This window comes from Schistocerca serialis, chromosome 12 (assembly GCF_023864345.2).
Source record: "Schistocerca serialis cubense isolate TAMUIC-IGC-003099 chromosome 12, iqSchSeri2.2, whole genome shotgun sequence".
In the NCBI taxonomy this organism is placed as follows: domain Eukaryota; kingdom Metazoa; phylum Arthropoda; class Insecta; order Orthoptera; family Acrididae; genus Schistocerca; species Schistocerca serialis.
Window position 1 is genome coordinate 14,807,969 of NC_064649.1, and position 72,089 is coordinate 14,880,057.

Here is a 72,089-nt window from a genome sequence, read left to right on the forward strand (position 1 = left end):
ACAGTTTTAATCTGACAGGAAGTTTCATAACAGCACACACTCCGCTGCAGACCGAAAATCATATTCTGGTAAAGCAAAACTTTTTTTAAAAATAATTACTTTGAGGCAACTGGGTGAAATTGACATGTGTTTCACAGACCTGTTAATAATAGTCCTTGTAGATATACGACGCATTTTTCGAAATGGGAGTGTTAAACTGCTGTCTAAAAACAATGTGTACTGTATCTGCAAATTAATAAAGTAAACAGTGTAATAGAGAATTCTTGGTTAACCATCCTACAGTGCTGTAATACACAATGATTACCCTTGCATAGATCTATTAAAATTCTTATATAAGATTCCTTAAATATTGAATTTGAGGTATGACATATACGACAGCAAAGTGCAAAATAAACACTGCACACGACACCGCGTGGCTGGTTCCTGAAGCTCTCTAACATCTAAATGGAGAATATTGTCAACTGTCAATATTTGACCCTGCATTCCTGGACTTTCGGGAAGTGTTTAGGGAGGATGAATATCCGAATCCCACTCTGGCTGTAGAAGATATAGGTTTCTTTCCAGTTTCCCCAAATCAGTTAAAGTGGAAATTGAGATACTTTATTTGCAAAGGATATGACTGGTTTCCTTCTCAAGATTGAACTTGTGCTCAGTATCCAGTGGCCTCACTTGCAGTCACTGACATTCCTTCTGATTTTGACAAGAAAACTGGGGGGGGGATATTAAAAGTCTTGAACACTGCATTTCAGCAACTTTTCAATTGAGTCACTGCAAGTCTTGCAGAGAAACCAATCAATAAGTTGACATACAGTACTTCCATTATTTCAGGTTATTTGGGGGAGGAGACCAAACTGCGAGGTCATCGGTTTCATCAGATTAGTGAAGGATGAGGAAGGAAGTCGGCCTTGCCCTTTCGAAGGAACCATCCCGGCATTTGCCTGTAGCGATTTAGGGAAATCACGGAAAACCTGAATCAGGATGGCCGGACGCGGGATTGAACCGTCGTCCTCCCAAATGTGAGTCCAGTGTGCTAGCCACTGCGCCACCTCACTTGGTACTTCCATTATTTTCATTCAGTAATATAATAGATTATGTTCTTGGATAACTCATGTTTCACAGTTTACATTGCACAAGAGTGTGCCATATGAATATGCGGTGCTCACTGCTCACCTAGACACACTGATCACGCAGAAAAGTATGGATATTGATGCTAACAAAGATTTTTTTAATGACTTACCCATTCTTTGTTGTTCAGTGTGACAGATGTGAAAGCTAAATTTAAAACTAAGCTGAAAAAATATGTTTGTGGCAGCTTCATTTAGAAATGTATGATGTACAAAGTGTAAACATCTTACCTCTGTTATTAAAGTGAATATTCATTTAATGCAATCATATGTACAGAGAAATAAATATAATAATCTGCAGTTTGTCACCTTCCATGTCATTGCGATAGCCTATATCGGACAACTGGGTCATTGAATACCTCATCATGTAACTAACTAGCCTAGGACTTATAAAAAAAAAACTCTTGTTATATTGACCTGTTGAGAGGGTGGCTAGTCTGGTAACAGTGTCCTATGACATAATCTATTTGTGGCAAATGCAGGTAAAATCATAAAGTGTATTTATTCTACAAAATATGCATTAATAACTTTATGTAAAGCTGACAACATAACCACTTGCAGAGGGTCTCCAGGGGCTATCAGATCCTTGCACTCAAATGCCAAATACATTTATGGCCAAACAGTATGTTTGCGGGAGAATTAAAAATAAATCCATATACACCACACATCACTGTCTAGGACTGAAAAATCATAGTTATGTTCCTATGCACATACTCAACAGGTCCAAGTAAAATAGTACCTCATTGGCCACTCGTGAAATTTACTGCAATATTTGGTGTGAAGGGTGTAAATTCCAATAAATACTAATATTATAATTAAAAACCTATTTAACTCTACCAGAATGCAGACAGTTGGGAGTGGCTTTAAATATAAAAAAAACTACACAAATGCTTACTCAGTATGCTGTAATGGACAAAAACTGTAGCTGAAAAGTGCAAGAGAAAGAGCAGTGGATTTTTCTAAGTATCTGAATTTCTACTCATATTCATACAGCAATATAGAAGCAAATCCAGTTATCGTCAATATGAAAAGGTTGTAATTTTTTGTTATTATACTTCACAGAAGTGCCTGCAGTGGCTAGTTTTACTACTTAAATGTGTAATTTGACTCCTTCAACGTGTCTGAAGCCTCTGGTTCATGATTTGTTGTTTCGAACACAGAATGTGTGCGTGGCTGAATGAACTACTGTTGTCATAGGAGAAAATATTTGCAGTTGTCATCCTTCTGTTAAGCAGTACAGTCTTACCAGAAGAGCAAGAGAACAGCAGAACACAACCGAAAGCTTTCATTAGTGATGATTGGTAACCAGATTTCAACTGGAAAATTAAATTCTGTTTGTGTATAGTGGTACAGGATTACTGTACCTGTTCTTAGCACCAGACAGCTATCTCAGATGTTAGTTGGCTACATATGAAGTAATTAGGATAGAAACCAATAAATCAGTGAGATTAGTTAACTCTCAGCTTGTATCAGGCACCTGACCTAAGGCAGTGCATATGAAATGAGTCATCAGATAGAAATTGCGTCCAAAATGGAAGTTTGTTGTAAACTAAAGAAACCTTCCCTGCACCAGCACCACTGCATTTGCATGGGGGGGGGGGATATGTGTGTCTCACCAGTCTGTAATAATCACAGCACCAGAGCTGAGATTTGCATGGGCCATTCTCTCTCTCTATCTTTGTAAAAATTCTTCAATAAATTACTCTGAGTGAGACCTTATCTCAATTTTTTTCCTCTATTTTCTCCAGGAAAGACATGTTGCTGAGGGTGGAACAGCTGGAGGCAGTGCTGTGAGACCTGAGAAGCTGTGCTGTGTCACTGTTGGATTGGCCAGCCACCACACTTGACTACAAGTACTACTGCATCAATGAGCTGCACTGTTTCTCCATCTGCCACATTTTTGTTTATTTACTTTTTCTAGTGGGCAGTTTAAAGCATAGTGCAGCTAATATTGCTTTGATTTCTGTAGACACTATGTGAACACACAGTTTGTTCATAAAAAAATTAAACTTATATGGACCCACATCCAGGAGGATGGCAATTTCAGTTACCACTTGACATTCTGGGTATAGGTTTTCCAGTCTCAAATTATTTACGGCAAAAGCTGAAATGGCTGCTTTGAAAAGCACACATTCTATGTAATTTATCAACCTTTCCTAGTCAGTTATGTCTGAAAGAACAGACACCACATTCAATTTGTTTTGGTGGACAGTGAATACATCAATACAGATGCAGTATGACATTCGACCTGCCAGAATTGCAAAGTAGCGAGCATGGAAGACTTGCTCAGGGACTGCATTTAGATGGTGCTAGGTGGGAATGTGGGTCAGCCAGAAGGTGTGCTGAGACAACCGTGCAATTGCAATGAACTGTGTTTGGATGGTGCAGTGGGTAACACCACTGCATAGTAACAGAGTTCCCACATTTGAATCTCAGTCCAGCACACGTTTTCAATCATTGCTGCTGACTCCGCATAAAGTCCTGACACATCTGCCATCAATAGTTCCTTCCCTTTCCTTTCTCCCCCTGCAGCTTCAGTATACATAATATCCCCAAATCAAGTTCCAGTTCTGCCTCTAATGGCCATTTCCTTGACAGTAGATTCTTTTGATGTACACTATTTCTATAATGCTTGAACAGTCCACAGATGTACTGCTGGTCCATAGTGTCCAACGGGCACAATATTTCGGCGATCAGCCATGTCGCCATCAAGTGCAAAATATTGTGCCCGTTGGACACTATGGAATGGCAGTACACCCATGGACTGTTCAAGCAATAAATACAGCAGAGAAATTGAAGAATTACTTCAACTATGTTTTCAAAAGTAATTCCAGTTGCCAAAAATTACCATCTTGGCTGCTTGTTCTCTCTCATTGTCTTCAATTAGCACTTACCAGCAGATAAGGGAACCAACATAACTTGCTCTAATTGTGTGTAGGTGAGGAGCTTCTGAAAGTGGACAAGGAAACACAGCAAACCACATGACCATTTCACACATCCTTCTATCAGCTTAGTCAGGGAAGAAGTTTTACTATGGTGGCACCATGTGATGGTAAGGTAGGACTTGTGGATTGCAAGTCTACCATATAAACACACTGATGTGCAATGCTGTTGTGTGTACGTCGTATCAGTACATGAACCATTGCTAATTTGAGGGAACCCCATGATATAGTTGAGAAGATTGTCTCCATTTTGACAGACTGCAGTAAAAGTGTTTAACATGCTAAACATAAATTTATTTATTGTGCCCTCACAGCTTTACTCTGGCCAGTACTTCTCTCGTGCCTTACAAACTTCAGAGAAATTCTGCTACTTACTCTGTTGAAGCAGCACTCCTGAAAGAAATGATATTGCAGAGAAATGATTTAGCCACAGCCAAGGCAATTGCATCAAGACTTAATCCTCTGCTCTGCGTTGTTCGGTACACCATTTTGAAAACTTGTGGTGTATGAAACTGTGTGCAGCCTAAATTCTATGGATGAATAAATCTGTCAATCAGTCGGTCAGACAACCGAATATTCTCAGACTTTGCCTCCATGTTCATTCTAATTAGCCAATTATTAACAGTGTCATAATTTTGATCTTGTAATCCCCTGTGTTGTGCACTTTTTGTGTATGATTCTTAATAATTATTGCCCAATTTTGATTTGTGATAGTTCACTGTTAACCAGTGATATTCATTTATTTGTGATTGGATACTAGTGACTTTATTTGTGACTGGATCCAAATGCCAAACCAAATGTCACATTTTATAGTGTTATTTGTGACCTAAGCTTTTGCAGCCTCTGTACATGCTAACAGGAGTACTATCACAATTCTGTGTTTCTTTTGACCGAAAACAATTTTTGCCACAGAGCAACATGTCAAGCCAGAACAGCACTGAAAGGTGGTAAGACAGCGTCACACAGCGCATTCAGGAGATGTGGGGCTACATGCCAGAAGAGCTGTGTCACCTGCAGAAGTAGCTGGTCAAGATGGGAAACACACTAAGCAGTCAATGGCAACAGCAGCAGCCTTAGTCATCAGACCACGTGGGGTACATCGACAAGGCCCACAAGTACCACAGGTGGCAGGATGTGGCGGTGTATTGTACAAGCAAAGTGGAGGCACGTCAGATATGCTTAATTTGCTTCACAGATTTCTCTGTTTTTAATAGGAACATTATTCTGTCTGCCTTTGGCACAGTTGTGTAGGAGGTAACAGGAAACTGGCTTAATGCAGTTTGTGAATGTTTACATATATGTAAGGTGACTTCAGATATTTCCTGCGTGTACATGTTGAGACCACATGTGTCAGATATATTTACTTCATAAATGTAAATCCCAACATTTCACACATAACTTAAATGTCCTCTTTCTGTCCTAACTCCTATTTTGGACTGATTTTATCCAAACCTATGCATGTAGGTTTGGATGATGAATGCAGAAAAAAAAGAACCTTTGCTGTATCCTCTGCTGTAAACTACATGTTTCATAAATAGATATTGAATGTATTTGTCTGAATTATGCTTGACATCTTGCTGTCATCCTGGTGAAACAACAGAGGGACAAGATTAAAGCTACTTGCTTACCTGCTTTTGGTTAATATATTGGTACTGATAACATCTGATGACCAGCATCACTGGTTGTGTGATGGTGCTGTAGTAGAGTCAATGAAAGAAGATCCCATACAGCTGCATTGGACTCGGTGTGGCCGATTTGTGCATCTCCTACACCCAGTGACATAATGCAGTTCTGTATATGTCTCTGTGGAAACACCTCAGTTGTGTCGATGGCTACTGTTTTCACCTGTAGCCATTTGCACTTCACAGCTGAAAGCTGGCAACACCACTGCCGGCAATCCGGAACATTCCCCTGCCAACCTTTTTATTCTCACATAGCTACGGCATCAGCGACTGAGGATTTAAATTGCTGTACACATACCATAAAAATAGTGGGGGATTTAAATGTTGAAATATTTGGGTTGTCAATAATGTTACTGGCTGCAGTCCCATAAGTTATTTGAACAATCAGAATGCTGGGTAATGCTCATGTCGTCAAACATTTCTGTTTTACTTGGTGTTTTACATAATTTCAAGATATATCTATATGATTCAAAGTACCATATATATCTTTGAGAATTTTTGGAAGTTTGCATGTGTCATGAAAAATGCATCCCCATAGTCCACCAACATGTGCATGTTGCAATTGTGTGTTCTACAACTTTTGGCAGCATATTTGTTTTGGAAAATTGTTGCCCACAATAAATGTATTTTAATAATGTAACAATATTATGAAAAGGATAATTGCTACTCACCATACAGTGGAGATGCTAAGGCTCAGATGGACACAACAAAAAGACTGTCACAAAATAAGCTCTCTGCCAACAAGGACTTCGACAAAAACAGATGACACACACACACACACACACACACACACATACACACACACACACACACACGTGTGTGTATTTTTGACACAGGCTTTGATTGCCGAAAGCTTATTTTGTGATAGTCTTTTTGTTGTGCCTATCTGCGACTCAGAATTTCCACAATATGGTGAGTAGCAACTATCCTTTTCATAATATTGTTACATTCCATTCTGGATTTTCTATTGTTTTATTTAAATATCTCACAGTTCCACCATCAAGAGCTGCTGAGCAGTTTCAATCCTCAAACCATTGTGAGGTATCCTGTGTACAAAATGAGATATGTGAAGTGCATTTCATTTTTCACTGTCAATACAATACTACTTGGTGTATGTGCTAATGAAAAGTCACCTAATAACACATCACCTACTAGCAAAGTGCTTATGAAAATTCATATAATACATCACCTACTAACAAAGTGATTTAAAACAGTTAACATGGCTTATGGCATCATACAGCATAAAATCCATCAAAAACATGAAATTTAAAAGTATGATACAGTAAGTATTGCTGCTGATAGTGTACATACATATAATGAATTACTTAAATGTGATGCACTTATACAGCATTATCTGCTGTCAGTTTTTAAAGTACATTATATTTTCAATAATAAAATGTACCAAACACTATAAATGTTCATTCTACACGTACAATCTAATTCCAACATTTCATGCAGACACACACCTTATATTGGTGACTACACAGCTGTTTTATGTCCACAAGTCAAACGAAAAATGATACAGAGAGTTTGCATACATAACACACTTGTTAACTGAAAATGCAAGATCAGTTCCTGAATGTTCTACAGAGCTTCAACTTGTATCCATACATAACTAGCCCTACAAGAGCAATAAACTCTTCAGAAAGTCTCAGATAATTTCTTCACAAATATAGGAGCCACAGATAAAGATGTAATTAATGTCAACCTAGGACTACCAATCACAATGCAGTAATCCTTAAAATTCTCGCAGCCCCAGTGACTAAAAATGCTTCACATCAAATGTACAACAGAGCTTTCTCCTCTAACAGTTGCAGTCATTTCGTAAATACACTGGTTAACCAATCATGGGCAGAAGTATTGTTACAATCAAGTACAAATGCCTCATATAATGTTTTCTTCTCCCTCTTTATGTTAAAGTTTGAAATGCCTTTTCTGAAAAATCTTGTCAGAACAAACTCATACGGGCATTTACATACTAATTCCTGGATTACGACAGGTATTAGAAATTCATCCAGGACAATGAAAATGCTTAACTCTAAGATGAAAAGTTTACTGACCCCAAGTTTGAAGAACATGTAATAAACTACAGAAGATATATAGAAAGTTAATAATAAAAGCAAAATTATGAAGTAATGATAGATTAATAAGAAAATCAGGCAGTAAATCAAGAACTACTTGGGAAATAATGAAAAGGGAAACGGGTAACAGCCTCATGAATCAGGAAATAGTACCCAAAAATTGCGAAAATATTGAATTAAAAGATGAAACTCTGGAAAATTACATTAATAACTATTCTTTAAGTGTATGTGTGTCATTAAGCAAAAACTTTACCAAACGCAAGAAATTAACATCTTCGAAACCAGCCAGTAGTATGATGTTAACTACCACAAATGTAAATGAAATATTAAAAGTGATAAAGAGTCTAAAACAAAAAATGTCTGCAGGTGTGTATGAAGTGTCAGTAATTTAAAAAGTTACCCAATAAATTATAAAGCCCCTGGTACATATTGCCAATTTGTCATTGCAGAGGTTGAAAATCTCGAAGGTTAGACCGCTGTTTAAAAAAGGAGATCCATATATAATTTAGAAAATTACAGACCAACTTCCATCCCCTAATCTTTTTCCAAAATTTTAGAGACATTAGTGAAAAATCAGACTTATTTAGATGCATGCAAACTTCTGAACTGCAAGCAACATGGCTTTCGTTCAGTCCACAGCACACAATCTGCCAACCATGCCTACACTGATGAAATTGTTTTGAATCTTGACAACAAAAAATGTGTAGTGGGAATTAACTTAGGTCTATCGAAAGACTCTGATACAGTAAATCGCCAAATTTTGGACCGATGACCTCGCTGTCTGGTCTCCTACCCCAAACAACCCAACCCAACCCCAACACACCACCACCACCAAATTTTGTTAAACAAGAAGGAGGCAATAGGAGTAAGAGGAGTTGTGTGGAAATGGTTTGGATCTTATCTTCAAGACAGAGCTCAGTTCATAGAAATCATCTCAGATCACAAAAACCAGAAAGTAAAATGGGGTTCAGATGAAAAAAGGGGGAAATAGGCATCCTGCAGGGCAGTGTTCTTGGGCTCTTGTTGTTCTTGGTTTATATAAATGACAAAGAATCTAAATATTGTTACCAAAATTATGTTGTTCGGAGATGACACGAGCATAATTATAAGTGATGATAAAAATTACTATCGACCACAACTTACATAGCCCTGAAATATATACACCAGTGGTTTAATGAAAACAATTTAACTTAATCAAAACAAATTATAACCAGTTGACAAAGCAACTGAAGGAAATGACCTGCAGTTAAAACTGAGTGACCAAGAGATGGAGAATGTGCAATCCATCAAGTTTCTGGGCATGCACATTAATCAAAACTTAAGCTGGAAAGAGCATATCAAATATTTGTCTCACAGTCTCAATTTGGCATGTTTCACATTGAGAATAATATGTAGAGTATGCAGCATAGAGTGTGCTAGATTAGTGTATTTTGCTTACTTTTAATCTATTGTGTCTTATGGTATAGTATTCTGGGGTAAACAGTGTAAGTGAAGGAAATAACACATGAAGTAAAATTTAAGACTGAACTTAAAAATTACCTTTTAAGAAAAAGTTTCTATGACATAGCTGAGTACTTTGAATGTATGTAAAATTATTGTCTTAACATTTACGTACATGTTCATGACAAATGCTGTACTCTCAAAAATTCATTGAAAATAGCTATTTAAGTGACATTCCATTATTATGTTTGTATTACATGTAATTTGCAAATTAATTAAACTTGTGACAATTCCTAACTCACATAAATGATTTACAGGAAGATAATAAAATGAAATTTTACATGTTGTATATCGTATGACATATCTGATCATTTATGACAGTCATATACAAAAACTCAGCAATTTGTACTTCGTATGCAATAGCATACTATGTGTATTACAACAACATTAGCACTGACAGTCATGAAGTGCTAATAAGTAGCGACTGATATTTATGCATTCTCTTCTATCTGAATTTTCTCCTCCTCACATTTTGTATGTGCAATGTTTTTCTTACACTGTGACCTTTGAGGGAAACAACACTCTTTAGCTTTAATGTAAGTGGAGTACAAGAAAGTACATTTTAGTACATTTTCATGTATGGTACATTACTGACTTGTAGTAATATGTAAATATGCTCACAATTAGGTTCTAATTCCTCACAGGAAACATTAACCGTAGTGAGCTGTAATATGAAGACTGACAATATATAGGAACATAGTTTCATACATAGTATTTTATTAATAATAACATGCACACACAGTGAAAATTAATACACTAAGTGATAAAACAATAGTTCCATATGGTGTATAGCTAATATCAATTGACTGTATGTTGTACAATATAAAAGAAACACTACATCAGATTGCATTGTATTGACAGTTACATATGAAATGCTTTTCATGAGCTATCTCCCTCGATATACAAAATAACTGACGATGATCTCTTGGTGGTGGAACAATGATGTTTTCTCAAATGCTTACGAGCTGTGTGGTACTGCCATCACAAAATACACAATAAAAGTACTTTGTGTACAACAGTGTTGTTATGTTCCCCTTACACAGCATGCCCAGTGTATGTAAGGCCAAAGGCTGCTGTGGCTTTATTGCTGTGATCGCTTTCAAAGTGGCACTGTAGAGCAACAACACTTGTGACATGTGCAAGCACACCCCCTGTTGACAGAGCCTAAAGCAGCACATTGCTCTTGATTGCAGAATTATCTTGCTTGTGTTTTATGCTTTGGACTGAGGATGCTTAAAATGAAGTGCAGAGATAAGACATTAGGTGAATTGGCAAGGAGAGGTATATGTGGAAAACAACTCTGTTAAAACATAAGGGAATAACTTCCATTTTACTACAGGGATGTGTAGAGGGAAGAACTACAGAGGCAAACAGAGATCAGAATGTACACAACAAATGATTTAAGGTGGCAGTTGTCATTGCTGCTCTGGAGATGATGAGACTGACACTGGAGGAAATTTGCTATATTTAAATTAACATGTAGAGCTACAGAAAACCTAAATATTTACTGTCACTTAAGTTGCAATTGCTGTATAAACTGGTAGATGGGAAGTAAGCCCACATTTTCCTACAGCAGAGACTCTGGAGAGTGTGAGAAGTTGTTCACATTTGTCTTGTTACTGGCAGAGAGGCCAAGTGAGCACACTTCTATTAACAATATAGTTGAGCGTTCTTAGCCTCTGGAGTATTTAGTGTAAGTGTTTAACAGCAATAAACTTCATGTAGGATACCTGTGTACCTTGCCCCTTCCAGTAACTATTCATGGCTGCTCCAAAGTATAGGAATAATAGAAGGGAGAATATTATTACACATTATTTATGCACGACAATTGTGATTATGGCTTATAATGCCATTTTAAAGTGATAGCTAAATCAACATAAATTGCTTAAAGACCTCTTCAACTAGACGAAAGAATATACTGCTCTTGAAACATTTTAGCTCTTACTTCTCGTCACTAAGAAATACGTCCTTGAATAGCCCAATTAAGAAAAATGACATGTGTACCCACACACACACATACCTTAAACAGGCTGAAGAAGATATGCAGACTTGCCTTGCATGTGTTATCAATGAACGATGAATGCATTTTGATGCACTTTGTGCTGAAGTAGGAAGAGCTATAATTTTTCAAAAAATATTTTTTTCTCTCTATATCAAATATTTTAAGAACAAAATATATTACTAGTTAAACTGGTCTTTATGTTATTTTTCGTTATGTTTTGTTATTTATGTTATTAATGTTATTGCTTGGAAAATCTGAAGGGAACGTTTAGAGGTTCTTGTGTGCGTGCATGAGGTAGGAGGAGACAGCGGCCAGACAGCTCTATTTCTCTGGCACTGTAAATGGCGATGTCCCTAGAACTATCGACCACTCTGTGTTCACAGCTCGAATTTCATGTGGTGTGACTCTGCCCATTCTGTCAACACATAACCCAACTACAGTTTGTGACTTCACTAGGATGCTCGAAGTGCAATTCAGTCGTTGTAGCAATGGGATAGCTTGTCTGTGGAGACATTCAGATTTTCAAAATGTAAACAACAGTTCAAAATGTGGACACACTTTTTGTTTACTATCAGTGTCATCAAACTGTTGGAGCAGTGGTGCTATCCTGTACTGAAACATGTCCTGATTGTGCCAATCCCACAGGATCCTCATTTGCAAACATAATGATAAATTCAAGAATTGCATTTTACTCTTCATATTTCCATCCTCGAAGTAAGAACAGTAATACATGAGAGAAATGGAACTAAAATTGTAGCTGCAGCAACACAAAATCAACACATCACCAGAAGGCAGATCTAGTGGATGAGAGGGATTAGTCAGAAGGAATGTTCTACAAATAGTGCATCCCAACCCATTTTACCCTTTCCACATTTCACTCCATCAACAGTTCATGTGACTGTTCTGGTGTCTATGAATGCAGTGTTTCTGTGTAAGATTTTGTTCATGGATGAAGCATCATTTACAGATCATGAGCAATTAGATTTTTGCAATATGCACTACCTATCCACTTGAAAATCCAGACTGGTTGAAAGAAATGGATTAGCAGTTACCTCGGTCACCCAGTGTGCTGAGCAAATTTTATAGGAATCCTGTCATTGGTCCCTGTTTTATTGACAGAAATTTTAAATGTACCTGGCTATGTAGTCCCCAACAGAAGTTATTAGAAAACATCACAACTAAGATAAGGCAATCAATGTGTGGTACCAATGTGACTTCCCGTTTCATCCATGTAACTACAGCCCTTAACAAATCCAAGAAGAAATTAAATAACATTTTGAGCACCCGATATAAATGTGATAACGATACACACACGAACAATACCAGAGTTAAGAGATTACTTACATTTAGAACATCATGGCAGATGCTGTTATCTTGCTACTAAGTTCCACACACTATGGTTTTGAAATTCCCTTTGAAGCCACAGAAAAAGACACATAGTTTCATTAAAAATAACAAAATTAGTGTTATTATTTGGCATAAAAAACATAAAAAATTGTTTTGTAGATCAGAAAATTCACCACATTATCTGCTATAACTTAGTGAAAACCATACCTCAATACATTTACTACTCTAGTATATGTTTTGGATGGTGTGTTTCAGCTGCTCATCTTAAATGTTTCCTCATTTATGACTTGTCTTGTGTACTTTATGCTGATGTTTTGAGGCCCAATTATGATCTCTTAGTTTGTAAGAGATAGCACAGCAAACAGATTGATGTGACAGCTGTTCGCGACTATTCCAAAACTACTTTGATACCTCTTGTTCCCTAGGTGTGCTTTTTGTGCACCAATAACTTTTTTCAACATTCTCCAGTTCAGGTCACTCAGTGAACTGTTAATTGACATTGCAACTAACTGTCTCTTGAAGATAGGTCCCTAAAGTCAGACACTGATGAATGGGCCAGAGTGGGCGGTTATGAGGTGTGGCGAGAGCTGGAGGCTGTCGAGTTGAGTGACCTGGTCCGGAGGCGGCTGCACAGTTTGCAGAACCTGCAGGACTGTAATACTGCTCGCAAGCTCGTCCATACCCTCAACAAGCTAGGTAGGGGTGTCAGTGAGTAGTTGATGCAGGGCTTGTGAAGCATCATATAACTGCCCCAGATACTCAGCCTGTTTACAATTAACTAGCTCATTATGTGGTATTATTTTATCAAAATTGTATATCAATAAAATGATGCAGTGCGAATAATGGAAGGAGGAAAGATAACAACTCACCATCTAGTTTATATTTTTAAGATAATTACACATCATTAGAGGTCAGAAATGACTGCTGTATACTCACTTTAAACCCACTAGTGGTTCCTATGGCATCATCTGTGAACTCGCCGTCTCTGCAAACTGTTAATTTTTAAAATATGTACTCTCTATTCAGAAAATGTCTAACAATTATGTTACAAATACCATACAGAAAGGACCAGTTCAAGACACAGGTGACACAAATAGCGAACTGGAGTGCCAAACTGAGAGAGGTGCCAGCAACATTCTAACTATAAGAATTCTATACAGCACATACCACAACTAATAGCAGATGCTTGGGGCAGCAAGCTGACAGCGGCACAGAAGTACAAAGTTTTTATGTACTCTATAACACAATTAGTAGTGGAAACTAACACGGATGAAAGTGCACAATGGAAAATGTGTTGAGGGAAGGCGGGAGGTGTATGGTGAGTTACTTGTGCAGAAAAATGTTCTTGAACCGGCCCTTCATACTGTACATATACTTTAGCTATGTCACCATTCATTTGATAACAATAGAAGAAAACTGGACACGAGGATTAGGTGTATTCTCTAAATACTAATCAGTTATGAAGATAAATTTACAACAGTCTCCAAAAAAGTTACAGATATGAGTGATAAGCTAAATAAATCACTATTAATCTATTATTGCAGGTTGTCATGACCAGAAGAATACACAAACTGCGCTTTTAGGTTGCAGGGACATTGCTCTGTGCCCGGTTTCTATTTAACAGAGCACAATTGTTTTCTGTGGTGGAGGTGGAATAAGCAAGAATACAACTGTTTTGTTTGCATCAAAACAAATTTTGTATGTTTTTCATCTGAAAGGTGGAATGTAGCATCAAACTTTATCCTTGCATCATCCTTCCTTTTATGGAGCATATTTGCACACCCAAAATCATCTTGCTTCTCATGCCAACAGCACCCCACACAGCAGCCTTCCACATAACCCCCAAATCCAACAATCCTGGGTGGTCCATTGTAGCCAGCTATTCTGATCCCTCTGGAAGAATTTCTGCTCTTGTTGACCGACACCTCCACCCACTATCCTGAAACCTAGCCTCCCACATTAATGATACTAACCACATCCTTCACCAACTTTCCACCATCCTCCCCTCTTTACCTCCTGAACCCCTATTTGTCAATGTTGATGTCACTACCTTTCACACCACAAAAATCCAACCCACGTGGTCTAGCCACCTGTGAACAACACATTGGTAGTGACAAGAATTCTTTTTCCCAGTAGGTTTAAGGTCTCACAAAGGTCTTTAGACAGGCAATACCCCCCCCCCCCCTCCAAACCTAGTCCACAAACAGATTTCCCATGCCATTTCCTTACATACCCCAAATCCTCCCACCACCACCACCACCACCACCACCACCACCAATAATCAGCCACAAAGGTGCATCCCCCTCATCAGCCAGTATCACCCTTGAACGAAACAACTGAATCATATCCTTCACAAGAGCTATGATTATCTCTCACTATTTCCTGAAGCGGAAGACATCCTACCAGAACCCTTCCTGCACTTCCTACAGTCGTGTTCCATCACCCACCCAACCTACACAACAACACCATAGTGCATTCCTATGCCACTCCCACTCTGAAGCCCTTGCCACAGGAATATGATTCCTGTGGCAGACCAAACTGTAAGACCTCCCCAATCCACCCACACCAGGCACCTCCTACTCCAGTCCTGTCAAGTGCTTATCCTCACCATCAGAGGCCAGGCCACTTATGAAAGCAGCCATTTCATACATAAACTATTCTGCAAGCACTGCACAGCCTTTTATGTTGGGATGGCTACCGACCAATTGTCTACCAGGATGGATTGCCACTACCAAACTGCTGTCAAGAACATGGTTGACCACCCAGTGGCACAACATGCTCAATTTCAATGGCTGCTTCACAACCTGTGCCATCTGGAACCTTTCCTCCACCACAAGCTTCTCTGAACTGCACAGATGGGAGAGCTATCCTTACAACACATCCTCAGCTCCTGTAATTGTCCTGACCTCCCAAACTCAGGTACCCCACTGTTCCCACACACTCCATTCAACAGTTCGCCCTTTCTCTGTCCTGACACCCTCTTCCTTATTGCATCCACATGTGACCTCCAGCATGTGTTGCTTCCCAATGCCAGTTATAATCGGACCAACCCATATACCTGGCAGCTGTTCCTCCCACATTCCTAGATGGCAATCTGGCCACCTCCCTCCAAACTGCTAGCCACCCACGCCAGCCCCTCTTCCTGCCTCCTGCCTGCCTCTCCCTGTACCTACCCTACCCAATACTATCACCACCACAACCAGTCACCGGTGCAAAATAGCATTGGCACTGTCGATCTAGCTGGCACCATGTGGGTACATATGCAAGCGTATGAATGTGTGTAAGAGTGTGGGTGTTTTTTTATTTTACTGTAGCTCATCAAAGCTCCAAAAGCTAGGAAGTTTTCCTTCTTTTGCATGTGCCTATCGACAGCTCAACTCTTCTGCTTTTTGCCAAATGGTCTCCTTTAAACATCAAGTATTTTTACAATAATGATATGAATTAATAAATAATTAATATTAATCTGAATAAGTATTAGTATGACTATTCATTTTTTCTGGCTTGATGATCTGAAATCATACAGTTTTCTTTTATATTAAATACAGCAAGCATCCAACAATGATGTTAACAAGTCATGAAATGCAGGTAAAAAATATTCCCCACAAGTAATTTATTCATAGTTGTGTCAGTAATTTTGACAGTGACAATTAGAAACCTGAATTAGAAACAAAACAGAGCACCACTTGCAATAATCCTGGTGGATATCAATAATTATAACAATTCGTAAAGTGCCTATAGATACTATTCCTAAAAAATGATCAATCAGGAAATAAACTTTAACACTAATGCCATCTACAGGATGTTTTGGATAGATATTAACATACTTTAGGGGTATGAAAAAGGAAGCCACGTGGTATAATTTTGGACAGAGCGTAATTTAGTCATCACTGACACTTGGCTTAAAAACCACAAAATAACGTTGTACACACAGAAGAGACCTGGAGATACCAGAAGATTTCAGATTGATTATATAATGGTAAGACAGAGATTTCGGATACAGATTGTAAATTGTAAGACATCCCCAGGGGCAGATGTGAACTCTGACTTCAATTTATTGGCTGTTGACTGTACATTAAAAATCAAGAAACTGCAGAAAGGTAGGAAATTAAGGAGATGGGGCCAGGATAAGTTGAAAGAACCAGAGGTTCTTGGGAGTTTCATAGGGACCATTAGGCCACAATTGACAAGAACAAGGGAAACAAATGCAGTAGAAGATGAATTGGTAGCTTTGAGAAATGAAATAGGGAAGTCAACAGAGGCTCAAAATAGGACTGATTTTAGTTATCTGTTTCTCAGCCTTTGTGTTGTACAGAAAGGAGTGTGGTATTCAGCCATGAAAAATTGTTGACCGCCTACTTAATGAAGTAAACAATTTTAACAGATGATTTGGACAGTCTGTATACTGCCATACTTTCCACTTATGAAACTGGTTCATTCCAAATCATAGTGAGAGATTGCAATTATGATTCATGGAACACGGAAATAAGTAATACATTTGTGTACTTTTTATATTAGTCTGCAATGATTGTTTCACTTACATGGAACTAGTGAACTATGTGATACATGTTCTGGTCAAACATATCAGGATATCCATTTTGTGAGCAGGTAAATATGATTTTATGTGAAGCCAAGTGAATGGTAATGTACACAAGGCTGTATCAAAATGTGTTTCTGGATAGAAGACAACCTTCAAAGCTGTTTATCATAAAATTACTGAAATAAGATCAATAGCAACACAAATGGTGTATTAAGTTGGACTAAGACTTGCTAGCAGATGTGACGAAAATGAATGCACAGATCAGATTGTTGAGGATTCAGTTGTCACCATGGGAGAGACAGGTGTACCACGTGATACATCTCATTACGCCACATGGAGGGTAGATAACAGTTTTGTGTATGGTCTTCAGTGTCTCTTTTCCCCACCAGTAATAGGCTATGAGAGAACTATTGCCATTGATCTGTTCCACCAATTGCTAATCCACTGTTTGTGTCTTCTGTCTTGTTTACACATGAGCCAATATATGAAATAAATGGGACAGCAAATTTTTATGAACAATTTTTGTGGGAGGATAACAATCCTTGTGTTACAACAATTCAGATTAAACACCAGTTGGAGTTTCTGATTAAAATGTAGGCTGAAATTATAGGTAGCTATCTACAAGAAATATATTGAAAGCACTCAAAGACTTCATGCAGGATAGCCTCATGAAAATTTGAAGATGAGGCTTCAGCATATTTCAGTCACATTATCAGAAATGCAGAGGATAATGTTACTGGGTTCGGGCACTGATGATCTGCTGGATTGTTGTAGGAGGTGACATAGGTCCATATATGGATTTTGACTAATCTGATAATGGGGAGTCCTGAAATGTGTAATGATGAGATGTTAATAAAAATTATGTTGATTAGCGAGACTAGTGTACTTCCATCCACTGCTAAATATGGCCACAGATTGACTATGAGGCTTCCTGTCAAACATGACAACAAAAAATGTTAGTGATAGCAGTTGGATATGTCGGTGATGATTAGTGCTACTGTCTACATGTTCTGCTGATGTCTGACCATTATTTGTGGGTCCACTTCAGACAATAAGCATCTGCAGCAACATTCCTAATGCAGTGACACTTCATCAGACCATCATGGTTACTAGCTAACCATTTGACATAGTCTAGGGGTGTTTCAAAGAATCTGACTGTCTTTGGTGTCTATATGCTAACAGGGATATTTTGGTATTTGCCATCACTTTCTGACCTTATTATCATGGAGATTGTTCTTTCTCAATAACAAATAAATATTTTATGTATTATGTGTATATCAGTCTCATAACCTGAGCTTCTTCATTTGGGGAGAGGAATCTGTACCCAAAAGATTTAGAACTATTTGTGTCACATGTTGCATATCACATTGTTTGCTCACAGAAATTTATATCTTATCATATCAATCAATGGATTCCATTATTTCCATGTCTTCTATTTTTTTAAGTTTGAGCAACATGATTAATGTTGAAGAAATGTGAGCTGAAAGCTAAATGTTTAGGATACTTGATGACAAGTGTAATCCAGAATCAGCATTTTGTGTAGATGTTTGTGACAAACCACCTAAATCTGCACTAAAACTGGACACTAGATCAAACTCAGAATGCCCTAGAATTGCATTAACACAGTCCTGCAGTACCTACATTGATGTGTTGTTGAGCAATTTTGTCAGTGTGTTACAGAATGGTGTCATTTTCTCTCTACACGTTGATGGAAAATTTCATTCTTTCACTTCTAGCACTGTAAATAGCATGTTTTATTTCCAACTGACGCATTTGCAACTATATATGAAGCATGGTCTAGGTTGTACTTAAGGGCAAAAAGTATATAACACTACTGTGGTTACTGAATAGTGCTGGTAGGATGTCCTGCAAATGTTGGCAAGGTGTACTGCATCCAGATCTGTGTTGTGCTCATGAGGGAGGAGAGGGGGAAATGGTAGGTGAATCCACTTGCTGGAGGTTGGACTCACTCTGCTTTGCAGCATGATAATGACATGTATGAGGAAGTGGAAGAGATGATTGTGTTTTGGGGCATTTTTGTAAAAGTTCACACTTGTGAGGTTCCCTTCCCAGGGTAACAGTGAAATCCTCAAAAGCAGTGAGGAAGAAGATGAAGAGATTGCAGAAGAGACAACTCTGTAAGCTAATGTCCACGTTGTAGAGGGTGGGCAGCTGGTGATGTAGGTAGGCTGTTACCAGGCAGCAGCAGGCACCATACTGACATGAAGCACCAAGTAAACGACACTTTAAATTGATCGAGATCAAAGGTGCAAGGGCGAAACCAATCAGTCTGGTTCTTCAGCAATGACACTGTGATGTGGAAAGGAAATTGAAAGATCACTATGTTTTTATATTTCCAGAGAATAATGATGGCATTTCCTAAAGTAAAAAATTCTGGAAGTAAATGTGGCCCCCTCCCAATTTGGATCTCCGGGTTGGTAGTATTTCAGATTTCAGGTGTCATCAAAAGAGATGACCATTTTAATAAGAACACTTCAAAAAGCCGGGGAACGGGAAAATCTGAAGAAAGAAATGGAGAAATGTGATGTGAACATAATGTGTTTAAGTGAAGTGGGATGGCTAAATAGTTGTGAAATATTGTCAGGTAAGTACATGATGTTTTATTCACGTGGAAAAAGCATTTAATATGGCATGGCAATAGTGATAGTGATTCAAATACTCCAAGAGTGTGATTAAAGTGGTGTGCCATAGTGATCATTTAATATTTGTGAAAACAAGTGCAGAACCAACGGACATTCTGATAGTTCAAGTGTAGTTTGTTTGTTAGTTGGTTTGTTTTACGGTGCAAAAACAACTAGAGTCATATGCGCACCCATCGGAACTGTAGAACACGAAGACAAAAAGAGGAGTTAAAAACGACTACACATTAATCCCAATCAATGGAAGAGAAGACAGCTAAAACCAGGAACACTTGCTGGAGGACTGGTATCCTCCATACTCTTTACACGTGAAGCTTCCATGGCTGCCTGTTCTGTTTTCTTCAGGAATTTTTAAAAGACTGAGTTTTCAAGGTACGTGTCTGTTGTGCCTTGTCAGACACCTTTATCGAGGAAAATGGTGTGCCTCAGGGTTCTGTCCTGAACGTTGTTCTCTTTACTATTGCCATTAGCCCTATAATGGCCTGTCTCCCGCCGGGCACCTCCGGCTCCCTGTTCATCAACGAAATTGCTATCTAATGCAGTTCTCCATGGACCTGTCTCATTGAGTGGCATCTTCAGCAATGTCTCGATTGTCTTCACGCATGGAGCATCGACAGTGACTTTCACTTTTCCACTGACAAAACTGTTTGTATGAATTTCTATCTGCACAGTTGGTTTCTTCCACCATCTTTACATCTTGGGTCTTTTGCTCTTCCGTTCATTGAAACTACAAAATTCCAGGGGTTTGTGCTTGATAGGCAGCCCACTGTATGTGGCCCTTCAATGTTCTCAATGGTACTTCCTGAGGAGCAGATCAAACCGTGCTCCTCTATTAGTACCAGTCCCTCGTCTGTTCAAAACTAGACTATGGGTGTTTCATTTATGTAGCTGCACATCCATCCCTCTTGTGCCATCTTAATACCATCCACCATTGTGACATGTGTTTGACCACTAGCGCCTTTTAGACTAGCCTGGTTCAGGGTCTAAATGCAGAAGCTGCCGAACTACTGCTGTCCTACTGCCGTGACTTTCTCCTCCACAGGTATACATGCTGTTTGTCTGCCATGTGTGGCAACCCATCCTGTGACTCCTTTGATTGCCAGTATGGGGCACATCCCTCTTCTCTGTTACCTCCTGGAGTTAACTTTTGGCTCTTGCCCTGGCAATTTAACTCATTTCTGATGGAGGAAGCCAGGCTGTTAGAGGGAGGAGCTTAAAATCTCCACAAAATGGTCATCCAAGAAGTTGGAGATAGCAATAGAATCCATGGTGACATTGTCTGCTACAGTTGGGCCAGAAATAGGGGAATGGGTTTGGTCCCAGAGAGCTGTCGGAGGTTGGCCCACAGAACAGAAGAGGGAGTGGAACTGTTAAAAGGACTAGTGAATGAAATCCAGCTAGCTCTTTTGCTATCCTGAAGAATGCAACTCTGTGCAGACAACTGTTTATAATGAATGCAGTTGGCCATTGTAGGATGACGGTTAAAAATACGGGGTGCACGTCTTACATGGGAGATGGTTGCTCGAGTACGTGTCAGAGAGAATGGATGACTCGAGACGATGGGCAAGCTGGGCAGTGCAGAAGATGACGATTGATTTGTGGGGCGCTCAACTGCGTGGTTATCAGCACCCGTACAAATTGCCCAAACTATGCTCAGTCCGGTCTTGCCACTTTCATGAATGATGATGAATCGATGAGGACAACACAAACATCCAGTCATCTCGAGGCAGGTGAAAATCCCGGACCCCGCCGGGAATCAAATCTGGATTCCCGTGCTCGGGAAGCGAGAACGCAACTGCGAGACCATGAGCTGCAGACCAGTGCAGAACGATAGGTCCAAATGGGAATAGGTTTGCATGAAGTTTGAAAGGAATGTGGGTGCTCCTATGTTAAGACAGAAGAGGTTACCATATTTACTCAAATCTAAGCCGCACTTTTTTTCCGATTTTTGTAATCCAAAAAACCGCCTGCGGCTTAGAATCGAGTGCAAAGTAAGCGAAAGTTCTGAAAAATGTTGGTAGGTGCCGCCGCAACTAACTTCTGCCGTCGAATATATGTACCGCTACACAGGCATGCTTTGCAGGCACAAAGATAAATACTGGCGCCAAAACCTCTGCACCAGTAAAAAAAAAAGGGTGGAAGATGAGCTTTTTTCTCCGCCCCGAGTTTCGACCACTGCATTTTCATACATTATCCAACAAAGTAAATACAAATTCCATATTGTTCATCTTCGAATGTAGCAGCATTCCAATGTACTACGAAAATCCAACTTGCAAGACTGTTTGGGATGTTCATCAATATGGCCAACTCTACGTTGTGAATTTTTTCCTATCTGTGAGAAGAGATGGTTGGTAATAGGAACTTTTATGAATTGTGAATCACACGCAGTATTCTCTTAACTATAAGAATAATACGAATATAAACATTTTGCCATGTATTCTTTCGTGTTTGCTGCTATCTCATTTAAATCCTGTCTGCCTAATAAACTATGAAACTAGAGTGAGACAACAGCAAACGCGGAAGAATATATATATCATGTCATGTTTATATTCGTATTATTCTTATGCCTAATAGTGATACAGTCAGAATTGAAGCACGGCCAATTGACTAGATTTTTAAATCTAAGATGACTAATTTCTGTGCAGAACATAATGCACTAAAGAGGCGTCTGCAAAGATTTTCAAACGGAGAAAAATTTTTGCTAAACTCTCGTTCAGTACACCTTCTATCATACGCAGCCTATTATTTGTTGATCACTATCAAAGAAAGCAGCAGTGTAAGTAACAACAAATAGCAGTCTCTTGCCATTGTTTCGCTAATGAGACGATTCCTCTCTCTCTCTCTCTCTCTCTCTCTCTCTCTATCTCTCGCACACAAAAGCAAGCCATGCCGTGAGCGGCGACAGGCCGTAAACACTCATTATCAGAATGTGACAAACAATGCATGACACAGTACAGTAATGCATTTTCAGCTTAGAATGACATAAACACCTATAACAAAGAGAGCAGCACTTACCAGATCAAAGAAAAATAAGCAATCAATTCAAACCAGACGAAGCATGTGAAAAAGGAAGGGTACCTGTATAAATACGGACGGAGCACTTGACGCATAGCAATGGCTACCTGGTAAAGCTTAACTGCTAAGCTTACGACTCGAACCAAACTACTGTAGCTGTATCGTCATTTATTCAACCTAAATTGTCTCTCATATTACAATGGACCAACTTTGTTTCGATTTGGAGGTGTGGCCTAAAACTTTTCCATCCCCTTGAATTTCGAATCTCAAATTTCAGATGTGGCTTAGATTCCAGAAATTTTTTTCCTTCATTTCTATTCTCATTTTTCAGGTGCGGCTTAGCTTCAAGTGCGGCTTAGATTCGAGTAAATACGGTAAATTGATTGAGGTCAGCCAAGAGGCCACCTCTCGGACAGGTTCTGGGAGAACCCCAAAGCGGATGGTGCGCATTAAAGTCACCGAGCAGTAGCTGAAAGGGATGAGGTAGCTGCCAATAAGCTGAATGAAGTCTCCCCTGGTGACATCCAATGTTGGAGGGATGTGAACAGTGAGGAAGAAAAGGGCAAACTTCAATAGCTTGATGCCGGGTAGTCAGGGAGATGGGTTGACTATAAATGTCAGCCCATATAAGCAGCGTGACTTCCCCATGAGAGGGAAGATCAAAATGGACCAGGAAGAAATGCAAGAGCTCCAAGCGGCCATGAGGACGCAATTTTGTTTCCTGAAGGCAGAGAACAAGTGGACGCTGCAATTCTAAGAGCAGCCGTAAACCCTCTTTGTTGAATCAAAGACCACAAACGTTCCACTGGAGGAGAGCCATAACAAGGAAAAAATGAAGGGGTGTCACCTCACCTATCACTGAGAGCCAGCCTTCGAAGACTCACTGCTGCAGGGCACAGAGGCGGGAGGATCCTGCTCCATGAGGTCTACAGAAGCGTCGGCATTCTCCTTCTGTCAGCCTGCAGAGTCCAGGGCAGACAAACAGTTGATGGTGTGCACCGGTGACACGGAGATCGGCCGAACGAGGGTATCACATGGTAACACTGTTGAAGAGCATTTTTGAGTCAGCGAAGGAGAAGACCATTTGCCTTTGTTTGACTTCTTTGAACCTTTCCATTTGGCAGAGGAAGATTCAGATGTTGGTTGGCTGGAGGGACGTAGCAAGTCTTCACGGGAGTATTCCTTCTATCCTTTCAGGCCTGCCAGTTGTGTAGCTGGTGACTTTGCTCTGCAAGGTAAAAGTTTGGCAGCTGGAGGAGGATACGGGATGCTACCATGATGCTGGGCGATTTCACAACCACATTGTCCTTGGTGGAGTGAGATGTTGGAAGAACAGTACTGTAGGTGCCAGACAGTAGAACACAGAGTTTCCGACTAGCCAAAAACTTGCAAGCGACAAAGTAAGGCACTTTTTCCTTCACCCGGATCTGCTTGGACAGTCCACTCATCGAAATATATGGGATAATTGCGGGAGGAGGTGACATGATCGCCATTGCACTTGATGCAATGGGGAGAAGGAGATGGACAGTCACCCTCATGGCCATCCCTACTACATGTTACACATCTGGCTGGGTGTCGACAGGCTCTCGAATGTCGTTGTAACGATGACACTGGTAGTAGCACATCAGGTTCAGAATATATGGTCTGACTGTGAAATTTGATGGAAGAACCACTCTATCAAAAGTGAGAAAGACAGTGTTTGTGGACACTAAAGAGGCATCAACTTTTTTCGTCACCTGATGGATTGCAGTGACACACAGATCAGAGAGGTACATTTGGATTTCTGCCTGCATCAGACCATTGAGCAGCCTAGTGCAAATAGCACCATGTGAAGAATTCAGCGTTCGATGGGCTTCAACGCAAACAGGATAGCCATGAAGGAGTGAAGCTGCAAGCAGTTGTTGTGCTTGACAATTTGATGTAGTTTCCAAACGCAAAGTGCCATTGCATGCACAAGAGCAGGATTTCACAGAGCCAGGAATTGCATATCATGTTTCTGAATAGTAAACGGATTTACCGTAGCGAATGACTGAGCATCTTTAGTACATGAAACCATAAGGAACCGTGGTGCAACTGGGAGGGTATTTGAATCATTAGCCTCATTTTGTTTATGTTTTGTAGCTGCTGACTGTGAAGATGATTGGCTTATTGCCATAAAACCCCCCATGATTTCCCACGTCTGATGGCATGCTCCTTCCAACAGGGGGCCCCCTTCAGAAGGGGTGCACCTGCTTTAGGTGACTGTTCACACCTCAGGTCACACTTCCTGAACACCTGATAGAGGGACCAATAGGCAATTTGGGAAGGTTGGAGCTCAGGCAATCATCCCTCCTTGGCCCTGGCCTGTACCAGAGGGTTCGTGCGAACCCCACTTGTTGACCTGGGGCTGGGAATTATGCATTATCCAGTCACTTGTTACATATCAGATGCATGGGCCGACCTTCAGGAGTGCATAAAGAGGAAGAATAAAAAGAGAACCTCACACACCAAAGTGGAGGAAAGATAGGAGAAGGTGAACGAAGGAAGAAAAAAGCAACAAAAACAGTGGAGAGTAATCTGATATTGACTACCAAAAATGCAGAATACACCTACAAAAACAGCCCAGACATGTTCCCCAAGGGAGGGGAAAAAGAACAGGTTGAGGATAGACATGCAGCATGGAAGGGAAAAGATGAGGCAAAGAATGGGGCCTGGTGGTAGCCAAGTACAAACCCGCAAAAGAGTGGTGAGCCCCCTCCAGTGGTAGTTCAAGTGTACACGCCAATATCAGCTCATGGCAACAAAGAAAGGAAAATGAACTATGAAATAGAAGACATTATCCACAGAGAAGCAGAGGAAGAGCAAACATCATAGTCATGGTTGCCTGGAATAGTGTGGTTGGGCAAGGTAGTGACCTAAACATCATGGGGCAATTGGGTTAGGAACAAGAAATTACAGGAGGAGTGATGGTGGTGGAATTCTGTTGGCGGAACAACTTGGTGGTGATGAACACTTGATTCAAGAAAAGGAAGAGTAAATTGTACATATGGAAGAGCCCCAGTGATATTAACAAATATCAGACAGACTACATACTTGTCAAATGGAGGTTTTGGGGCAGCATAGAAGATACCAAGACATGCTGCCTGATGATGTCAGTTAAGGTCTTGGCCATTGGGTTGCAGGTATCAGTACAGTGCTGTAGAGGATAGGACAGTGTGGGAGGAGAAAGCAAGGATGGGACCTGGAAAAGCTACGAAAGAAAAATTAGGCAGTAAGAGAATCCTTGGAGCAACAATTTAGTGAAGTGTGAGGTGAAAATGCAAGCATAGAAGTGCAATGGTGAAATGTTACTCTGGTTTTGTTGAATATTTTAAGAGAGTGAAGTTGGGAGGGAAACAAAGAGAGTGAGGAAACAAAGATACCGAGGAAATAAAGATAGTGAGGAAACACAGGATCACCACTGAGATGCTGCAAAAGATGGAGGCAAGGAGTAAGTGTAAAAATGTTAATGAAGACAAATACAAAAAAGTTAAAAATGCACTCATGAAAGAAACAAAATGAAGGAAAAGTACATAGAAGAAATTCGCAACGAATTAAAGCAACTACAAAGCAGAGGAAGGTACAAAATCACATACTAGAAAATGAAGGAACTGAGAGGGAGAGAGAACAAAGGAGTAAGAACCTTTGGAATAGAAGATTGTAGAGGATATATAGTTACTGAACAAATACACATTGTGAAAATATGGGAAGAATATGTAAAAAACCTTTATGATAGGGAACACTGTCCACTAGATGTCAAAATAGGGACAGAGGAAGCTACTGATGAAGATAAAAAGGGCCCAGCATACTGACAATGTAGACAGAGAAGGCAATTAAGGACTAAAGCTACAGGAAATGACAACACACTAGTGGTTTTGTTCAAAGAAATCTGAAACAGAGGTTTGAAACTAATGACTCAACTCATCAACAAAATTTATAAAACTGGACGTCACAAAGGGTAATCTTGAGAAGAAACTGGACGTCACAATGGTTACTCTCAAGAAGAAACCAAAGCCACGAAATTTAGTGACTGCAAAACAATTGGTCTGATCTCACACATGGTGAAGATCATTCCAAGAATGTTCAACAGGCAAATGGTACACGAAACTGAGGAAGTAATAGGAGAGGACCAGTTTAGATTTAGGAAATGAAAAGAAACCAGGGACATAATTGGCATGGTGAGGATTTTATCAGAGAAGGTTTTGGCTATTAATTAAAAAGTTTGTGCTTCTTGTATAGACTCGCAGTAGGCCTTTGACAAAGTCAAATGGACAAAATTGATGAAGGAGATAGGAATTCACTGGCGAGATCAGAAACTAAGTCTCAACTAGTACGTGAGGCAAAGAATAAAGCTGCAACTGACCTATGGAGAAACTAACAGTGTGGAAAAGAGGAAGAGGAGTAAGACAAGGATGCTGTCAATCACAGAGTCTCTTCAACCTGCAAGGAGAATGGCTGGTGAGAGGAAAGCTTTGAAAAGATGTGGAAACTTCAGGATAGGACAACTCATCAACACCATCAAGTAAACAGACGATCTGGCAGTGCTCGCCAAAAATCAGAAACCAATTAGTGGATACTGGAACAAAATATGGAATGGAAATCAACACTGAGCAATCAAATGTGATGGGGATTACAAACTGGGAAAAACCTTTGAGGATAACTGACGAAAATTGAGAATGTGATACAGCTGGAGTACTTGAGAAGCTCACTGACAAAGGATGCACACTGCACAAATGAAATTTTAACAAGAATCACCATGGACAAAGCTGCATTCAAAAAGAAGAGCACTCTTCTGACCAGCAATTGGGGCTGGAATTAAGGAAGAAACTGATCAAGTGCTACATCTGGAGCATTGCACTGTCTGGACCATGAGGGAAATTGAGAAAAAAATACCTGGAAAGTTTTGAAATGCAGTGCTGGAGAATAATAAGGAAGATCAAGAGTGCAGTTCGGTGACAAACGGCTATATACTGAAAAGATCAGTAGAGAAGAAAACTATTCTGTATAATTCAGAGGAAGGTCAACAGGATCAGACACATACTCACACACGAGGAGCTCATACACAACGTCATCAGAGGGAAATCAAACAGAATACAAGATGAGGAAGAAGAATAATTCAATATCTGAATGACACGAAAGATGAAAGGAGATGCAGTAAACTGAAGGAACAAGCTCAAGACAAGGAACATTGGTGTCAGAAATTCTCCATACAATGACATCACCATGCCACTAGGCAGAATACTACATAACAACAATAATAATCGCACCAATATAGATTAAACTGTGGTTTAGTACAATCAAAGACAACTATTTCTAGACATTCAAGAGAATACTGCAGTGCGTAAGAAAAGTGTGTTGCAGATTTTAGAGGGGTACGAGCCGCCAACCCGTCCTTCATCCTTTTCTTCCCTTGTAGATGCCTGTCGGTCCCAAATTGACAAGCAGTCCTCCAGTACTGGTCAAATAAATGTTTTCTAAGCTAAAATCAAACAATGGAAAATCCAGGATGGAATGTAAGAATATTATGAAAATAAAAATTGCTACTCACCATATAGCGGAGATGCTAAGTCACAGATAGGCACAACAAAAAGACTGTCGCAACATAAGCTTTTGGCCAACAAGGCCTTTGTGTCGAAAATAGAAGATGCACGCATGCGCGCGCACACACACGCACACCCACATCCACACCGACACACGCGAATACACACAAACACAACTCACACACATGACTGCAGCCTCTGGCAGGAGGCTGCAGTCGTGTGTGTGTGTGTGTGTGTGTGTGTGTGTGTGCGCGTGCGTGCGTGCGTGCTGCATTTGCAGACTCGCATGCATGCCAGTGTTTGTGTGTGTGTGTGTGTGTGTGTGTGTGTGTGTGTGTGTGTGTGTGTGTGTGTGTGTGTTGTATTTTCGACAAAGGTCTTGTTGGCCAAAAGCTTACATTGTAACAGTCTTTTTGTTGTGCCTATCTGCGAGTCAGCATCTCTGCTGTTTTCCAAGCTACCCCCTTTGTGTTTTCTCAGGATTCTTTCAACGAATCTGACATTGGCCTTTCCTATTACTAGTTTTATGTAGTCATTTAACTGTAAATTACTAAATATGCTTATTCCCAGATATTGCTTCTTAAACCCCTCATAATAAATTCCAAGTTGAACTGTGCTTTGGAGTCTTCGTTACACTGTAGGTCCTCTTATAAGTGCCTGGTTATGTACTTCAAAAGTCAGAGGAAGACAGCAGCACAATACCTCAAGTAGATATTGTTCCTGGTAAAGAACTGTGGTGTTAAAACCAATGTTTAAGATGAGGCCAGCATATCTTTATTTAACATTATTTCAGGCAGGAAACAAAAGGCTGTTGCTTGGATGAGTACATCATTATTTCTTATTGACAGTAAATGCTTTGCTTATTGCAGTTGTGTAAGCCAGAAAAGAAAGTAAGTCCATAGTCACATAATCTAGTACTGGGGCTCTCACCTACCTCACTCACACACCAGAAACGGCACACTCACTAGGTAATGAATTCATGTCACAAACAACAGAAAAACAAATTGGATACCATGGCTGGAGCCAGAGTCATCATATGTCAGATCTCTTAAATGTTAAAAGAAGAACTAAATGTAAACAAGTGAAATCGGGGTGGACGAACAGCTGATCCAATGGAGCTATACGAATAGTTTCACGTGGTATGTTGCACAGAACTGTTACAGTATTGTGCTGGTATTTATTTGGGGCAGTGAGTAGTGACCATGCATACGCCACTCACTTAGAGCTAGGTTGTTGATAAAATATCAATACATCAATACTTTTTCCAGAAAATATACATATCTATTGGAGATATTTTTTTCACCGATATATCAATATCAAAACAGCAATATCAGGTGCCTATATTTTTATTTCATATTATATTTTTTCGCAATTTTCAGTAAATATTTGAAGTTGTTTCTTTCAAATTGTAGTAGAACATAATTTTATTTTCAGTGTCAACAATCTTACAACTTCTTGAGCTTTCATCACGTCCAATCTTTCTCAGTTTGGTGATGACTCCATGGCACAGTTCAGTTTTTAACACCACTAGTGTGCTATTTCTTCACACGGGCATTCTTCAAAAACAGTTACTGAAAATATACAACAAAAATCTAAATGACAAGATTGGTTTTTGCCATGAGTGGAGATGTGTGAGGAGAAATGCTGACATAATTGGTGCTCGGCACTACCAACAGGAACTGCAATGTTTAACTTCACCATGCAATTTTGACACTACAATTGCTAGGTCGCTGGCGTTTGCTCAAATGAAAAAGCAGGAAAGTCAACATGAAGTGTTCTGGACAAATCCAATGTGCAACAAAACTGAATGAGGGACCCATTGGTCAACTTATATTGAGCCACTTACATGCAGTTACCATTGCTACCAAAGTGGTTATTGCCTAGTGTGAACATGCATCATTTTCCTTTAAATCCCTGCTCTAAGGAGTATAAGCTAGCTGCTAGCTTGTTGATGTACAGAACATCTAATAATAAATCAATACTTAATAATGCCCCCCCCCCCCCCCCCCCCATGAACCATGGACCTTGCTGTTGGTGGGGAGGCTTGCGTGCCTCAGCGATACAGATAGCCGTACCGTAGGTGCAACCACAACGGAGGGGTATCTGTTGAGAGGCCAGACAAACGTGTGGTTCCTGAAGAGGGGCAGCAGCCTTTTCAGTAGTTGCAAGGGCAACAGTCTGGATGATTGACTGATCTGGCCTTGTAAAATAACCAAAACGGCCTTACTGTGCTGGTACTGCGAACGGCTGAAAGCAAGGGGAAACTACAGCCGTAATTTTTCCCGAGGGCATGCAGCTTTACTGTATGATTACATGATGATGGCGTCCTCTTGGGTAAAATATTCCGGAGGTAAAATAGTCCCCCATTCGGATCTCCGGGCGGGGACTACTCAAGAGGATGTAGTTATCAGGAGAAAGAAAACTGGCGTTCTACGGATCGGAGCGTGGAATGTCAGATCCCTTAATCGGGCAGGTAGGTTAGAAAATTTAAAAAGGGAAATGGATAGGTTGAAGTTAGATATAGTGGGAATTAGTGAAGTTCGGTGGCAGGAGGAACAAGACTTCTGGTCAGGTGACTACAGGGTTATAAACACAAAATCAAATAGGGGTAATGCAGGAGTAGGTTTAATAATGAATAGGAAAATAGGAATGCGGGTAAGCTACTACAAACAGCATAGTGAACGCATTATTGTGGCCAAGATAGACATGAAGCCAACACCTACTACAGTAGTACAAGTTTATATGCCAACTAGCTCTGCAGATGACGAAGAAATTGAAGAAATGTATGATGAAATAAAAGAAATTATTCAGATTGTGAAGGGAGACGAAAATTTAATAGTCATGGGTGACTGGAATTCGAGTGTAGTAAAAGGGAGAGAAGGAAACATAGTAGGTGAATATGGATTGGGGGACAGAAATGAAAGAGGAAGCCGCCTGGTAGAATTTTGCACAGAGCACAACATAATCATAGCTAACACTTGGTTTAAGAATCATGAAAGAAGGTTGTATACATGGAAGAACCCTGGAGATACTAAAAGGTATCAGATAGATTATATAATGGTAAGACAGAGATTTAGGAACCAGGTTTTAAATTGTAAGACATTTCCAGGGGCAGATGTGGATTCTGACCACAATCTATTGGTTATGAACTGCAGATTGAAACTGAAGAAACTGCAAAAAGGTGGGAATTTAAGGAGATGGGACCTGGATAAACTGAAAGAACCAGAGGTTGTAGAGAGTTTCAGGGAGAGCATAAGGGAACAATTGACAGGAATGGGGGAAAGAAATACAGTAGAAGAAGAATGGGTAGCTCTGAGGGATGAAGTAGTGAAGGCAGCAGAGGATCAAGTAGGTAAAAAGACGAGGGCTAGTAGAAATCCTTGGGTAACAGAAGAAATATTGAATTTAATTGATGAAAGGAGAAAATATAAAAATGCAGTAAGTGAAACAGGTAAAAAGGAATACAAACGTCTCAAAAATGAGATCGACAGGAAGTGCAAAATGGCTAAGCAGGGATGGCTAGAGGACAAATGTAAGGATGTAGAGGCCTATCTCACTAGGGGTAAGATAGATACCGCCTACAGGAAAATTAAAGAGACCTTTGGAGATAAGAGAACGACTTGTATGAATATCAAGAGCTCAGATGGAAAACCAGTTCTAAGCAAAGAAGGGAAAGCAGAAAGGTGGAAGGAGTATATAGAGGGTCTATACAAGGGCGATGTACTTGAGGACAATATTATGGAAATGGAAGAGGATGTAGATGAAGATGAAATGGGAGATATGATACTGCGTGAAGAGTTTGACAGAGCACTGAAAGACCTGAGTCGAAACAAGGCCCCCGGAGTAGACAATATTCCATTGGAACTACTGACGGAAATGGGAGAGCCAGTCCTGACAAAACTCTACCATCTGGTGAGCAAGATGTATGAAACAGGCGAAATACCCTCAGACTTCAAGAAGAATATAATAATTCCAATCCCAAAGAAAGCAGGTGTTGACAGATGTGAAAATTACCGAACTATCAGCTTAATAAGTCACAGCTGCAAAATACTAACACGAATTCTTTACAGACGAATGGAAAAACTAGTAGAAGCCAACCTCGGGGAAGATCAGTTTGGATTCCGTAGAAACACTGGAACACGTGAGGCAATACTGACCTTACGACTTATCTTAGAAGAAAGATTAAGGAAAGGCAAACCTACGTTTCTAGCATTTGTAGACTTAGAGAAAGCTTTTGACAATGTTGACTGGAATACTCTCTTTCAAATTCTAAAGTTGGCAGGGGTAAAATACAGGGAGCGAAAGGCTATTTACAATTTGTACAGAAACCAGATGGCAGTTATAAGAGTCGAGGGACATGAAAGGGAAGCAGTGGTTGGGAAGGGAGTAAGACAGGGTTGTAGCCTCTCCCCGATGTTGTTCAATCTGTATATTGAGCAAGCAGTAAAGGAAACAAAAGAAAAATCGGAGTAGGTATTAAAATTCATGGAGAAGAAATAAAAACTTTGAGGTTCGCCGATGACATTGTAATTCTGTCAGAGACAGCAAAGGACTTGGAAGAGCAGTTGAATGGAATGGACAGTGTCTTGAAAGGAGGATATAAGATGAACATCAACAAAAGCAAAACAAGGATAATGGAATGTAGTCTAATTAAGTCGGGTGATGCTGAGGGAATTAGATTAGGAAATGAGGCACTTAAAGTAGTAAAGGAGTTTTGCTATTTGGGGAGCAAAATAACTGATGATGGTCGAAGTAGAGAGGATATAAAATGTAGGCTGGCAATGGCAAGGAAAGCGTTTCTGAAGAAGAGAAATTTGTTAACATCCAGTATTGATTTAAGTGTCAGGAAGTCATTTCTGAAAGTATTTGTATGGAGTGTAGCCATGTATGGAAGTGAAACATGGATGATAAATAGTTTGGACAAGAAGAGAATAGAAGCTTTCGAAATGTGGTGCTACAGAAGAATGCTGAAGATTAGATGGGTAGATCACATAACTAATGAGGAAGTATTGAATAGGAATGGGGAGAAGAGAAGTTTGTGGCACAACTTGACCAGAAGAAGGGATCGGTTGGTAGGACATGTTCTGAGGCATCAAGGGATCACCAATTTATTATTGGAGGGCAGCGTGGAGGGTAAAAATCGTAGAGGGAGACCAAGAGATGAATACACTAAGCAGATTCAGAAGGATGTAGGTTGCAGTAGGTACTGGGAGATGAAAAAGCTTGCACAGGATAGAGTAGCATGGAGAGCTGCATCAAACCAGTCTCAGGACTGAAGACCACAACAACAACAACAACAACTTAATAATGTACAGAAAGTACTGGTTGAGAATTAAGAATTTTGAGTCATCTCCTTTAATCCTAAATAAATCAAAACTTAAATATACAGCTCTAAAACTGACAGTTCATTTACAGTGTGCTGCCTATATTTTTAGAGGCCAGTATATCGACACCTTTTTTTGAAATATCGAAGGCCTATAATGATATCTTTAAAAATATCAACAGTCCTACTTAGAACACGTCAGGTAGGCAGTCTGGTAATGGAGAGGAAGCATAGCGGTGGGATAGGGTGAGGGTCAAAATTCTACAATGTCACCTAGGCTTGATTACAGCAAGCAGATTCTGATGGATGTAGACTGCACTAAGGAGTACACCAAGCAAAATGATGAAAAAGCTGAATTAAAAGAATTAAAAGATGCTTGACAATTATCTTATAAAAGCCAGCTTACATATACCTCTCCCCCAGGGGAGTGCAAAGACAAGACTAGAATAATTATACCACTAATTACAGACTAATAAGAGCACTACATACATTAATGGAATAGAAAGGAACATTGACCTGTAGTACATGGTAAGTACTCTACGCCATGCACTTCACTGGTTTACAGAATATGTACGCATATGTGTAGTAATAAAGAGGGTTGCACAGGATAGACTAGTGGAGAGACCTGCATGAAAGAAGTGTATGGCTTCAAGACCAAACCAACATGAAATTTTCTCATTGAATGTCCTTCAAATGGAGATCACTTATTTGCTTATTGCCTTTATTGCTTGTATTTCCTTCCTCGTGTACTTATGAGACAATCTTGTGATTTATGCTGACTTTGTTCTAAAATATTTGTGTATTGCTATACAGAGCTGTGGCTATGGTTGCCAACAGCACCATGCGGTATACTGACTGTTGGTTGCATACTGCACCCAGCAGACTGTGATCAAAATGCCAGCAGTATCAAAAGGGGACTGGGATGAGGTGTGTCTACCCATATCAGACACATGCACTGATGCTGACTGCAGCTCCAGGTCTCACTGGCCCAGTGAATAACTACAATGATCAGCTATGTTACCATTCGATGTTGAGCACAATTCGAGGCAGAAAGAGGAGAACTCAGTGACTTTCAATGTGGACTACTCATTGGATGTCACCTGAGCCACAAATCCATGAGGTGCATTTCAACTGTTCTAAAGCAACTTCTTCCTGTCGGTTAAATTTTGCGTCTGTAGCACGTTATCTTCGTGGTGTCACAATTTTAATGGCCAGGAGGGCACTAATGTCAAACCATTGCTGTGCCTAACAATGTATTTCAATTTAAATGAAGAAAACACATTGCATGCTCTTGTAAGCTAAAAGCACAATTAATATGCTGCATTGTTAGTTGCAACAGGCAGAAGATGTGTTTTGTTGGTGCTGTACATTTTAGTGATTTTGGTCCAGACAAACTCACACTGCACTGTTCTTCTTCGGCACACGAGTGCAGAAGTGTGCACAGAATCAGCAAAGTGAAAAATCCATGCAATACGGACTTTTTTTTATATATAAAGCCGACTTTGGAATTTTCCTTTGTGTGAGACCATGTGCACCAGAATCGTGTGCCGATTTGAAGTTCTAGATTCACTTATTTTACTGTTCGTGTTGCTTCTATGTAATCTTTCACTGATTGTGTCGATAACCATTTGCATTGTGATATACTGTGAAATGTCAAACATTTGCAAAAACCACTAATACATTGTACTGTTATCGTCAACTACAGGCTTAAACTTAACTGTGTCACCCAATCACCCAAGATCCAGAGCACCATCAGGGCCGAGACAGTGTTCACTTCCTCGTCATCATACAATGGGTAACAGGTGTTGAACATCTGGGAGAGCTTGATTTTATGATTGTAGAAACACATCTACAGAAATTAAAAAGACTGATTCCATTCCAGCTTCGACACTTAATAATGCAGCCCTCCAGTCCAACAATATCAGTTTTTAAATGCAAAACAAATTCGTGCTGCTGAAATTCACTGGAAGCTTATTGAAGTTTATGGTGCAGGTGTAATGGATGGTGTAAATGTGCATAAATGGTGTAGCTCTTTAATGAAGGAAGGACAAATGTTCATGATGAAGAACAATCTGGACAGCCTACTGTAATGAATGAAGATTTGACATAAAAAGTTGATTAGGCAAATCGGCAAAACAGGCACTTAACTACTGACGAGCTGCATCAAAAATTTTCACAAGTTTCAAGAGCAGTAGTTTATGACATTGTTCATGACAGACCACTACAAGAAAATGTGTGTGAGATGGGTCCCAAAATGTTGACAGACTAACACGAAGCAAAGCTAACGACATATTCTTTGTCCGTTTTGAGTACTATCACAAGAATGGTGAAAAGTTCATGAGTCACATTCTGACCAGTGATGAAATGTGGATTGTGCATTACACTGCAGAAAATAAATGTCAATCCAGTGAGTGACATTATTCAAACAACCTTAAGAAACCACAAAAATTCAAACAAAAACCTTCAACACGGAAAATCATAGCCACGGATTTTGGAATCAGAAAGGCATTCTTCTGTTAGACCTTTGCCAAGATGAATGATAATAAATGCTGAGAGACACTGTGAAACATTATTAAGGCTAAAGGCGTGCTATTCGAAATCGCTGGCTGGGACAGCTCTCTAGAGGCGGCGTTCTGCTTCACAACAATGTTCTGCCTCATGACGCAGCAAGAACAAAGACATCTACATATATACTCCACTAGCCACCAAGCAGTATGTGGTGGAGGGCACAATTCACGCCAAAGTCATATTTCCCCCCTCTGTTCCACTCGCGGATCGCACGAGACCCCCTCTGTTCCACTTGTGGATCGCACGAGAGAAAAACGACTGTCTGAATGCCTCAGTACGAGCTCTTATTTCCCTTGTCTTTGAATGATGATCATTACGCGATTTGAAAGTTGGTGGTAATAATATATGCTCTACATCCTCGGTGAAGATTGGGTTTCGGAATTTAGTGAGCAGCCCCTTCTGTTTAGCGCGTCGTCTATCTGCAAGTGTGTCCCACTTCAAACTTTCTATGAGATTTGTAACGCTCTCACAATGGCTAAATGTACCAGTCACAAATCTTGCTGCTCTTCTTTGGACCTTCTCAATTTCTTGAATCAGACCCAACTGGTGAGGGTGCCATACAGACAAACAATACTCTATGACTGGACGAACTAACGTATTGTAAGCTATTTTCATTTGTTGAAGGACTGCATCGCTTCAGGATTCTACCAATAAACCGCAATCTAGAGTTCGCCTTACCCGTTACTTGTGTAATCTGATCACTCCATTTGAGATCATTTTGAATAGTCACACCCAGATACTTGACTGATGTTACTGCTTCCAAAGACTGATCATTTATTTTGTACTCATACATTCATGGGAATTTTTACCTTTTTATATGCAGTAGGTTACAATTAGTAATATTGAGAGGTAACTACCAGTCATTACACCACGCATTTATTTTCTGCAAATCCTCATTGATTTGTTCACAACTTTCGTGTGATACTATTTTCCTGTAGACTACAGCATCAACAGCAAACAGTCTAAGGCCGCTGTCAATACCATCAACCAGATCGTTTATGTAAAACGTAAAAAGCAGAGGATCTATTACGCTGCCCTCAGGCACACCTGAAGTTTCTCTTGTTTCTGTTGAAGTTACCCTGTTCAGGACGACATACTGCTGCCTGTCTGTTAGAAAACTTACTATCCAACCACATATGTCACTGGATAGACCATAAGCGTGCACTTTTTGTAGCAAGCGACAATGCGGAACTGAGTCGAACGCCTTTCAAAAATCGAGAAATATGGCATCAACCTGGGAACCGGTATATAGAGCATGTTGTATATAATGCACAAAGAGGGCCAGCTGTGTCTCGCATGACCGCTGTTTTCTAAAACCGTGCTGGTTTCTGCAGATGAGCTTCTCAGAGTCTAGAAAGGTCATTATGCCTGAACACAAAATATGTTCCACGATTCTACAACAAATCTATGGCAGTGAAATTGGCCGGTAATTATGTGCATCCGATTTTCTACCATTTTCATAGATTGCTATTGACCTGGGCCTTCTTCCAGTCCTGTGCAACTTTCTGCCATTCCAATGATCTCTGATAGATGATGGATAAGAATGGTGCTATATTTGTAGCATAGTCAACATAAAATCTTACGGGGATACCGTCTGGGCCACATACCTTTCTGGCGCCTTAAGGATCTCAACTGTTTTACAATCCCAGATACACTAAACACTATGTCAGCCATCCTTTCGTTTGTTCAGTAATTGAAAGGGGGAATGGTGCTGCAGTCCTGTATCGTAAACGAGTTTTTGAAAGCTAAGTTTAGAATTTTGGCCTTCTATTTATCATCATTAGTTACATTACCCATACTGTCAGCAAGAGAAGGTATTGAATTATTTGTAGCATTCATAGATTTTAAATACGACTAAATTTTTTTGGGGCTGACTATGAAGATATTCATTAATGACACTTTTATTTGCTTTCCCAAACAAGAAAACTCTATGCTGTTTTTTCCACTGACATAGAAGCCACAACGACTTTATGGTCACTAATACCTTCTTCTAGATTGTTGTTGTTGTGGTTTTCAGTCCAGAGACTGGTTTGATGCAGCTCTCCGTGCTACTCTATCCTGTGCAAGCTTATTCATCTCCCAGTACCTACTGCAACCTACACCATTCTGAATCTGCTTAGTGTATTCATCTCTTGGTCTCCCTCTAAGATTTTTACCCTCCACGCTGTCCTCCAATACTAAATTGGTGATCCCTTGATGCCTCAGAATATGCCCTGCAGCTTATCCCTTCTTCTAGTGACGTTGTGCCACAAATTTCTCTTCTCTCCAATTCTTGCAGTGTCCCCTAGGTCTTTGCACTGATTTAGAAGGCTTGATTGTAATCCAGTCGTCTGGACCAAACCTAATATTACAACAGTCGACTGCAGCTCCCAAAACTGCCAACTCTTCCAGCACTGCTGCCAAATCAGCATCTAGTTCCACTATAAACTGCTGTTTACCAAATACTGTGTAACAAAACTGACAATCACTGCATTTCCAGAGGTGACACTCTTACATTAATACTGGACATAAAATGGCATTATAATCTATGAAAAACAAAAATAAAGCAATTTACATACACAGACATTTGCATACTTACGGGTATAGTATGACAAGGATGGAAAGGTAGTTGGCTGTGACCATATAGTAGGAATCATCCTAAATTTCCTGAATTTATTTTGAGAAACCATGGAAAACTCAAGTCAGGATGGCTGTATGAAGACTGGAGCCTCCATCCTCCTGCAACAGTTTGCACATTTGTTCATAATAACACTGATGGTATTTAGTTAGTGTGCGGCGGAAAGTGTAAACTGCAAGTGTGTTAGCTCTACAAATATAAACGTAAATTGAACGAAAAATGTACGACATACATAAAAATCAGTGAATACTGCAGTCGTAAATGCATTGTGCATGATATTATAACTCAAGTGTCCGGAAATTCGGTCTAGAAGTAGTAAACTACTGGTACGTATATGAAATCAAATAAAATGGCTCACGAGTGTGATGTGCGCAATGTTCTACCACGTGGAAATACAACAGTTGAAAGTGAAAATATTCCATGTCACAAATGTGTAACAGATATTGAACATTTAAAAGAGAGTATCATAAGCATGCAAACAGCAATTAAGACTTTAAAGAATGATTTAACGAAACTTCAAAATGAAAATACCTAACTGTTAGGTTATCTGAAATCAAGTGCACCAATCAAAACAAAACCAACAAAAACTGTAAATAGTGAGAAAGAAAAGCAGCATGAATGGACCAGAAGCAAAAATACTACAGCGTAGGACTCAAGTGTTTGTGTTATGAAGTGCCCTGACAAAACCAACAGCGTTAATACAAATGAAAACTGTAAAAAAAGCAATCGACCAGTGCCCCACAAAATGATACACAGTGATAACAAGAGACAGAACATATTAATTCTTTCTGACAGTCACCGTTGTCACTGTGCAAAAATTATGAACAGTTCTCAAAATCAAAAACACTACATCTCTTCTGTAATAAAACCAAACGCACAGTTAAAGGACGCGGTTTGTAACATAGACGGTAAGATGAAAGAATATACGAAAAACGACAGTGTCATCATTTTAGGTGAGACAAACGACATCCTAAAGAAATTTCAGGATTTCAAATGTGCCTTAATAGATTCTCTTCATAAGACAATCCACACAAAAGTTATCTTGTGCACAATTCCGTACAGATACGATGTACCAAAACTGAACAACAGAATCTATGCTGCAAACAAATTCTCAATGAGGACAGCAAAAAATTATGAGCATGTAATGGTAGTGGACGTCAATACATTCCTCAGTAGAAGCTATTATACAAAGCTTGGACTTCACTTGTGAATGGAAGGCAAAGAGAAATTATGTAGACATTTACAACTAGCAATAAGTGCCAATCTGCAAATACCGGCTGCAACATACATAGAATTTGAAGACCTTTCAGCAAATATGACAGTGAAAATACAAGAAAAATCAGCAGCAGAAATGGACTTATCCAACTCGATAGTTATGAAAGATAAATGAGCAGGCGCAAAAAAGAACTGTACTACACCTTCATCAGTCAAAGAAGACACAGCGAAACAAAACTACCATCGATTAAACCAAGCTGTGCTACCGGCAAAAGCATGTAACCAAAAAAAAAGCAGCAGAACCAAGTTCCACACCCGAAGATATTCAAGATACAACAAGAAGAACTGGGCACTGGAAACCAGAAGCAGTACCTACAGGAGACCCACTAAAGACATCAGCAGATCCAGTCTCAAAAGAATCACTAAGGACATCTAATTTTACATGTATCAGTGAACACAAACAATCAACCACTACCACCCCAGCAACAGGAGGAAGTTCAGCAATTCCAGTGAGAAGAAATGTAAGGCGACCATGCCATCTACAAGATTTTTTATTCCCAAAAAGCCTCAAGACCAAATTAGGATAACTAGTGCACCTATCAACACCACCTAAAGTAGCAGTCCTTGCAGCAAAAACAGAAACCACCTCAACATCGACCACACAAGTAAAATGGCCAGAGAGATGGAGAACTGCCACTTTTCACCATCAGGACATTTTCTTATGACCAATGGAAAAAACCAACTCGTGATTCTAGATGAGAATGAAGATTTCTCACACAATTTAAATTCAGGAATAAAGGTAAGTGGTCAACCAAGTACAATCAGAACAAACCTAAAATCTCACCAGGTCACTCTTCTTCATCAGAATATACAGTCACTTAGGAATAAAGTAAGAGAGCTTGAAATCTTGCTATCAAGTCAACTCAGATACGTTAATATACTGTGTTTAACTCAACACTGGCTGAAAGAAAATGAGTTAAAGACAGTGAAAATAACGGATTATGTGTTACCAGCACAAGCTTGTAGAAATAAGTTTACACATGGAGGGAACTGCATATACATGAAGAAAGATATTGAATTCAATAACTTAGACAATGTTGAATCCTTAAGCACTGAGAAAGGTTTTGAAATATCAGGCATAGAAATTCCAGCATTCAAGTTAATTGTAATATGTTTATATAGATCTCCAGATACCCACCTAAAAAAATTTAATACTCAGCTTGATACTTTACTAAATAAACTAGTAACAAATCGAAAAACAGTTCTTATATGTGAAGACCTAAATGTAGACTTTAATAAGCGGAGCAATTCAAAATCTGAGCTGATGAACATATTGACAGCCAAAAATGTGGAGATTACAATCCACTCCCCTACATGTGAAACGAATCATTCTAGCACTACCAAAGACCAATAATAATAAGCTCCAAAACAAAATATAAATCAGTTGTAATAAAAGCTGGACTGGCAGACCATCATGCACAGGCTATAAGCTTTTGTGTAAACACCAATCCATCCTATAATTATATGAGGAAGACTACTCACATGGGCAGAACTTTCAGTTATATTGCAGTACAAACATTCCAGAATTATCTCCAACAAGAATCATGGGAGATAGTATATAGTACAGAAAATATTTCTGATAAGTTTCAGACATTCATGAATATTTTTAAATATTATTTTGATCTTGCTTTTCCATTGAAAGCCAAAACAACGCAAGCCACTACAACTAACAAGTGGATTACTAATGGTATAAGGAAATCTTGAGCTAGAAAATGGTACCTTCACGATATTGCAAGAAGCTACTACACAACTCAGGAGTTTGATAGTTACTTTAAAAAATATAAATCTATCTTAAATAAAATAATAAAGGAGGCAAAGAAACAAGACAATGACAAATACATAGAAGATGCTTCAAACAGAACCAAAGCAATCTGGCAAGTTGTAAAAAAAGAAACCAAATCTTACAAAAGTAGAGTTAATAATATAGTATTAAAGGCTGGCTTGGAAAACATTAATAAGCCACAGGAAGTAGCTAATATGTTTAATAACTATTTTATAAATGTAACAGAGAAACTACTACAACAGACTCCTAATAGAAAACAGCATACAGAAACAGGGAAAAAAGTATCAAGCAGATCAGTGTTTCTGTACCCAACAAATGTAGAAGAAATAAGGTTACAATAAAAAGTCTCAAAATGAAACACTCTGCAGGTGTAGATGATATAACTGATTTCATTATAAAGAAGTGTGGGGACTTGATTACTGAGCCCTTAACCCACCTACCGGCCTATTTTTTGCTACAGGAACTTTTCCTTCATGTTTGAAAATAGCAAAAGTAAAGCCATTACACAGGAAAGGAAACAAAGATGATGTTTCCAACTACAGACCACTGGCACTTCTTTCTGTTTTCTCAAAAATATTAGAAAGACTTTTCAATAAGAGGCTAACAGACTTCTTAGAGGTAAATGGCATTCTGTCAGAATTTCAACATGGATTTAGAGCAAGCCGCTCAACTGAATCTCCAGATCACTCCTTTCTATTAGAGGCACTGATAGCATTAGACAACAAAAAACTTACCATGGGCATATTTTTTAGATTTGTCAAAGGCATTTGACACCATAAATCATGACAAATTGCTAAACAAGCTAGAAAATCTTGGCATTAGGGGAACAGCTAACAACTGGCTCAGCTCTTATCTTAAAAAACAGGGAACAATATGTGGAAATAGATCAAGAAAGGGACAATGTCATTAGGAAATATAACTCCAAGCTACTGACTGTTAAATATGGAGTACCACAAGGATCAGTAATGGGTCCTGTTCTGTTCTTACTCTATGTAAATGACCTAAACATAAGCAGTGACAGCAGTAAAACATTTCAATTTGCTAGTGATACGAGTGTTCTAATTACACGTAACTCAGAAGAAACTCATTTAAAAAAACATAAAAGAAACCACTGACAGGCTAACACGTTACTTCGATGACAATGACTTAATAATAAACACTGAAAAACTGTAGCTATGGATATACACACAGCACAAACAAAAAATCTGATATCACCCAGTCTAGAGCTATACGGACAGACAATTGCCAAAACAGCCTGTACCAAATTTCTTGGACTTCACCTACAAGACAACTTGAAATGGAAAGCACATATTGAGCAGATGAACAAAAAATTAAGTACATCTTGTTTTGTGCTGCGTACATTAAAAAATTATACCAGCTACAACACCCTTCAGTGTTAATATTATGCAGTTGTACACTCTCACCTCCGGTATGGGTTTGTGTTCTGGGGAAATTCTGGAGATGCCAAAAAAAAAAAAAAAAAAAAAAAAAAAAAAAAAAAAAAAAAAAAAAAAAAATCGCATCTTGTAGACCATTGTTTCAAAAAAGGATGATCCTGCCACTTCCTTGCATATATACGCTTGAAAATATAATGTATTTAAAGCAAAAGACAAAAATTGGATGTACATGTTCAAAGCGCCAACACAAAGTTATTTCGAAACAGCCTTATCCATCCTAGTATCAAACTATACAATGCCTTACGAGATACCATTAAAACATACAAAACATTGGTCACTTCATATCAAAACTGAGGTCGTACTTGGTTGATCATCCTTTTACACAGTATATGAATACCCACAAAACTAAATTTTGGTGTGTTTACCCAATGTAGTCTCATTCAGATGAACATTTGTATTTTATCTCTCTGTATATGGCGTAAGAACATTTATTTAAGTATTCATCATTAATTGATATAATAATGTGTGTTATTATGTACAAAGGTATATTATATGTAAAATTGTTAATATTAACAAAAAAAATCCAAATATCTCTTGCAAATTGTGCAGCTGCAGATGAAAACGGATCAATAAATCAAAATATGATCATGAAAGAGAACACGTAAGCGCGATTTCCGTGCAAGACTGTTTGAAAATAAGAATTATTTTGCGGCAAATCAGTTATATATAATTTAAGAGTAGTTTTTAAGCTTAAATATTATGCACACCACAATGAAACTTATTTTACGAGAAAATATGAAAGTTGTTAATTTAGATTTTAAGATCGCTTATTGTCACAGAAACGGTGGATAGGTTAGTTCACACCAACTGCACAATCGAGATAAAACGAAGTAATTTGATGATATTCAAGTAGTAGTTTTGTGAAAACTGGCGTTATACGAAACTAGTACGTGCAATTACACAAAATTATTAGTATTTTCGTAAAACTAAATGCTCAAACTTATCTATAGCTCTGGGATATAACGTCGATGCGGAGTATTTTCTCACTAACAAATATCATCTACTAAGTACTGATCAACTTAATATATTCCAATAGCTGAGAACGCACTGAACCTATGTAAATACGAAACTTAAAATAGTTGCGTCTAAGCTACAGTTATAGCTAACCAGGAAATCAATTCAATAATTAGAATCTTGGGCTACATTACAAACCTATATTTCGCCGCAAGTTCCATTCAAAACGAGTAATCAAAAATACTGCCGAATATGATGAGCTCAAATTCAAAGCAACTACGAATAACCTCACTAGAACGTTGAATAATTTCAATTCCAGCGCTCCGAATATTAACTTCGTTCCTCGTCTCTCATTGGCTACCTAAACTATCTTCCCATTGGCTACGGGAGCTGACGCATGGCCAACATAGACGCTTGGAAAAAAGGAGCGGTTGAAACGATCCCGATATGAACTGAAAGACTGGCATATTGGATTTTATTTCTGCCATCAACTTTTCTGCTGTTAAAGAACCTACATATGCACCAATTTGCCTACCGACCTATCACGCACACTGTTTCGCCCAACAAATTATGCTGTATGAAGCGCTATCGTGGCAGGCATTCCGAGAATCATCATCCACTGTCACTGCCAGTTGAACAAACGTTGCGTTGAAATAAGGCTAAAGGTAAGCCAGCTGCCCAGATTCTGCAGGACCGTCCATCAATGGAACATCTAATCTCGCACTGGAAGAATTAACAAAAATAAGTCCCGCAAAACACCGAAAATGTCCCGCATTTTTGTAATTTTCACATTCCATCAATCACATCTTATTTACATACATCGTAGGAAGTATCGACCGAATTGTCAATACAGGATCTCTGTTTGACTATATGCGATACAATTCGTTGACGAGCGAAAACGAAAGAGACAGAAATACAGCATAAGAACTTTTTAGCCAGTACATCTCCGGCGAAAAGTTGACCGATTAGTCTGTCACGTGTAAGATATTAACAAAAAATCACCTGGCTTTCCTTGGGGCGGGAATGTGAGAGAGAAAATACTGACATTATGACAGCAACCTAGTTGCGCGTGCCTCATACTACGCAATGGCTAGCAAATGAATGTAACACAGATGTAACATGAAGTCTTGAAAACAAATTATAAAGGCCCTCATGACATGAAGTACTTACTTGTAAAAAAAAATGAAATTGAATGAAGGGTTTCATAATACAATAAAGCCTGAGTACATACCAATAGAAAGATGACTTCTCCAGTTGCCCCCACTCGTCGATATGACGCTGCCGATGGAAAAATAAACTTTGCCGCCTTGCAGCAAGAAGACCTCGCAGTGAGCAAACAAAGATTTAATACATTTTTGAAATCAAATACTTCATTCTTATTTGAAGTTGAAGCAACCAACATTTCAAAACTATAAAAGCTGAGTACATACCAATAGAATGAAAACTTGTCCAGTTGCCCGCTTTCGTCGATATGACGCTGCCGATGGGCAAATAAAATTGCCGCCTTGCACCGGCAAGACCCTGCTGTGAGGAAACAAAGATTTAATACATTTTGGAAATCAAATACTTCATTCCTATATGAAGTTGGAGCAACTAACTTTTAAAAACTATAAAGCCTGAGTACCTACCAATAGAATGAAAACTTGTCCAGTTGTCCCCTCTCGTCGATATGACGCTGCCGATGGGCAAATAAACATTGTCGCCTTGCAGAGAGAAGAACTCACTGTGAGGAAACAATGATTTAATGCATTTTGGTAATCAAATACTTCATTCTTATATGAAGTTGAAGCCACGAACTTTTAAAAACTATAAAGCCTGAGTACCTACCAATAGAATGAAAACTTGTCCAGTTGTTCCCTCTTGTCGATATGACGCTGCCGATGGGCAAATAAACATTGCCGCCTTGCGGCGAGAAGAACTCACTGTGAGGAAACAATGACTTAATACATTTTGGAAATCAAATACTTCATTCTTATATGAAGTTGAAGCCACTAACTTCTAAAAACTATAAAGCCTGAGTACCTACCAATAGAATGAAAACTTGTCCAGTTGCCCCGTCTCGTCGATATGCAGCTGCCGATGGGCAAATAAACATTGCCACCTTGCAGCGAGAAGATCTCACTGTGAGGAAACAAAGATTTAATACATTTTGGAAATCAAATACTTCATTCTCATATGAAGTTGAAGCAACTAACTTTTAAAAACTATAAAACCTGAGTACCTCCCAATAGAATGAAAACTTGTCCAGTTGCCCCCTCTCGTTGATATGACGCTGCCGACGGGCAAATAATCGCTGCCGCTTTGCAGAGAGAAGATCTCACTGTGAGGAAACAAAGATTTAATACATTTTGGAAATCAAATACTTCATTCTTATATGAAGTTGAAGCAACTAACTTTTAAAATCTATAAAGCCTGAGTACCTACCAATAGAATGGAAACTTGTCCAGTTGTTCGCTCTTGTCGATATGACGCTGCCGATGGGCAAATAAACATTGCCGCCTTGCAGCGAGAAGATCTCACTGTGAGGAAACAATGATTTAATACATTTTGGAAATCAAATACTTCATTCTTATATGAAGTTGAAGCAACTAACTTTTAAAAACTATAAAGCCTGAGTACCTACCAATAGAATGAAAACTTGTCCAGTTGCCCCCTCTCGTGGATATGACGCTGCCGATGGGCAAATAGAATTGCCGCCATGCAGCGAGAAGACCGCACCGTGAGGAAACAAATATTTAATACATTTTGAAAATCAAATACTTCATTCTTATATGAAGTTGAAGCAACTAACTTTTAAAAACTATAAAGCCTGAGTACCTACCAATAGAATGAAAACTTGTCCAGTTGCCCCCTCTCGTGGATATGACGCTGCCGATGGGCAAATAAACATTGCCGCCTTGCAGCTAGAAGATCTCACTGTGAGCAAACAAAGATTTAATACATTTTGAAAATCAAATACTTCATTCTTATATGAAGTTGAAGCAGCTAACTTTTAAAAACTATAAAACCTGAGTACCTACCAATAGAATGAAAACTTTTCCAGTTGTCCACTCTCATCGATACGACACTGCCGATGGGCAAATAAACATAGCCATCTTGCAGCAAGAAGACCATGCTGTGAGGAAACAAAGAATTAATACATTTTGGATATCAAATTCTTCATTCTTATATGAAGTTGAAGCAACTAACTTTTAAAAATTATAGAGCCGGAGTACCTACCAATAAAATGAAAATTTGTCCAGTTGTCCCCTCTCGTGGATATGACGCTGCCGATGGGCAAATAAAATTGCCGCCTTGCAGCGAGAAGATCTCACTATGAGGAAACAAAGATTTAATACATTTTGGAGATCAAATACTTCATTCTTATATGAAGTTGAAGCAACTAACTTTTAAAAACTATAGAGCCTGAGCACCTACCAATAGAATGAAAACTTGTCCAGTTGTCCCTCTCGTGGATATGACGCTGCCGTAGAGCAAATAAACATTGCCGCCTTGCAGCGAGAAAATTTCACTGTGTGGAAACAAAGAAATAATACATTTTGGAGATCAAATACTTCATGCTTATATGAAGTTGAAGTAACTAATTTTTAAAAACTATACAGCCTGAGTACCTACCAATAGAATGAAAACTTGTCCAGTTGTCCCCTCTCGTCGATATGACGCTGCCGATGGGCAAATAAACATTGCCGCATTGCAGCAAGAAGACCTCGCTGTGAGCAAACAAAGATTTAATACATTTTCGAAAAAAAATACTTCATGCTTATATGAAGTTGAAGCAACTAACTTTCAAAAACTATAGACCCTGAGTACCTACCAATAAAATGAAAACATGTACAGTTGTCCCCTCGCGTGGATATGACGCTGCCGATGGGCAAGTATAAATTGCTGCCTTGCAGCAAGAAGACCATGCTGTGAGGAAACAAAGAATTAATACATTTTGGAAATCAAATACGTCATTCTTATATGAAGTTGAAGCAACTAAGTTTTAAAAACTATAAAGCCTGAATACCTACCAATGGAATGGAAACTTGTCCAGTTGCCCCCTCTCCTGGATAAGACGCTGCCGATGGGCAAATAAACATTACCGCCTTGCAGCGAGATTTCAGTGTGATGAACAAAGAATTAATACATTTTGGAAATCAAACACTTCATTCTTATATGAAATAGAAGCAACTAACTTTTAAAAACTATAGAGCCTCAGTACCTACCAATAGAATGAAAACTTGTCCAGTTGCCCCCTCTCGTGGATATGACGCTGCCGATGGGCAAATAAACATTGCCGCCCACCAGCAAAAAGACCGCGCTGTGAAAAAACAAAGAATTAATACATTTTGGAAATCAAATACTTCATTCTTATATGAAGTTGAAGCAACTAACTTTTAAAAAGTATAGAGCCTGAGTACCTACCAATATAATGTAAACTAGTCCAGTTGCCCCCTCTCGTTGATATGACGCTGCCGACGGGCAAATAAACGTTGCCGTTTTGCAGAGAGAAGATCTCACTGTGAGGAAACACAGATTTAATACATTTTGGAAATCAAATACTTCATTCTTATATGAGGTTGAAGCAACTAACTTTTAAAATCTATAAAGCCTGAGTACCTACCAATAGAATGGAAACTTGTCCAGTTGTTCCCTCTTGTCGATATCACACTGCCGATGGGCAAATAAACATTGCCGCCTTGCAGCGAGAAGAACTCACTGTGAGGGAACAATGATTTAATACATTTTGGAAATCAAATACTTCATTCTTATATGAAGTTGAAGCAACTAACATTTAAAAACTATAAAGCCTGAGTACCTACCAATAGAATGAAAACTTGTCCAGTTGCCCCCCCTCGTGGATATGACACTGCCGATGGGCAAATAAAATTGCCGTCTTGCAGCGAGAAGATCGCACTGTGAGGAAACAAAGATTTAATACATTTTGGAAATCAAATACTTCATTCTTATATGAAGTTGAAGCAACTAACTTTTAAAAACTATAGAGCTTGAGTACCTACCAATAGAATGAAAACTTGTCCAGTTGCCCCCTCTCGTGGATATGACGCTGCCGATGGGCAAATAAACATTGCCGCCCTCCAGCAAAAAGACCGCGCTGTGAAAAAACAAAGAATTAATACATTTTGGAAATCATATACTTCATTCTTATATGAAGTTGAAGCAACTAACTTTTAAAAAGTATAGAGCCTGAGTACCTACCAATATAATGTAAACTTGTCCAGTTGCCCCCTCTCGTTGATATGACGCTGCCGACGGGCAAATAAACGTTGCCGCTTTGCAGAGAGAAGATCTCACTGTGAGGAAACACAGATTTAATACATTTTGGAAATCAAATACTTCATTCTTATATGAGGTTGAAGCAACTAACTTTTAAAATCTATAAAGCCTGAGTACCTACCAATAGAATGGAAACTTGTCCAGTTGTTCCCTCTTGTCGATATCACACTGCCGATGGGCAAATAAACATTGCCGCCTTGCAGCAAGAAGAACTCACTGTGAGGGAACAATGATTTAATATATTTTGGAAATCAAATACTTCATTCTTATATGAAGTTGAAGCAACCAACATTTAAAAACTATAAAGCCTGAGTACCTACCAATAGAATGAAAACTTGTCCAGTTGCCCCCGCTCGTGGATATGACACTGCCGATGGGCAAATAAAATTGACGTCTTGCAGCGAGAAGATCGCACTGTGAGGAAACAAAGATTTAATACATTTTGGAAATCAAATACTTCATTCTTACATGAAGTTGAAGCAACTAATTTTTAAAAACTATAGAGCCTGAGTACCTACCAATACAATGAAAACTTGTCCAGTTGCCCCCTCTCGTGGGTATGACGCTGCCGATGGGCAAATAAACATTGCTGCCGTGCAGTGAGAAGATCTCACAGTGAGGAAACAAAGAATTAATACATTTTGGAAATCAAATACGTCATTTCATATAGGAAGTTGAAGCAACTAACTCTTAAAAACTATAAAGCCTGAGTACCTACTAATAGAATGAAAACTTGTCCAGTTGCCCTCTCTCGTGGATGTGACGCTGCCGATCGGCAAATAAACATTGCCACCTTGCAGCAAGAAGACCTCGCTGTGGGGAAACAAAGAATTAATACATTTTGGAAATCAGATACTTCATTCTTATATGAAGTTGAAGCAACTAATTCTTTAAAAACTATAGAGCCTGAGTACCTACCAATATAATGAAAACTTATCCAGTTGCCCCCTCTCGTCGATATGACGCTGCCGATGGGCAAATAAACATTGCCGCCCTCCAGCAAGAAGACCACGCTGTGAGGAAACAAAGAATTAATACATTTTGGAAATCAAATTCTTCATTCTTATATGCAGTTGAAGCAACTAACTTTTAAAAATTATAGAGCCTGAGCACCTACCAATAAAATGAAAACTTGTCCAGTTGCCCCCTCTCGTGGATATGACGCTGCTGATGGGCAAATAAACATTGCCGCCTTGCAGCAAGAAGACCTCGCTGTGAAAAAACAAAGAATTAATACATTTTGGAAATCAATTACTTCATTCTTATATGAAGGTGGAGCAACTAACTTTTAAAAACTATAGAGCCTGTGTACCTACCAATGGAATGAAAACTTGTCCAGTTGCCCCCTCTCGTGGATATGACGCTGCTGATGGGCTTACAAACTTTGCCGCCTTGCAGGGAGAAGACCTCGCTGTGAAAAAACAAAGAATTAATACATTTTGGAAATCAAATACTTCATTCTTATATGAAGTTGAAGCAACTAACTTTTAAAAACTATAGAGCCTGAGTACCTACCAATAGAATGAAAACCTGTCCAGTTGCCCCTCTCGTGGATATGACGCTGCCGATGGGCAAATAAACATTGCCGCCTTGCAGCAAGAAGGCCTCGCTGTGAAAAAACAAAGAATTAATACATTTTGGAAATCAAATACTTCATTCTTATATGAAGGTGGAGCAACTAACTTTTAAAAACTATAGAGCCTGTGTACCTACCAATAGAATGAAAACTTGTCCAGTAGCCCCCTCTCGTGGATATGACGCTGCTGATGGGCAAATAAACATTGCCGCCTTGCAGCAAGAAGACCTCGCTGTGAAAAAACAAAGAATTAATACATTTTGGAAATCAATTACTTCATTCTTATATGAACTTGAAGCAACTAACTTTTAAAAACTATAGAGCCTGAGTACCTACCAATAGAATTAAAACCTGTCCAGTTGCCCCCTCTCGTGGATATGACGCTGCTGATGGGCAAATAAACATTGCCGCCTTGCAGCAAGAAGACCTCGCTGTGAAAAAACAAAGAATTAATACATTTTGGAAATCAAATACTTCATTCTTATATGAAGTTGAAGCAACTAACTTTTAAAAACTATAGAGCCTGAGTACCTACCAATAGAATGAAAACCTGTCCAGTTGCCCCCTCTCGTGGATATGACGCTGCCGATGGGCAAATAAACATTGCCGCCTTGCAGCAAGGAGACTTCGCTGTGAAAAAACAAAGAATTAATACATTTTGGAAATCAAATACTTCATTCTTATATGAAGGTGGAGCAACTAACTTTTAAAAACTATAGAGCCTGTGTACCTACCAATAGAATGAAAACTTGTCCAGTTGCCCCCTCTCGTGGATATGACGCTGCTGATGGGCAAATAAACATTGCCGCCTTGCAGCAAGAAGACCTCGCTGTGAAAAAACAAAGAATTAATACATTTTGGAAATCAATTACTTCATTCTTATATGAACTTGAAGCAACTAACTTTTAAAAACTATAGAGCCTGAGTACCTACCAATAGAATGAAAACTTGTCCAGTTGCCCCCTCTCGTCTATATGACGCTGCCGATGGGCAAATAAACATTGCCGCCTTGCAGAGAGAAGACCTCGCTGTGAGGAAACAAAGAATTAATACATTTTGGAAATCAAATACTTCATTCTTATACGAAGTTGAAGCAACTAACTTTTAAATTCTATAGAGCCTGAGTACCTACCAATCGAATGAAAACTTGTCCAGTTGCCCCCTCTCGTGGATATGACGCTGCCAATTGGCAAATAAACATAGCCGCCTTGCAGTGAGAAGACCTCGCTGCGAGGAAACAAATATTTAATACATTTTGGAAATCAAATACTTCATTCTTATATGAAGTTGAAGCAACTAACTTTTAAAAACTATAGAGCCTGAGTACCTACCATTAGAATGAAAACTTGTCCAGTTGTCCCCTCTCGTGGATATGAGGCTGCCGATCGGCAAATAAACATTGCCGCCTTGCAGCGAGAAGACCATGCTATGAGGAAACAAGGAATTAATACATTTTGAAAATCAAATACTTCATTCTTATCTGAAGTTGAAGCAACTAAGTTTTAAAAACTGTATAGCCTGTGTACCAACTATAGAATGAAAACTTGTCCAGTTGCCCCCTCTCGTGGATATGACGCTGCCGATCGCGAATAAACATTGCCGCCTTGCAGAGAGAAGATTTCACTGTGAGGAAACAAAAAATTAATACATTTTGGAAATCGAATTCTTCATTCTTCTATGAAGTTGAAGCAACTAACTTTTATAAACTATATAGCCTGTGTACCTACCGATAGAATGAAAACTTGTCCAGTTGCCCCCCTCTCGTGGATATGACGCTGCCGATGGGCAAATAAACATTGCCGCCTTGCAGTGAGAAGACCTCGCTGTGAGGAAACAAAAAATTAATAAATTTTGGAAATCAAATACTTCATTCTTATATGAAGTTGAAGCAACTAACTTTTAAAAACTATAGAGCCTGAGTACCTACCAATCGAATGAAAACTTGTCCAGTTGCCCCCTCTCGTGGATACGACGCTGCCAATTGGCAAATAAACATTGCCGCCTTGCAGTGAGAAGACCTCGCTGTGAGGAAACAAAGAACTAATACATTTTGGAAATCAAAAACTTCATTCTTATATGAAGTTGAAGCAACTAACTTTTAAAAACTATAGAGTCTGAGTACCTACCAATAGAATGAAAACTTGTCCAGCTGTCCCCTCTCGTGGATATGACGCTGCTGATGGGCAAATAAACATTGCCGCCTTGCAGTGAGAAGACCTCGCTGTGAGGAAACAAAGAATTAATATATTTTGGAAATCAAATACTTCATTCTTATATGAAGTTGAAGCAACTAACTTTTAAAAACTATAGAGTCTGAGTACCTACCAATCGAATGAAAACTTGTCCAGTTGTCCCCTCTCGTGGATATGACGCTGCCGATGGGCAAATAAACATTGCCGCCTTGCAGTGAGAAGACCTCGCTGTGAGGAAACAAAGAATTAATAAATATTGGAAATCAAATACTTCATTCTTATATGAAGTTGAAGCAACTAACTTTTAAAAACTATAGAGCCTGAGTACCTACCAATCGAATGAAAACTTGTCCAGTTGCCCCCTCTCGTGGATACGACGCTGCCGATGGGCAAATAAACATTGCCGCCTTGCAGTGAGAAGACCTCGCTGTGAGGAAACAAAGAATTAATACATTTTGGAAATCAAATACTTCATTCTTATATGAAGTTGAAGCAACTAACTTTTAAAAAGTATAGAGCCTGAGTACCTACCAATAGAATGCAAACTTGTCCAGTTGCCACCTCTCGTGGATATGACGCTGCCGATCGGCAAATAAACATTGCCGCCTTGCAGTGAGAAGACCTCGCTGTGAGGAAACAGAGAATTAATACATTTTGGAAATCAAATACTTCATTCTTATATGAAGTTGAAGCAACTAACTTTTCAAAACTATAGAGTTTGAGTACCTACCAATAGAATGAAAACTTGTCCAGTTGCCCCCTCTCGTGGATCTGACGCTGCCGATGGGCAAATAAACATTGCCGCCTTGCAGTGAGAAGACCTCGCTGTGAGGAAACAGAGAATTAATACATTTTGGAATTCAAATACTTCATTCTTATATGAAGTTGAAGCAACTAACTTTTAAAAACTATAGAGCCTGAGTACCTACCAATAGAATGAAAACTTGTCCAGTTGCCCCCTCTCGTGGATATGACGCTGGCCATCGGCAAATAAACATTGCGGCCTAGCAGTGAGAAGACCTCGCTGTGAGGAAACAAAGAATTAATACATTTTGGAAATCAAATACTTCATTCTTATATGAAGTTGAAGCAACTAACTTTTAAAAAATATAGAGACTGAGTACCTACCAATAGAATGAAAACTTGTCCAGTTGCCCCCTCTCGTGGATATGACGCTGCCGATGGGCAAATAAACATTGCCGCCTTGCAGCAAGAAGACCTCGCTGAGAAAAACAAAGAATTAATAGATTTTGCAAATCAAATGCTTCATTCCTATATGAAGTTGAAGCAACTAACTTTTCAAAACTATAGAGCCTGAGTACCTACCAATAGACTGAAAACTCGTCCAGCTGCCCTCTCTCGTGGATATGACACTGCCGATGGGCAAATATACATTGCCGCCTTGCAGTGAGAAGACCTCGCTGTGAGGAAACAGAGAATTAATACATTTTGGAAATCAAATACTTCATTCTTATATGAAGTTAAAGCAACTAACTTTTAAAAAATATAGAGACTGAGTACCTACCAATAGAATGAAAACTTGTCCAGTTGCCCCCTCTCGTGGATATGACGCTGCCGATGGGCAAATAAACATTGCCGCCTTGCAGTGAGAAGACCTCACTGTGAGGAAACAAAGAATTAATACATTTTGGAAATCAAATACTTCATTCTTATATGAAGTTGAAGCAACTAACTTTTAAAAACTATAGAGCCTGAGTACCTACCAATAGAATGAAAACTTGTCCAGTTGCCCCCTCTCGTGGATATGACGCAGCCGATGGGCAAATAAACATTGCCGCCTTGCAGCGAGAAGACCTCGCTATGAGGAAACAAAGAATTAATACATTTTGGAAATCTAGTACTTCATTCTTATATGAAGTTGAAGCACCTAACTTCTAAAAACTATAGAGCCTGAGTACCTACCAATAGAATGAAAACTTGTCCAGTTGGCCCTCTTGTGGATATGACGCTGCCGATGGGCAAATAAACATTGCCGCCTTGCAGTGAGAAGACCTCGCTGTAAGGAACAAAGAATTAATACATTTTGGAAATCAAATACTTCATTCTTATATGAAGTTGAAGCAACTAACTTTTAAAAACTATAGAGCCTGAGTACCTACCAATAGACTGAAAACTCGTCCAGCTGCCCCCTCTCATGGATATGACACTGCCGATGGGCAAATATACATTGCCGCCTTGCAGTGAGAAGACCTCACTGTGAGGAAACAAAGAATTAATACATTCTGGAAATCAAATACTTCATTCTTATATGAAGATAAAGCAACTAACTTTTAAAAAATATAGAGCCTGAGTACCTACCAATAGAATGAAAACTTGTCCAGTTGCCCCCTCTCATGGATATGACGCTGCCGATGGGCAAATAAACATTGCCGCCTTGCAGCAAGAAGACCTCGCTGAGAAAAACAAAGAATTAATAGATTTTGCAAATCAAATGCTTCATTCCTATATGAAGTTGAAGCAACAAACTTTTAAGAACTATAGAGCCTGAGTACCTACCAATAGAATGAAATCTTGTCCAGTTGCCCCCTCTCGTGGATATGACGCTGTCGATGGGCAAAAAAACATTGCCGCCTTCCAGCGAGAAGACCATGCTATGAGGAAACAAAGAATTAATACATTTTGGAAATCAAATACTTCATTCTTATATGAAGTTAAAGCAACTAACTTTTAAAAAATATAGAGCCTGAGTACCTACCAATAGAATGAAAACTTGTCCAGTTGCCCCCTCTCGTGGATATGACGCTGCCGATGGGCAAATAAACATTGCCGCCTTGCAGCAAGAAGACCTCGCTGAGAAAAACAAAGAATTAATAGATTTTGCAAATCAAATGCTTCATTCCAATATGAAGTTGAAGCAACAAACTTTTAAGAACTATAGAGCCTGAGTACCTACCAATAGAATGAAATCTTGTCCAGTTGCCCCCTCTCGTGGATATGACGCTGTCGATGGGCAAATAAACATTGCCGCCTTGCAGCAAGAAGACCTCGCTGTGACAAAACAAAGAATTAATACATTTTGGAAATGAAATACTTCATTCTTATATGAAGTTGAAGGAACTAACTTTTAAAAACTATAGAGCCTGAGTACCTACCAATAGAATGAAAACTTGTCCAGTTGCCCACTTTCGTGGATATGACGCTGCCGATGGGCAAATAAACATTGCCGCCTTGCAGCGAAAAGACCATGCTATGAGGAAACAAAGAATTAATACCTTTTGGAAATCAAATACTTCATTCTTATATGAAGTTAAAGCAACTAACTTTTAAAAAATATAGAGCCTGAGTACCTACCAATAGAATGAAAACTTGTCCAGTTGCCCCCTCTCGTGGATATGACGCTGCCGATGGGCAAATAAACACTGCCGCCTTGCAGCAAGAAGACCTCGCTGTGAAAAAACAAAGAATTAATACATATTGGAAATCAAAAACATCATTCTTATATGAAGTTGAAGCAACTAACTTTTAAAAACTATAGAGCCTGAGTACCTACCAATAGAATGAGAACTTGTCCAGGTGCCCCCTCTCGTGGATATGACGCTTCCGATGGGCAAATAAACATTGCCGCCTTGCAGCAAGAAGAACTCGCTGTGAAAAAAAAAGAATTAATACATTTTGCTAATCAAATGCTTCATTCTTGTATGAAGTTGAAGCAACTAACTTTTAAAAACTATAGAGCCTGAGTACCTACCAATAGAATGAAAACTTGTCCAGTTGCCCCCTTTCGTGGATATGACGCTGCAGATCGGCAAATAAACATTGCCGCCTTCCAGCGAGAAGACCATGCTATGAGGAAACAAAGAATTAATACATTTTGGAAATCAAATACTTCATTCTTATATGAAGTTGAAGCAACTAACTTTTAAAAACTATAGAGCCTGAATACCTACCAATAGAATGAAAACTTGACCAGTTGCACCCTCTCGTGGATATGACGCTGCCGATGGGCAAATAACGTTGCCGCCTTGCAGCAAGAAGACCTCGCTGTGAGGAAACAAAGAATTAATACATTTTGGAAATCAAATACTTCATTTCTATATGAAGTTGAAGCAACTAACTTTTAAAAACTATAGAGCCGGAGTACCTACCAATAGAATGAAAACCTGTCCAGGTGCCCCCTCTCGTGAATATGACGCTGCCGATGGGCATATAAACATTGCCGCCTTGCAGGAAGAAGACCGCGCTGTGAAAAAACAAAGAATTAATACATTTTGGAAATCAAATACTTCATTCTTATATCAAGTTGGAGCAACTAACTTTTAAAAACTATAGAGCCTGAGTACCTACCAATAGAATGAAATCTTGTCCAGTTGCCCCCTCTCGTGGATATGACGCTGTCGATGGGCAAATAAACATTGCCGCCTTGCAGCAAGAAGACCTCGCTGTGACAAAACAAAGAATTAATACATTTTGGAAGTGTAATACTTCATTCTTATATGAAGTTGAAGGAACTAACTTTTAAAAACTATAGAGCCTGAGTACCTACCAATAGAATGAAAACTTGTCCAGTTGCCCACTTTCGTGGATATTACGCTGCCGATGGGCAAATAAACATTGCCGCCTTGCAGCGAAAAGACCATGCTATGAGGAAACAAAGAATTAATAGATTTTGGAAATCAAATACTTCGTTCTTATATGAAGTTAAAGCAACTAACTTTTAAAAAATATAGAGCCTGAGTACCTACCAATAGAATGAAAACTTGTCCAGTTGCCCCCTCTCGTGGATATGACGCTGCCGAAGGGCAAATAAACATTGCCGCCTTGCAGCAAGAAGACCTCGCTGAGAAAAACAAAGAATTAATAGATTTTGCAAATCAAATGCTTCATTCCTATATGAAGTTGAAGCAACAAAATTTTAAGAACTATAGAGCCTGAGTACCTACCAATAGAATGAAATCTTGTCCAGTTGCCCCCTCTCGTGGATATGACGCTGTCGATGGGCAAATAAACATTGCCGCCTTGCAGGAAGAAGACCTCGCTGTGACAAAGCAAAGAATTAATACATTTTGGAAATGAAATACTTCATTCTTATATGAAGTTGAAGGAACTAACTTTTAAAAACTATAGAGCCTGAGTACCTACCAATAGAATGAAAACTTGTCCAGTTGCCCACTTTCGTGGATATGACGCTGCCGATGGGCAAATAAACATTGCCGCCTTGCAGCGAAAAGACCATGCTATGAGGAAACAAAGAATTAATACCTTTTGGAAATCAATTACTTCATTCTTATATGAAGTTGAAGCAACTAACTTTTAAAAACTATAGAGCCTGAGTACCTACCAATTGAATGAAAACTTGTCCTGTTGCCCCCTCTCGTCGATATGACACTGCCAATGGGAAAATGAACATTGCCGCCTTGCAGCAAGGAGACCTCGCTGTGAAAAAACAAAGAATTAATACATATTGGAAATCAAAAACATCATTCTTATATGCTGTTGAAGCAACTAACTTTTAAAAACTATAGAGCCTGAGTACCTACCAATAGAATGAAAACTTGTCCAGGTGCCCCCTTTCGTGGATATGACGCTGCAGATCGGCAAATAAACATTGCCGCCTTCCAGCGAGAAGACCATGCTATGAGGAAACAAAGAATTAATACATTTTGGAAATCAAATACTTCATTCTTATATGAAGTTGAAGCAACTAACTTTTAAAAACTATAGAGCCTGAATACCTACCAATAGAATGAAAACTTGACCAGTTGCCCCCTCTCGTGGATATGACGCTGCCGATGGGCAAATAACGTTGCCGCCTTGCAGCAAGAAGACCTCGTTGTGAGGAAACAAAGAATTAATACATTTTGGAAATCAAATACTTCATTCCTATATGAAGTTGAAGCAACTAACTTTTAAAAACTATAGAGCCTGAGTACCTACCAATAGAATGAAAACCTGTCCAGGTGCCCCCTCTCGTGAATATGACGCTGCCGATGGGCATATAAACATTGCCGCCTTGCAGGAAGAAGACCTCGCTGTGAAAAAACAAAGAATTAATACATTTTGGAAATCAAATACTTCATTCTTATATCAAGTTGGAGCAACTAACTTTTAAAAACTATAGAGCCTGAGTACCTACCAATAGAATGAAAACTTGTCCAGTTGCCCGCTCTCGTGGATATGACGCTGCTGATGGGCAAATAAACATTGCCGCCATGCAGCAAGAAGACCTCGCTGAGAAACACAAAGAATTAATACATTTTGCAAATCAAATGCTTCATTCCTATATGAAGTTGAAGGAACTAACTTTTAAAAACTATAGAGCCTGAGTACCTACCAATAGAATGAAAACTTGTCCAGTTGCCCACTTTCGTGGATATGACGCTGCCGATGGGCAAATAAACATTGCCGCCTTGCAGCGAAAAGACCATGCTATGAGGAAACAAAGAATTAATACATTTTGGAAATCAAATACTTCATTCTTATATCAAGTTGGAGCAACTAACTTTTAAAAACTATAGAGCCTGAGTACCTACCAATAGAATGAAAACTTGTCCAGTTGCCCCCTCTCGTGGATATGACGCTGCGGATGGGCAAATAACGTTGCCGCCTTGCAGCAAGAAGACCTCGCTGTGAAAAAACAAAGAATTAATACATTTTGCAAATCAAATGCTTCATTCCTATATGAAGTTGAAGGAACTAACTTTTAAAAACTATAGAGCCTGAGTACCTACCAATAGAATGAAAACTTGTCCAGTTGCCCACTTTCGTGGATATGACGCTGCCGATGGGCAAATAAACATTGCCGCCTTGCAGCGAAAAGACCATGCTATGAGGAAACAAAGAATTAATACCTTTTGGAAATCAATTACTTCATTCTTATATGAAGTTGAAGCAACTAACTTTTAAAAAATATAGAGCCTGAGTACCTACCAATAGAATGAAAACTTGTCCAGTTGCCCCCTCTCGTGGATATGACGCTGCCGATGGGCAAATAAACATTGCCGCCTTGCAGCAAGAAGACCTCGCTGAGAAAAACAAAGAATTAATAGATTTTGCAAATCAAATGCTTCATTCCTATATGAAGTTGAAGCAACAAACTTTTAAGAACTATAGAGCCTGAGTACCTACCAATAGAATGAAATCTTGTCCAGTTGCCCCCTCTCGTGGATATGACGCTGTCGATGGGCAAATAAACATTGCCGCCTTGCAGCAAGAAGACCTCGCTGTGACAAAACAAAGAATTAATACATTTTGGAAATCAAATACTTCATTCTTATATGAAGGTGGAGCAACTAACTTTTAAAAACTATAGAGCCTGTGTACCTACCAATAGAATGAAAACTTGTCCAGTTGCCCCCTCTCGTGGACATGACGCTGCTGATGGGCAAATAAACATTGCCGCCTTGCAGCAAGAAGACCTCGCTGTGAAAAAACAAAGAATTAATACATTTTGGAAATCAATTACTTCATTCTTATATGAACTTGAAGCAACTAACTTTTAAAAACTATAGAGCCTGAGTACCTACCAATAGAATTAAAACCTGTCCAGTTGCCCCCTCTCGTGGATATGACGCTGCTGATGGGCAAATAAACATTGCCGCCTTGCAGCAAGAAGACCTCGCTGTGGAAAAACAAAGAATTAATACATTTTGGAAATCAAAAACTTCATTCTTATATGAAGGTGGAGCAACTAACTTTTAAAAACTATAGAGCCTGTGTACCTACCAATAGAATGAAAACTTGTCCAGTTGCCCCCTCTCGTGGATATGACGCTGCTGATGGGCAAATAAACATTGCCGCCTTGCAGCAAGAAGACCTCGCTGTGAAAAAACAAAGAATTAATACATTTTGGAAATCAATTACTTCATTCTTATATGAAGGTGGAGTAACTAACTTTTAAAAACTATAGAGCCTGTGTACCTACCAATAGAATGAAAACTTGTCCAGTTGCCCCCTCTCGTGGATATGACGCTGCTGATGGGCAAATAAACATTGCCGCCTTGCAGCAAGAAGACCTCGCTGTGAAAAAACAAAGAATTAATACATTTTGGAAATCAAATACTTCATTCTTATATGAAGGTGGAGCAACTAACTTTTAAAAACTATAGAGCCTGTGTACCTACCAATAGAATGAAAACTTGTCCAGTTGCCCCCTCTCGTGGATATGACGCTGCTGATGGGCAAATAAACATTGCCGCCTTGCAGCAAGGAGACCTCGCTGTGAAAAAACAAAGAATTAATACATTTTGGAAATCAAATACTTCATTCTTATATGAAGTTGAAGCAACTAACTTTTAAAAACTATAGAGCCTGTGTACCTACCAATAGAATGAAAACTTGTCCAGTTGCCCCCTCTCGTGGATATGACGCTGCTGATGGGCAAATAAACATTGCCGCCTTGCAGCAAGAAGACCTCGCTGTGAAAAAACAAAGAATTAATACATTTTGGAAATCAAATACTTCATTCTTATATGAAGGTGGAGCAACTAACTTCTAAAAACTATAGAGCCTGTGTACCTACCAATAGAATGAAAACTTGTCCAGTTGCCCCCTCTCGTGGATATGACGCTGCTGATGGGCAAATAAACATTGCCGCCTTGCAGCAAGAAGACCTCGCTGTGAAAAAACAAAGAATTAATACATTTTGGAAATCAATTACTTCATTCTTATATGAAGGTGGAGCAACTAACTTTTAAAAACTATAGAGCCTGTGTACCTACCAATAGAATGAAAACTTGTCCAGTTGCCCCCTCTCGTGGATATGACGCTGCTGATGGGCAAATAAACATTGCCGCCTTGCAGCAAGAAGACCTCGCTGTGAAAAAACAAAGAATTAATACATTTTGGAAATCAAATACTTCATTCTTATATGAAGGTGGAGCAACTAACTTTTAAAAACTATAGAGCCTGTGTACCTACCAATAGAATGAAAACTTGTCCAGTTGCCCCCTCTCGTGGATATGACGCTGCTGATGGGCAAATAAACATTGCCGCCTTGCAGCAAGAAGACCTCGCTGTGACAAAACAAAGAATTAATACATTTTGGAAATCAATTACTTCATTCTTATATGAAGGTGGAGCAACTAACTTTTAAAAACTATAGAGCCTGTGTACCTACCAATAGAATGAAAACTTGTCCAGTTGCCCCCTCTCGTGGATATGACGCTGCTGATGGGCAAATAAACATTGCCGCCTTGCAGCAAGAAGACCTCGCTGTGAAAAAACAAAGAATTAATACATTTTGGAAATCAATTACTTCATTCTTATATGAAGGTGGAGCAACTAACTTTTAAAAACTATAGAGCCTGTGTACCTACCAATGGAATGAAAACTTGTCCAGTTGCCCCCTCTCGTGGATATGACGCTGCTGATGGGCTTACAAACTTTGCCGCCTTGCAGGGAGAAGACCTCGCTGTGAAAAAACAAAGAATTAATACATTTTGGAAATCAAATACTTCATTCTTATATGAAGTTGAAGCAACTAACTTTTAAAAACTATAGAGCCTGAGTACCTACCAATAGAATGAAAACCTGTCCAGTTGCCCCTCTCGTGGATATGACGCTGCCGATGGGCAAATAAACATTGCCGCCTTGCAGCAAGAAGGCCTCGCTGTGAAAAAACAAAGAATTAATACATTTTGGAAATCAAATACTTCATTCTTATATGAAGGTGGAGCAACTAACTTTTGAAAACTATAGAGCCTGTGTACCTACCAATAGAATGAAAACTTGTCCAGTAGCCCCCTCTCGTGGATATGACGCTGCTGATGGGCAAATAAACATTGCCGCCTTGCAGCAAGAAGACCTCGCTGTGAAAAAACAAAGAATTAATACATTTTGGAAATCAATTACTTCATTCTTATATGAACTTGAAGCAACTAACTTTTAAAAACTATAGAGCCTGAGTACCTACCAATAGAATTAAAACCTGTCCAGTTGCCCCCTCTCGTGGATATGACGCTGCTGATGGGCAAATAAACATTGCCGCCTTGCAGCAAGAAGACCTCGCTGTGAAAAAACAAAGAATTAATACATTTTGGAAATCAAATACTTCATTCTTATATGAAGTTGAAGCAACTAACTTTTAAAAACTATAGAGCCTGAGTACCTACCAATAGAATGAAAACCTGTCCAGTTGCCCCCTCTCGTGGATATGACGCTGCCGATGGGCAAATAAACATTGCCGCCTTGCAGCAAGGAGACTTCGCTGTGAAAAAACAAAGAATTAATACATTTTGGAAATCAAATACTTCATTCTTATATGAAGGTGGAGCAACTAACTTTTAAAAACTATAGAGCCTGTGTACCTACCAATAGAATGAAAACTTGTCCAGTTGCCCCCTCTCGTGGATATGACGCTGCTGATGGGCAAATAAACATTGCCGCCTTGCAGCAAGAAGACCTCGCTGTGAAAAAACAAAGAATTAATACATTTTGGAAATCAATTACTTCATTCTTATATGAACTTGAAGCAACTAACTTTTAAAAACTATAGAGCCTGAGTACCTACCAATAGAATTAAAACCTGTCCAGTTGCCCCCTCTCGTGGATATGACGCTGCTGATGGGCAAATAAACATTTCCGCCTTGCAGCAAGAAGACCTCGCTGTGAAAAAACAAAGAATTAATACATTTTGGAAATCAAATACTTCATTCTTATATGAAGTTGAAGCAACTAACTTTTAAAAACTATAGAGCCTGTGTACCTACCAATAGAATGAAAAGTTGTCCAGTTGCCCCCTCTCGTGGATATGACGCTGCTGATGGGCAAATAAACATTGCCGCCTTGCAGCAAGAATACCTCGCTGTGAAAAAACAAAGAATTAATACATTTTGGAAATCAAATACTTCATTCTTATATGAAGGTGGAGCAACTAACTTTTAAAAACTATAGAGCCTGTGTACCTACCAATAGAATGAAAACTTGTCCAGTTGCCCCCTCTCGTGGATATGACGCTGCTGATGGGCAAATAAACATTGCCGCCTTGCAGCAAGAAGACCTCGCTGTGAAAAAACAAAGAATTAATACATTTTGGAAATCAATTACTTCATTCTTATATGAACTTGAAGCAACTAACTTTTAAAAACTATAGAGCCTGAGTACCTACCAATAGAATTAAAACCTGTCCAGTTGCCCCCTCTCGTGGATATGACGCTGCTGATGGGCAAATAAACATTGCCGCCTTGCAGCAAGAAGACCTCGCGGTGAAAAAACAAAGAATTAATACATTTTGGAAATCAAATACTTCATTCTTATATGAAGTTGAAGCAACTAACTTTTAAAAACTATAGAGCCTGAGTACCTACCTATAGAATTAAAACCGGTCCAGTTGCCCCCTCTCGTGGATATGACGCTGCCGATGGGCAAATAAACATTGCCGCCTTGCAGCAAGGAGACTTCGCTGTGAAAAAACAAAGAATTAATATATTTTGGAAATCAAATACTTCATTCTTATATGAAGGTGGAGCAACTAACTTTTAAAAACTATAGAGCCTGTGTACCTACCAATAGAATGAAAACTTGTCCAGTTGCCCCCTCTCGTGGATATGACGCTGCTGATGGGCAAATAAACATTGCCGCCTTGCAGCAAGAAGACCTCGCTGTGAAAAAACAAAGAATTAATACATTTTGGAAATCAATTACTTCATTCTTATATGAACTTGAAGCAACTAACTTTTAAAAACTATAGAGCCTGAGTACCTACCAATAGAATTAAAACCTGTCCAGTTGCCCCCTCTCGTGGATATGAGGCTGCTGATGAGCAAATAAACATTGCCGCCTTGCAGCGAGAAGAACTCGCTGTGAAAAAACAAAGAATTAATACATTTTGGAAATCAAATACTTCATTCTTATATGAAGTTGATGCAACTAACTTTTAAAAACTATAGAGCCTGAGTACCTACCAATAGAATGAAAACCAGTCCAGGTGCCCCCTCTCGTGGATATGACGCTGCCGATGGGCATACAAACTTTGCCGCCTTGCAGGGAGAAGACCTCGCTGTGAAAAAACAAAGAATTAATACATTTTGGAAATCAAATACTTCATTCTTATATGAAGTTGAAGCAACTAACTTTTAAAAACTATAGAGCCTGAGTACCTACCAATAGAATGAAAACCTGTCCAGGTGCCCCCTCTCGTGGATATGATGCTGCCGATGGGCATACAAACTTTGCCGCCTTGCAGGGAGAAGACCTCGCTGTGAAAAAACAAAGAATTAATACATTTTGGAAATCAAATACTTCATTCTTATATGAAGTTGAAGCAACTAACTTTTAAAAACTATAGAGCCTGAGTACCTACCAATAGAATGAAAACCTGTCCAGTTGCCCCCTCTCGTGGATTTGAGGCTGCTGATGAGCAAATAAACATTGCCGCCTTGCAGCGAGAAGACCTCGGTGTGAAAAAACAAAGAATTAATACATTTTGGAAATCAAATACTTCATTCTTATATGAAGTTGAAGCAACTAACTTTTAAAAACTATAGAGCCTGAGTACCTACCAATAGAATGAAAACCTGTCCAGGTGCCCCCTCTCGTGGATATGATGCTGCCGATGGGCTTACAAACTTTGCCGCCTTGCAGGGAGAAGACCTCGCTGTGAAAAAACAAAGAATTAATACATTTTGGAAATCAAATACTTCATTCTTATATGAAGTTGAAGCAACTAACTTTTAAAAACTATAGAGCCTGAGTACCTACCAATAGAATGAAAACCTGTCCAGTTGCCCCCTCTCGTGGATTTGAGGCTGCTGATGAGCAAATAAACATTGCCGCCTTGCAGCGAGAAGACCTCGGTGTGAAAAAACAAAGAATTAATACATTTTGGAAATCAAATACTTCATTCTTATATGAAGTTGAAGCAACTAACTTTTAAAAACTATAGAGCCTGAGTACCTACCAATAGAATGAAAACCTGTCCAGTTGCCCCCTCTCGTGGATATGAGGCTGCTGATGAGCAAATAAACATTGCCGCCTTGCAGGGAGAAGACCTCGCTGTGAAAAAACAAAGAATTAATACATTTTGGAAATCAAATACTTCATTCTTATATGAAGTTGAAGCAACTAACTTTTAAAAACTATAGAGCCTGAGTACCTACCAATAGAATGAAAACCTGTCCAGGTGCCCCCTCTCGTGGATATGATGCTGCTGATGAGCAAATAAACATTGCCGCCTTGCAGGGAGAAGACCTCGCTGTGAAAAAACAAAGAATTAATACATTTTGGAAATGAAATACTTCATTCTTATATGAAGTTGAAGCAACTAACTTTTAAAAACTATAGAGCCTGAGTACCTACCAATAGAATGAAAACCTGTCCAGGTGCCCCCTCTCGTGGATATGATGCTGCTGATGAGCAAATAAACATTGCCGCCTTGCAGCGAGAAGACCTCGGTGTCAAAAAACAAAGAATTAATACATTTTGGAAATCAAATACTTCATTCTTATATGAAGGTGGAGCAACTAACTTTTAAAAACTATAGAGCCTGAGTACCTACCAATAGAATGAAAACTTGTCCAGTTGCCCCCTCTCGTGGATATGACGCTGCTGATGGGCAAATAAACATTGCCGCCTTGCAGCAAGACGACCTCGCTGTGAAAAAACAAAGAATTAATACATTTTGGAAATCAAATACTTCATTCTTATATGAAGGTGGAGCAACTAACTTTTAAAAACTATAGAGCCTGTGTACCTACCAATAGAATGAAAACTTGTCCAGTTGCCCCCTCTCGTGGATATGACGCTGCTGATGGGCTTACAAACTTTGCCGCCTTGCAGGGAGAAGACCTCGCTGTGAAAAAACAAAGAATTAATAAATTTTGGAAATCAAATACTTCATTCTTATATGAAGTTGAAGCAACTAACTTTTAAAAACTATAGAGCCTGAGTACCTACCAATAGAATGAAAACCTGTCCAGTTGCCCCTCTCGTGGATATGACGCTGCCGATGGGCAAATAAACATTGCCGCCTTGCAGCAAGAAGGCCTCGCTGTGAAAAAACAAAGAATTAATACATTTTGGAAATCAAATACTTCATTCTTATATGAAGGTGGAGCAACTAACTTTTAAAAACTATAGAGCCTGTGTACCTACCAATAGAATGAAAACTTGTCCAGTAGCCCCCTCTCGTGGATATGACGCTGCTGATGGGCAAATAAACATTGCCGCCTTGCAGCAAGAAGACCTCGCGGTGAAAAAACAAAGAATTAATACATTTTGGAAATCAAATACTTCATTCTTATATGAAGTTGAAGCAACTAACTTTTAAAAACTATAGAGCCTGAGTACCTACCAATAGAATTAAAACCGGTCCAGTTGCCCCCTCTCGTGGATATGACGCTGCCGATGGGCAAATAAACATTGCCGCCTTGCAGCAAGGAGACTTCGCTGTGAAAAAACAAAGAATTAATATATTTTGGAAATCAAATACTTCATTCTTATATGAAGGTGGAGCAACTAACTTTTAAAAACTATAGAGCCTGTGTACCTACCAATAGAATGAAAACTTGTCCAGTTGCCCCCTCTCGTGGATATGACGCTGCTGATGGGCAAATAAACATTGCCGCCTTGCAGCAAGAAGACCTCGCTGTGAAAAAACAAAGAATTAATACATTTTGGAAATCAATTACTTCATTCTTATATGAACTTGAAGCAACTAACTTTTAAAAACTATAGAGCCTGAGTACCTACCAATAGAATTAAAACCTGTCCAGTTGCCCCCTCTCGTGGATATGACGCTGCTGATGGGCAAATAAACATTGCCGCCTTGCAGCAAGAAGACCTCGCTGTGAAAAAACAAAGAATTAATACATTTTGGAAATCAAATACTTCATTCTTATATGAAGTTGAAGCAACTAACTTTTAAAAACTATAGAGCCTGAGTACCTACCAATAGAATGAAAACCTGTCCAGTTGCCCCCTCTCGTGGATATGACGCTGCCGATGGGCAAATAAACATTGCCGCCTTGCAGCAAGGAGACTTCGCTGTGAAAAAACAAAGAATTAATACATTTTGGAAATCAAATACTTCATTCTTATATGAAGGTGGAGCAACTAACTTTTAAAAACTATAGAGCCTGTGTACCTACCAATAGAATGAAAACTTGTCCAGTTGCCCCCTCTCGTGGATATGACGCTGCTGATGGGCAAATAAACATTGCCGCCTTGCAGCAAGAAGACCTCGCTGTGAAAAAACAAAGAATTAATACATTTTGGAAATCAATTACTTCATTCTTATATGAACTTGAAGCAACTAACTTTTAAAAACTATAGAGCCTGAGTACCTACCAATAGAATTAAAACCTGTCCAGTTGCCCCCTCTCGTGGATATGACGCTGCTGATGGGCAAATAAACATTTCCGCCTTGCAGCAAGAAGACCTCGCTGTGAAAAAACAAAGAATTAATACATTTTGGAAATCAAATACTTCATTCTTATATGAAGTTGAAGCAACTAACTTTTAAAAACTATAGAGCCTGTGTACCTACCAATAGAATGAAAAGTTGTCCAGTTGCCCCCTCTCGTGGATATGACGCTGCTGATGGGCAAATAAACATTGCCGCCTTGCAGCAAGAAGACCTCGCTGTGAAAAAACAAAGAATTAATACATTTTGGAAATCAAATACTTCATTCTTATATGAAGGTGGAGCAATTAACTTTTAAAAACTATAGAGCCTGTGTACCTACCAATAGAATGAAAACTTGTCCAGTTGCCCCCTCTCGTGGATATGACGCTGCTGATGGGCAAATAAACATTGCCGCCTTGCAGCAAGAAGACCTCGCTGTGAAAAAACAAAGAATTAATACATTTTGGAAATCAATTACTTCATTCTTATATGAACTTGAAGCAACTAACTTTTAAAAACTATAGAGCCTGAGTACCTACCAATAGAATTAAAACCTGTCCAGTTGCCCCCTCTCGTGGATATGACGCTGCTGATGGGCAAATAAACATTGCCGCCTTGCAGCAAGAAGACCTCGCGGTGAAAAAACAAAGAATTAATACATTTTGGAAATCAAATACTTCATTCTTATATGAAGTTGAAGCAACTAACTTTTAAAAACTATAGAGCCTGAGTACCTACCAATAGAATTAAAACCGGTCCAGTTGCCCCCTCTCGTGGATATGACGCTGCCGATGGGCAAATAAACATTGCCGCCTTGCAGCAAGGAGACTTCGCTGTGGAAAAACAAAGAATTAATATATTTTGGAAATCAAATACTTCATTCTTATATGAAGGTGGAGCAACTAACTTTTAAAAACTATAGAGCCTGTGTACCTACCAATAGAATGAAAACTTGTCCAGTTGCCCCCTCTCGTGGATATGACGCTGCTGATGGGCAAATAAACATTGCCGCCTTGCAGCAAGAAGACCTCGCTGTGAAAAAACAAAGAATTAATACATTTTGGAAATCAATTACTTCATTCTTATATGAACTTGAAGCAACTAACTTTTAAAAACTATAGAGCCTGAGTACCTACCAATAGAATTAAAACCTGTCCAGTTGCCCCCTCTCGTGGATATGAGGCTGCTGATGAGCAAATAAACATTGCCGCCTTGCAGTGAGAAGAACTCGCTGTGAAAAAACAAAGAATTAATACATTTTGGAAATCAAATACTTCATTCTTATATGAAGTTGAAGCAACTAACTTTTAAAAACTATAGAGCCTGAGTACCTACCAATAGAATGAAAACCAGTCCAGGTGCCCCCTCTCGTGGATATGACGCTGCCGATGGGCATACAAACTTTGCCGCCTTGCAGGGAGAAGACCTCGCTGTGAAAAAACAAAGAATTAATACATTTTGGAAATCAAATACTTCATTCTTATATGAAGTTGAAGCAACTAACTTTTAAAAACTATAGAGCCTGAGTACCTACCAATAGAATGAAAACCTGTCCAGGTGCCCCCTCTCGTGGATATGATGCTGCCGATGGGCATACAAACTTTGCCGCCTTGCAGGGAGAAGACCTCGCTGTGAAAAAACAAAGAATTAATACATTTTGGAAATCAAATACTTCATTCTTATATGAAGTTGAAGCAACTAACTTTTAAAAACTATAGAGCCTGAGTACCTACCAATAGAATGAAAACCTGTCCAGTTGCCCCCTCTCGTGGATTTGAGGCTGCTGATGAGCAAATAAACATTGCCGCCTTGCAGCGAGAAGACCTCGGTGTGAAAAAACAAAGAATTAATACATTTTGGAAATCAAATACTTCATTCTTATATGAAGTTGAAGCAACTAACTTTTAAAAACTATAGAGCCTGAGTACCTACCAATAGAATGAAAACCTGTCCAGGTGCCCCCTCTCGTGGATATGATGCTGCCGATGGGCTTACAAACTTTGCCGCCTTGCAGGGAGAAGACCTCGCTGTGAAAAAACAAAGAATTAATACATTTTGGAAATCAAATACTTCATTCTTATATGAAGTTGAAGCAACTAACTTTTAAAAACTATAGAGCCTGAGTACCTACCAATAGAATGAAAACCTGTCCAGTTGCCCCCTCTCGTGGATTTGAGGCTGCTGATGAGCAAATAAACATTGCCGCCTTGCAGCGAGAAGACCTCGGTGTGAAAAAACAAAGAATTAATACATTTTGGAAATCAAATACTTCATTCTTATATGAAGTTGAAGCAACTAACTTTTAAAAACTATAGAGCCTGAGTACCTACCAATAGAATGAAAACCTGTCCAGTTGCCCCCTCTCGTGGATATGAGGCTGCTGATGAGCAAATAAACATTGCCGCCTTGCAGGGAGAAGACCTCGCTGTGAAAAAACAAAGAATTAATACATTTTGGAAATCAAATACTTCATTCTTATATGAAGTTGAAGCAACTAACTTTTAAAAACTATAGAGCCTGAGTACCTACCAATAGAATGAAAACCTGTCCAGGTGCCCCCTCTCGTGGATATGATGCTGCTGATGAGCAAATAAACATTGCCGCCTTGCAGGGAGAAGACCTCGCTGTGAAAAAACAAAGAATTAATACATTTTGGAAATCAAATACTTCATTCTTATATGAAGTTGAAGCAACTAACTTTTAAAAACTATAGAGCCTGAGTACCTACCAATAGAATGAAAACCTGTCCAGGTGCCCCCTCTCGTGGATATGATGCTGCTGATGAGCAAATAAACATTGCCGCCTTGCAGGGAGAAGACCTCGCTGTGAAAAAACAAAGAATTAATACATTTTGGAAATCAAATACTTCATTCTTATATGAAGTTGAAGCAACTAACTTTTAAAAACTATAGAGCCTGAGTACCTACCAATAGAATGAAAACCTGTCCAGGTGCCCCCTCTCGTGGATATGATGCTGCTGATGAGCAAATAAACATTGCCGCCTTGCAGGGAGAAGACCTCGCTGTGAAAAAACAAAGAATTAATACATTTTGGAAATCAAATACTTCATTCTTATATGAAGTTGAAGCAACTAACTTTTAAAAACTATAGAGCCTGAGTACCTACCAATAGAATGAAAACCTATCCAGGAGCCCCCTCTCGTGGATATGATGCTGCTGATGAGCAAATAAACATTGCCGCCTTGCAGGGAGAAGACCTCGCTGTGAAAAAACAAAGAATTAATACATTTTGGAAATCAAATACTTCATTCTTATATGAAGTTGAAGCAACTAACTTTTAAAAACTATAGAGCCT

At 39.1% G+C, this 72,089-nt stretch overlaps 1 long non-coding RNA gene across 2 annotated transcripts; it reads right to left on the bottom strand.

Annotated features, from left to right (window-relative positions):
* Positions 1-13,588: 13,588 nt before the first annotated feature.
* LOC126428122 (uncharacterized) lies at positions 13,589-44,760 on the bottom strand. 2 transcript variants are annotated; one of them, XR_007576778.1, is made up of 3 exons: positions 44,624-44,760; positions 38,918-39,057; positions 13,589-13,670 (listed from the first exon to the last, which is right to left on the bottom strand). It is a non-coding gene; the product is annotated as an uncharacterized LOC126428122 (long non-coding RNA). The 2 variants fall into 2 exon arrangements; XR_007576779.1 differs by lacking the exon at positions 13,589-13,670 and adding an exon at positions 29,886-30,019.
* Positions 44,761-72,089: the final 27,329 nt, after the last annotated feature.